This window comes from Patiria miniata, unplaced genomic scaffold, assembly GCF_015706575.1.
Source record: "Patiria miniata isolate m_02_andy unplaced genomic scaffold, ASM1570657v1 HiC_scaffold_3, whole genome shotgun sequence".
Taxonomy (NCBI): domain Eukaryota; kingdom Metazoa; phylum Echinodermata; class Asteroidea; order Valvatida; family Asterinidae; genus Patiria; species Patiria miniata.
Window position 1 is genome coordinate 12,603,359 of NW_024037069.1, and position 51,836 is coordinate 12,655,194.

The window sequence follows — 51,836 nt, forward strand, 5'->3', positions numbered from 1 at the left end:
CTTTTTGCATACATTTTAATTGTGTTGGGGTTTGTGCATGGTACTTTCACGGTTGTAAAAATGGGCAGGCTGTTTACCTGAAAAAGAAGTTATTTTGGAGATAAATAATGCATACCATTTACATGTAGGATTTTTTTACCAGAGATGTTCATAGTTGTTTTAAACATGAAAACTATAATGCATATGAAATATAAAATCACAGATTTTTTTTTTTAGTCAAGGACAGAACTAAGGTCCTGCAGCTGGATTTGGACCCCTAACCCACTGATTGTGGGTCTTAAACCCCAACTACATCTTGGCCACCCGCCCCCACAAATATGGAAAAACAGCAAACAAAATTAAGTCCAATAGCAGACACAATAATAAAAACAGTAAACTATGCTTTATTTCAAAATACTTTAGTTCAACCTGGGGAAAAAAACAAAAAATGCATGCCATGTGATTTGTACTGAGTCAAGCTCTATTAATGAAATGCATTATCATTATGTAATACAATGAATCCATCTATTTCTACTATGAACAATTCTGAACTGAAGAAAACCATGTTTGAAGAATGTTTTAAATGAACCATAGATGACAATGTGTGTCTTATGCACATGTGGAAAGGCAAGTTCAAATCATAGAGCAAGTTCCGGCGAGGACTATTAGTCGACTAGTGGTTGATTCGTGATGTAACTTATGCCGGCGCACAGATAGCAACGTGCAAATGCCTTAGCTAATCACACACTGGTCAAAACTCCATCACGAAACTTCATTGTTGGCTCCCCGTTGTGCTTTATGATGGGCACGGCTGATGGTAACTAGTGATGCAAATGTGCCACGTGGTCCAGTTCCAAATAGACAACTAGAGTAGTCATCCTTAATTTGAGCAAAGTTAGTCAAAGTATGGTTAACTATAGTTGGCGCCTGAACTGGCTCAAACATGTGCAAAGTTTCATGTGTGCAATGGTATAGAATTTGTGCAGTGTTCAACAGAATGTTCCCCAAACTGTAGCATTTCCGTGTGAAAAGGAACACAGTTTGTGAGTACATGTACATGGTGAAAATAAGTGAAGATAAAAAGAGATTTTTGTAAAAACTTTTGTCACATTAGTTTGCGTGAAATCACAGCCTTGTGCATGTATTGCAATCACGCACAAAACGCTCACGGAATCAACACAAGTACCAATGCTCCAATACGACATCTTGTTCACCAAGTCGTGGGCAATCTGCATTATTAACATTCATGTATAAAGAGTAAAACTAGCGGAAATGTTATCAACATTAAACGCCTCAAATTATACAAATACTAGCAACAGTTAGGCATTGATGATGCACAGGTACCTTTTTTTAAGTAGAAAGAACTTTGGTCAAAAATTGAACAAAACTGAGCCTAAAATGGCAACCAAACAGGTATCAATCTCCCAAGATGTGACCATTAACGAGTAGCAATAATTATGATGAAACTGAAGCAAAGTGATCAATAGGATTTACTAAAAAACAGCAGGCTCCGTTAGGAAACACAGAATGCCCTTTTCACTTTTTTTTTTAAGCCTTTCCAATGAAGTGCACCAAAAAAAGTCACATTCCAAGATATTCTCCCAAGAAAAACGCACATCAATGCCTTTACAAAATGGGTTAAAAAAAAAAAATTCAGAATCTACTCTTTCAATTTCTCTAAGCATAAAATAGATTTGAAAAGTTACACTTTATACCTCTGTCAATTGCTAATTCTTTACAAAACAAATCTGTCTTCAACATGCAACTTGAAAACTTTCATCAAAAATTCCAGTAAAATTTAAATCTCTTCTATTTAAATGTCCTTGAAAAAAGTCCAAAGTACCGTTGAAAAAAAATAAAACAATTGCAGAAAAAAATGGAATTTCGTCCATTAACATGTGCCAGTCACATATGGAACATTTTACAGAACAAAACAGGAGCAGAACCTAAGAATTCCAGGCCGCACAGGAACATTTCAAAGTTCCTACAGCAAACACAACCTTTTTTCTCGCTATACATTATCTACAATGATATTTTAACAACGCTTCATAATAATCGTATAAATATATACAGCCTCTTCCAAACCAATATAATATATGAGCCCTTATTAACACAATTACTCACATTCATATCATCAAGATGTAACTTTGTGTGATTCAAAGAAAATTGGCAAGATTTGTTAAACACATTAAAATAAAAAGGTGATTAGTTAGATTCAAAAATGGGTTTCCACTAAACTTATACGTATGGACTCCCTGCACAAGTACCCCCTCAACGGTGAGAAAGGGAGCGTTGGGGAGACCACTGGGAGAGACATTCGAATGCATTGTTGACAACACCTGGGGCTTATGCAAAGACGCCACGGGTTCATGCAGATTTAGAATAAAATTAGTCCTCCATCAGTGTACATGAACTATATACACCCGAGGACATACAGACAAAAGGAGAACAACAGATTCCTTGTTGTCCTCGAGAGTTCATCTTTTGTTAAAAAGGTCCTCGATTGTACGTTTGTGTGCTTAGTCTATGGGAGAGTGTTGTATTAAAGGAACAAAGGAAAAGACAATGCATTGTCCTCGAGAGTTATATAAAGTATGACTATGTGGACGTACCAGTATGTGAACACGGTGTGCCCCGCCCACTGGGGCTTTCAAAAGTGGTCACAAATGGGGCTTATGCAAAGACACCAAGAATTTGTGCAGATTTAGAATGACAATGGGAGAACAACAGATTCTTTGTTGTCCTCGAGCGTTCATCTTTTGTTGAAAACGGTCCTCGATCGTGAATTGGTGTGCTTAGTCTATGGGAGAGTGTATTACAGGGAGGAAGGAAAAGACAATGCCTTGTCCTCGAGTGTTATGTAAAGTACGACTTTGTGCACGCACCAGTATGTGAATACGGTGTGTCCCGCCTACTGGGGCTTTCAAAAGTGGTCACAAAGTGCCTTGAGTCCATAGATAGGTTGAGGACAAACACTACAGAATATGTTGTTGAATTCTACAGAATGTCAATGCTGAAGTGTGGCTGTGTGTAAAACACTTTGACTACAACAAGAAACAACAGAAGCATTGGCTGAAGGGCTGAGACAAAAAAATACTGGACAGATATAAGTACAAGGTTTGTGTTCAGCACATTTATGGTATTTTTCAAATTTACTACTTGCCCTCTTTACCTGTAATCATATTCACGGTGTAAGCATTTTGACTAGTGTGAATAATTTGTGACAAATGATACATTTTTGTTTATATTACAGCACCAACAATTTGCCACGGAGATGATGAAAATCATGATAGTAATGGTGGTAGTGATTATGATGATGATGATGATGATGACGGTGGTGGTAACTATGGCGATGAAGTTGTCAACGAGGACAAGGAAAATGAAATAAAAGAAAACAGGATGCAGATAACAACAAGAATAATGCAGAAGACATAAGACATAATATACTATATTTTTGGGACAGCCAGAGCTGATTCAAAGCCTCAGTCACAAAGATGGAAGGCAAAGATGTATGAATCGGACTCAGACTCAAACTCAAGTCCGACTCAAGTACCATTTTTTGTGACTCATACTCGGACTTAAGTCACTCTCAACAAAGACTTAACATTGACTCAATTAGACTCTATGCTGTTGACTCGGACTTGAAACAAAATGACAAATATGCTTTTCTTAAATTGCAAATTGAAGACTCTCTGTTGCAAAATAATAGTGTATTTGAAACAATAAATTTTATATAAAATTGTAGTTCAGGGACCATTTCAGTAGTTTATTTCATAGATATGTGAGCAGATTCGCCGATTAATTATGCAAGACAACCACCTCTTGACCGTTTTCTATATCAGGTCTTCGGTCATTCACCCGTTGGCGCATCATAGACATGGATAACAAACAACTAGACATAGCAACAAAGGCTGTGGTCACGCACTCTGATGTTACGTGATAAGCGCAAGCTTATCTAGGTTTTATCGATCTATATGCCCGGCCGTAATTGTTGTATTACAAAGCACTGCATTCGAATTGACCAATCAGACAGATAGTCCTGATTTGGGAATGAAATGACGTCATGATTTGGTAAAGTCAACTCCGATTGGTTGAGGCACGGGATCGCATAAATCTGCATGCTTTATCAGACGTTAGACCGGAGACTGGGCTCAGTGGATAACGGGTGATACTCAGACTACCATTTCAACTGCTCTCTGCCACATAATTGTAAAATTTGCTTCCTTTATTTTACTCATCCACTGATCAGTTTAAATTTTTATTTTTGAGTAACTTGTTTACTGGGACTGGATACTGAGGACTTGGACTGAGTCTTGGAAGGTAAGGAAGACTCAGAGCACCAAAGTTGATTCTTTAAATAATGAGTATGGGATGATGACGACACTCTAGGCGATTACAATAATAGTGTTCATGATGATGATCGTGTGGTTATAGATGATGATCGTGTGGTTATAAAGATGTTGATGGTAATGATGGCTATGACATCATGAAGAACATTACATGAACGACAATGACGTTCATGTAATGACGCAAGCGAAGAAATCCACCGCATAATGCCAAGTTTCTGATGAGTAATTAAAACACTTATCCGTCGTTGCATTAGGCACAGCCGGCCTGTATCGACTTACAGAAATTTCAGCAGATACACTATTGCAATAAGTGCTCATTACATTATAAATATAATGCACGTCTTAGTGAGAACTTAACTTCAATGGTCGACCTCAACCCACGAAAAGTATGTACAGATTTCCTCAACTCTTGAGTACATTTGCTTTCTGTACTCATAACTCTTTTTTATGTGAAATTAATTTGTTAGGTTGCTCAAAAATAGCACTTTAAAAACACAAAATCTACTTTTTGTGGTGTAACTCGAAAATAGCACTGAGAGTACAACTTATACCCGCTTGAAGGCTACTTATTGAAGACTAAAACTATTAAAAAAAATTCTATGTTTCAGCGTACTTTTATAACTGATGGGCTGTGCGTTCCGCGGCATTCACTTTATCAATAGTCCCCATAATTGATACTGTTCACTGGTTCCACAGTTGCCTGTATAGACGTGTTGTTTGACATCGGGTTACCGATGACAAGCGGGCCAAACGTGATGGTAGGCGAGTGGCCAAACTCAGTGCTGTTGTAGACGGTGGGACTGATGCTGATAGGCTCTTCCTTGCCTGAGGTACTGTAGGAGCTGGGCAGACGATGGACCTCATCTTCAGCCTCGTCTGGGTTGTTATATGACAAGAGCAGGGGCTGTTTCTGTTGCCTATCTGGGCAAAGTGCGTGAGGAATGATTACTCATTGTGTGGTTGATAGGGCACAGGGGTGTTAAAGGTCAAACATCAAAAAACAAAACTACCAAATTACTAGAAAATATCATACTTTTACTGTACATGAATAATAGTCTCAAACATCCTGTGAAATCATGGCACCTGGTGTGCTGTCATTCTCAAGAAAAGTGAATTTCTGTATCAATTTCCAATGATGGTCGGCCAACTACCTTTGGAAAAAACCTGGCTTCTTTCAAATACTACCCCCAGTTTAATAAATTGGTCAGAGTCCACATTTTGTTTGCAATCGGTAACACATCTGTGAAGGAGTACAAGCCAGGTAGACTGGTTCCCTGAACTGACAATTCCCCGATGTCTATATAAATTGCTCCGTTTCATCTGAAGTGGGATCAGGGAACCAGACTTACAAGAACAGAATTCTTTGTTAATTTTTTTCATCATCTATAAACACAAAGCTTTAAACAGGTCACTGTAACAATATCTGCTACAAAATACAAACCCCCAAATTCATTCTTTTCTGAAAATTAGAGCAAAAGCAAATGTTGTATTTATCTTTTAATTTAATGGTCTGAGAAGTAACAGTGACTTGCAGCCAGGAGACCAAGGTTCAATCCCTACTCAGCATTTTTTGTTTTGTTTTTATCTTAGAGAACATACATTGAACTTTATTATTTACAAAATCTGTGAAGTCTGTTTTCTGTGTGATTCAGAAGGTGATTTATTTGCAAATTTATATCTATAAATTAATAAATTATTTAAATCCATGTTGGGCCAAAGTCCCTATGTTAGCTCTGCTGTGTCAATTGGAGGGATACAAGTGTGTCCAAGTATTTTATTGTTGCTTTCTTGACTCTAATTCGGCGAGTGAAAATCTGAAGTTGCCCAATCTTCATGTCACCATTAATGTTGTACAGCAAACTGGGAAAAGAAGACAGTTCTAAAATAACAAGCCCAAAACTAAAGGCCAATGAGTTTCTGAACAGTTTTCTTCTTGTTTTGTTCGTCTTGTCCACCTGGCATCTATACACTAAATACCAATTACAGATGACTGACAATTAAAAAGTAACTCACCGAAAGAATTTGTGCAGGAACGTAAGGTAGATTAACGGCGCAAACACGGAGAAATATACAAAAGATGTGACGTCCACAACACTGAGTGTGTTAAACAAAGAAAGAAGAAAGATTAAAATGCAATTTACAACATGATTGAGTTATTAGTCTTGTGTCCAGATAGCAGTATGCAGTGCTGTAGTCGGGTACATCTAGAAGTAAATTTAGAAGTTCAGTCACAGGTCACAGAGAATGAACAATAACAAACTAAAAGTACATAATTAACAAACTAAAAGTACAATAAATATAACTTTAAAAAACCTGCCCAAACTGCTTTTAATACTGATTAAAATGCCTGAAATTCATAAATCCTTAAAGTCAGCAGTAGGGTGGATCAACCCTACACAAATCTTTCTCAAAATAAAAATTACAAGAGATCAAAATAAGAAACAGGTGTGGAAAATCTAAACCTACTCACCAAACTGCAGGTGTTTTGTCTGCAAAAACGAGGCCGCTAGCTATGGCCTGCACCAGGTTCAGAAGGGCCAGGAATGCCACGTATAGGTAAAAGGACTTTTTGACTGAAAAAATGAAAGGGAAAAGTTGAATTTTATGTGATTCAAACCAAGGCTCTTAAGTATCACTGACTAAAATGTTTCCATCTCTTTCAATGAAGTTTCTCTGCACTTTATGTTATACATAACAAAATGGGAGCGCTTCTTTTTGGGAGCACTGAAATTTCACGTATTTTTCCAAAATGTTCGTAGTAGCGTAAAGGCCGGTTCATACATGTACTTCAGGCGATATGAAATTGACGTCACCAAGCATTCGCTGCAAAATTTGCCAGAGTTGAAATGTGTTCAACTTTGAATACTTGCCCGGACGTCACCAATTCGCGTTTGATTTCTCACCGAGTATGAACCGCCATTCAGGCAAGTCTTCAGTATCTGTGCATAAATCTCAACCTTTGACCTGTAGAAGCATACTCACCAGGAAGCTGTATTTTGTCCTTGATCTTTGTGTAAGGCAGAATCAAGATGATGAAATACGCCTGCAGAAAAAAAATTATAAGTTGTACAACTTGGAACTTTGAGAAAAAGAATGGCTAAGACATGGTCACAACAATAGTACTAGGTGCACAAAGGACTGCCAAAACAAGGACCATATCTCATACACGTGTGTGAACAAACTGGTTTTTGACCATTTGTCTGCAAATGGTCGCCATTTCTTAATTGAGGCTTTATTTTCAACCCGTAATCACCATATACAACCAAGATCTTGTAGTTTAGGTACATCTTAAAACAATTTCAACACGTCTCCCCAACTTTGAGAAATCTGTGTCTGAAAAAGTTTCAAACAATTTAGGACCACCCTGTTTACCTGTGTGTACTCCTACATGTACAAGTAACTAGACTGCTACATCAACCATTTACTTTTTCACTGATTCATTTGAAAAACCAATGATTATCTTCAAATATGCAAACTTACCAAAGAAAATAGCGACGAGCTTATGCACCAGAACAGCATACCGCCATGGGCGTAGATGTCGTACTTGTCGGGTGCAATGTAATGCTTGTCTGGAAACTTGATTTCAAGAACACCCTGAATTAAAATGAAACAAAAACCAAAACGAACATCACTTTCAGGAATAATGATAGAGAACCTGATGAAGAAAGTGTAAGCAACTAAGTGCTTAACTTTAAATCTTGTCACCTTTTACCAGAGCTACTGATAATTTTTTTTTAGTTCAGAAAAAAAGAAAGTTGTTAATCTTTGTTTTGGCATTCCTAACCCATTCTGACAAACAAAATGGCAGTATTTAGTCCCGCCCACTTCCAACCTTCTCATAAATTTTATATACATGCAGTCTGAATAAATGAATATGTAAATGAGTGAATTTGAATTTTGCTGTAAATTTAAGGTGATAAGCTATAGACTCAGCATAATACACCATTAGCAGTATGAATACAAAATACTACTGTCGTGAAGGAACAGCGAGTTGTGTTTGCTTTGTGCACTTTAAGATGAACATCAGTTTTTGCACAATCCGTGCATTTATGAGCGTGAGCACGGCTTTCAGAAGCAGTGACTCCGAACACAAAAATCTCTGTGTTGTGGACTTTTGAAGAACCCTTTCACACTAGCAAGAACCCAACACAGTTTCTACATGCAGGGGCCAGAGCCTTACATGAATGAAATTCAACACAAGGCTTGAGGGCCTCTACCTGGGCAGATTTTCCAACCCGCATACACAGCAGTGAAAGTGTGTATGCCTTGTAAACGGTATGCCTTATCAACCGGTGTGCAATCGGACCCACAGTTCCGGTCAAATCTCGCTGGGCCACCCTCCCCAGCCCCCAGTCAATGTTGTCTCTCATTGCACGGTCTGTGCTCCAGGCTGGAGATAACAACATTGATGGGGGAGAGGGGGAGAGGGGGACCGGGGTAGGGTATGGTTGTTGTCACGTGTCCCAACCATTTCGGCCAGGGTTGCAGTTCAACACATGGTGGAGCCGTGTTGTTTTTCACATGGGTAGACGAGATAAATGTATGAAAAGGCAAATAGTATGTCCTTCACTGGCTCCCAGATCGAGACATCTACGGACTCTATACCAAGTTAAACAAATATAGCGTACATATTTGCAGCAATGACGTCACCATTTACTGCGCGATCCATTCTATGAGCACAGTTTCTGTCTTAAAAATGCACAAAACGCTTACCTGTGTGACTGAGTAAGCGAGTGCTATGGCCGACGTTCCTAGCACGATTCGCTTGATGATTGCTTTACTCTCTACAATGCTGGAGCACAGGCCAAATATGATGACACTCAACTCGATGGAGATCAGGAAAAACTTGACGATAATCCACAGCACCTGTGTGGGGAAAAAAAAAAATGTTTTGTTGAACGAACGTAACACTCCTGTTTCCAACGTCAAACTTTTCATGTACTTAACCCTAGCCCCCTAGACCCTTTTTGGCTAGGAACCATCCTCAATCCTGCAAAATCCTCCAATTGCCACCATTGTAAACATTGGATTCAGCCTCAATCCTCCAAAATCATCCATTATTTCCTGAATTTGTTCAGTGGAGGGGTGACCATTGCCTCAATCCTTCCAAATCCTCCAACAATCACTGCAATGGGTTGAGGCAGTGCCAATGACATTCAGAAGCAGTGTGGATGATAGCGAGTATAATGGAAGGAGTCATTTATGCATGACTGATCATAAACAATACAGGGTACAACCTACGAGCTTGACATAATGCCTCCTCCAAAATCCACTGACACTTTTTGCCATTCAGCATCAATCCTCTAAAATCCTCCAAAATCACCTGGAAGATTTTGGAGGATTTTGGAGGATTGAGGAGGGTTACAATTAATTCAAATCTGGAAATAATTTGGTTGAGGGTGCCTCAATACTGCCTGTAAGACTTTTATTTTAATGTCAAATGAGATAAAGAAAATGAATGATCAGACTAAGAGAGAGAGTGACCAACCAACTGACCGTATCTGCAATATCTCCGCTGATTGTGGATGCATTGACCATCATTGAGACCACTGCCCTGGCTACGCTGATGATTGCTACGGTCAACACCTAAACAAGAGACCACAAAGATGAAATTGAAAGTTGGTAGTTTGCCAATGGCAGACTTGTAGTGAAAGCCTTTCAGGCAGCGCTGTAGTCAAGTCCATCACAAGTCGAGTCGAAAGTAAACCACAAGTCCAGTCACAAGTCCAGTCACAAGTAACAGGGGATAAACAATAACAAGGGAATACTTTTGTCTCAGTTCATTTTACGAGTTTGTGACTTGACTTGAGACTGAAGGACTTGGGAAAAACAATAGAAAATAGCAATATTGATACATTTTCATTTCATGATTAACTCATTTTCATCATCCAAACCTGGCACATGAAATTATTTGCCGTTTTTTATTTGCGTTCATTTGAATTATTTGTTTGGCGTTGGGTACCGGCAAATTACACGTACATGTATGCATATCTCTATTCTCTGTACTTGCACCATGTACATGTACGTACCATACCAAAGCTCAAATACCATAAAATATGAATGCGTCCTGCACTAGAAGCATTAGTATCCATGCATGTGTGAAAACAAATAGAGAAATATCTAATCTACATTGTGTCAATGAGTGCAATCATTTTCATTTTTGGCAGGTGTTTCATTATAAATAATTGTCTTTCATGAATATTGCACATAAGGCACACCACGTACATGTTTAATGCTTTCAATACTGATTAGTGTTTTGTTTTTAATAATTTACAGAGCTGAGAAAAAGCATATCTGAATTATAATTTATAAATTAAAAATTAAAAAAACTGTAACCTGTCATGTTCCTGATATTTTTCATCTTTTCTTCATGTCAACATAAAACAAATCTTATGGAACCAAAATAGTGTACAGTGTGTCCAAAAGACACTCAAAGACTCCTCTGGCTAAAAGCTTGATTTTCTTTTTGATTTTAATTTTTGAATTTTTTTTTTACTGAGATCCCTAGCATTTTACTTTATTAAAAGGAACTTGTCTGGACACATTGACTCACCATAGCATAGAAGGCAAAGAAGATTGCACTACTGGTCTGGCGTAGCTTGGTGATGGCAATCTTGCATTTGAATATGAGGAAGATCAGGAATAGTGTGTTGGGAATGAGTAGAGCTAGGTCCCATATACGTACACTGTTGTAGGAGTAAGAGAAAAATGTCGGGGTTTAGAGTTTATTATGTAACGCCTGAATAAATCCCCGTCATCTGATTGGTGAGTCGTTGATCACGTGTCAATGCGCTGTTACACTTTTGGCGGCTCCGACCAATCAGATGACGAGAATTTATAAAACAAACAATGAATGTTTCACTTTCGTGCAATGGAAAGAATAATTTCAATGGAATGTTCCATTTTCGCCTCGCGGAATGGAAGATTCCAATTCTCACCTCATGAAATTATTCTTACCATTGCACTCATAAACATTCATTATTTGTATACCATTCAATGCTCAATGCATTCTGAGTTAGTCAAGGAATCCGACTACCTAGACATGACAGCTGATAATGCTGGTTCATTTTGTAAGAGCAGTTTAGCATCTTAATTCAACCAGTGTAATGTCTTGAAACTTAAAAAAAAAATTGAAGACTTACTTGGACGAACCAATGTCTGCATAGAGAACATACAGGCATGGCTGGATGTTCTCAATGGGCGCTGCTGTTGAGTGGCTACCATTCATGGTGGTGAGCATGTCACTGTCCGTGACGTTACTATAGGCACTACTACTATTACTAGGATCTTCTGTCATGTTGAGATACTCCTCAGGAGGAGGCACGACGTGGATTAGCGTCAGGTCAACTGGGACTGCTTCAGAGGTCATTCTGATGAATATTCAACTGTAGAAATAAATTACTATGATGTTATTATGTATTTCTGGTAAAAAAATCTAAGATTCCTCAAAAGCGCCCTAGGCATTGTAGCTCGCAAGCCTGAAGAAACCTGTAGAGAAGACAATGAGAAGAAATTACATTTTTAGAGGTGGGAAGAATGTTCTAGGGAAAACCCACGGAATCAGGCAGGGACTGAAAACCCAATCCACATGTTGGCCCAGGTGGGATTGGAATCCGGATCACTCACAGCGGTGGAAGGCGAGGAAAGTATCGATACGCCAACCTGAAACCCCTACCCCCATGTTAAAACCATACGTGGCTTTACAGTTTACACAGCAGTCTTTTTCTTTTAATATCAAATGAAGAAAACTATTGTTGGTCAAATACAAGGAACTGCACAGAAAAATTTAAAGAATAATAAGTTGAAATGATTTTTTGAGAGTATTGAGTGGTTGATCAATGTTAGCTTGGTCATGTTGAATGTCTGCATTTTTATTATTATTTTAACTGCATTTTGACTGATACTCAGACTTGATCATTCACAAAACAATTCACAATCGAATGAATGAATGCATGATGAATTATAAGCAGGAAATTATTCAACAGACTGTACGTACACTGCAAAGCAAACAGCTTTTGCCGTGTAAGATGCAAGATCAGATTTCACTTCTTGGAATCAGTTTTGACTTTTGAAAACTGGCAAGTCATAACAAAGAGAAACCAAACAGATACCTGAAACTCAATCATGTTTATAATTATTTTGAAAAGATTTGAAGGTTAGTTCCTGATATTTTGTTTCATGGTTGGGATGAGTCCAAGAAACAACAGACTTGGTTTATACAAATCTCCGATTTTGACATTTGGACGTGATCAGGCAATCCCATCCAAATTTTCAAAAAGGCAGCTTGTAGAGTCCGATCTCGGACCATGAAGCAAAATGGTGATGATGTTCAATGCTTCCAAATGAAATAGTTTAACTTGAAAACACAACGAGAACCTATTAAAGTGTCTCCATCCAGACTGCGTGATAAATATATATTCATGTTAGGGTTCGTGATGTGATTGGTTAAAATACGATGTATGCTGCAGGAAAAAATATGCTGGCAGGAAGACCGTAGTACCATGTTAAAATTCTGCTAAATCCACTGCCAAATCACTCAGTATTGCTGCTCCACTGTGCAAGGGTAAACTTGTTTCAGGGTTCTTTTTAAAAAAATGAAGCTTTTTCAAACCAAATGTGCTTTATTTCTCTATAATCTGTTTCTTTTTCCTTCAGAGACTCCGATCTACATAATTCTGCTGAAAAAAATATCCTGCTGAATTTTCTGTGCATCTCATTTTGATGCAAATATTCTGTCAAATTGAGCCGAAATTCGGCTAGAGCACATTACAGTCACTCGATTACTGTAACCGCGGATATCAATAGTGTATTTTTACTGTAGATCGAAGTGTAGTTCTTTGTATATATATAGCCACGTTCACGGGTCTAGGATACGGTATTTGGAAAGTGAAAATGCTTATAAATGCATAATACAAGCCAAGGCAATCTTTTTTAAAGGTATAGTCCATCATTGGTAATTTTGTTCGTTTAAAGCAACAAACGTGCTCAAAATCTAAAGAAGGGTGCTGAACAACTAACCTGATGAACTTTCAGCTCAGCTTCAGCTGTACATTTCGAGAAAAACAGCATTCTAGGATCTTGATTTCAAATCAAACGTTGCTGAATCATGTTTTGAATTGGGCCTGAATTCAGCGTCCGAGACACGTTCTCACTGAGCCGATTGCAGCTATGTGATATCGCGCATCGATCCGATGAATTATAGCAACCGTGTGCGTTGTGTCAACGCTTGCGCACTTCGCCCAATAAAAAAACGAACTACTAACGGAAAAACGGTGCGTCTTAAGACGCATCGTTGGAAAGGCCTTCTTTCTTTGATTTCTTCAAAATGACAGCTTGCCAGAAAGAATAATTTCACAGGTAGTTTAGTCCCCTTATTATATTTAAACCAAGTACGTTTTTCAACAATAATTACGTCAGTTACCGGTACTTTTTGAATAGCAGCAAATGATGGACTGAAGCTAAAAAAACAAACAACATAAACCATGGGTGCTGGAGGGCATGGCTATGGCAGAAGAAGGAAAATATTTTTATTCATCCATGAAAATACAAACAAATTCCTCCCAGACGATTTCCTATCAGCTATGCACAATAATGCAGTTTTGAAACTGTGATGATGATGCTTGCAGTTGCACTGTTACAATAATGAAATGGACCAGTAAACTGTGTACGGGTACGGCTAGCCCAGGTTGGACGAAGTCTTCATTGCAATACGACTAACGTCCAGGACAAGACTTTTCTACATGAAACCATCCCAACATTTTTACCAGAGTTTTGTTATGTTTTACCTCGTTATAGAAGCTTATTTCACGCCTACATACTCTATGTATCCTTATTTATTGGCCACTGGGTTCAGGAATTCCATATGCGATGCTGACTGACGTTAATCAGGAAAATAAACTCCAAAGCAACGTTAAACTTGTACGTGTTTGTAGTCTCTTTTCATCAGTTTATTCCAGAGTCGTACGTCATGTACAATGTACGTGCGTACGCAAGCGCGTACGCACGCTAGCGCCCTCATTTGTTTAGTTTTGGTTGGAACCGTTACGTCACTCCAGTCAACCGATGTCGCGAAAAACGCTCAACCAATGACCAAAGCCGAAACGTGTTTCTGGTAACTGGCGCGAAAACACGCTCGGTCATTGGATTAGCGACCGCGCCTTCAAGTAAGTGCGCGTGCGTATGAGGGTGGTTACTAAGCAAATCGCGCGTGCGCACTGCATATTCATGCTGCATAGTCTGGCCCCCGGACCAGACGTGATATGAGCGTCGAGAATAATTGCCCGGTCTAGGGAACCAGACTACACGCTGCACAGACGTACATCATGTACGACTAGAATAGACTCGGCGGTGAGAAACTGATGAAAAGAGTCTAGTTAAACGTTGCTTTCGAGTTTATTTTCCTGATTGACGTCAGTCAGCATCGCATATGTAATTCCTGAACCTAGCGTGCTAACAGATAAGGACACATAGAATACACGACGTAAAAATTAGCTCCTCCAACAAGGTAAAAATATTGAAATTATTGGTAAGAAATGTTTTCGTTCGGTTGTGAGCACATGTGTACTCAGGACTCCCTCCGTAACGTAGGGAGGAAAGGGAGTCCACCAGGGCTAGGGTACGGCCATCATGGCCATACGGCACAGTACTCGACTCGGCAGCAGTGAACGTGAATGAGCATGGAACATGAATGGTTGAGAAAAAAAATAAGTTGACTCACTTGCAAGTTGGTTTGTATATTGCATGTCACTCAGTCGATTTCAAGAAGCATGTGGCGCAAAGTATCGGCTGCTATGATGATAAACAGAAAACAAAGTTTCCAACTGTACCGAATTCCAAAGAACTTCCTCAAAAACTTCCCACACATTAGTCACGCACAACACAATCTTATCACGCCATGTTTATTGACGTCAGTTAATTTGAGCGAGTTCAATTATATGAATATTCATCATTTAAAGGCTGATATGTGAATATTCATTTTGACCTTTCAGAGCCTTGTCATTTCGCGCGCTTTTCGATCACGGGTACGTTTGTGCGGGATTTTTATTCGACACTGCGAGAATCAGTTCAGCATGGCGGTAAGTGAATTTGTTCTAAAATATCGCACTTTTCGTAATTTAAAACGTAAGACACACTTTCCTGGATTTTATACCATAACTGAATACAAACTCTTGACTTTTATCGAAACATTTATTCGAAATGTCCCGTTTACACGATTATTTCTGATGCCATGTGCCACATGACTTTGTTTTGGTTTTGGGCATTTAAATTGTGCATGCCGAATGGCGCAACTTACTGGGTGACGTGTGTGAGATATGGCCCAATATCATTCGCAGGTCTGGACTAACAAGTGTTTTTAACATTACAAATTGGTTAATATTTGTGGGTTGTTGAATAATTGATTAAATACTTGAATAAAAGGAGCAAAAATCCGTGGTGATCGTGGGCTTTTACTCTCACTAAGTAAAGTACACCATGGAGGAATAAGAACCTCCATGAGTACACTCACTAGTAGTACTGTCCTTTAATACTAATAGTCAAGTTAGTGTTGACTGGTTGAAGTTGAACTTGAAATTGAATGCTGGGGCTCGATTTGGAAAGAATGTAGTATTCAGATGTCACTTCTTTGGTTGTGTACAAAGTCTGTGGAGACTCTAGTCAGTGAGTGCATTTTCAAAGTCCTTGGCCCTATTTTCTAACAAAATTGGAAATGTTTCTCAGTTTCACATTTATGTCTTTTCAACATTTTGCAGTGACTGACCTCCATTGAGATAATGCGGCTATCAAATGTCCCCCCCCCCAGCCAGGTTATGTGACATAAGCCTTAAAACACAACCAATTTTGAAATTGCAAACAGGAACCAAGCTCACCAGGACCTTTCTCTGACGCGACGAGCCACGATCGCTCGATCGGAGCGCCCTCTAGCAGCCCTGGACGCAGCGACCTTCCTCCGTTTGAGGATGAATCGGAGATTCGTGGTGAGGAGGAAATTGTTCAGGAGGAGGATGAGGAAGGGGAGGAGTTGTTTGGTGATGGAATGGAAAGGTAGACTGGACATTTTACATAGTTTTACATAAATTTACATAATTTTACATAATTACATAATTTTTCAAAATTACATAGTTTTACAAAATTACATAAGTTTCATTTACTGTATTTTCAGGATGTAATAATATTGATAACAAATAAAAGTCAAATTGTCAAAAGTGTAAAAGCAGCAAATAATATAAAAGGTTGAAATCAAACAGCTCCCGAAGAATGGGCTCCCCTGACTGACTGGCCTTACATAAAATAAATATATGTAGAAATATTTCAATAAACAAAAAATGAACAGTTACACAGAATGGAAAGAATGTTGCATCCTAATGCCACTTTTGTCGTCATATATTATCTCAATGAAGGGCAGTCATTGCAATAATGTTAAAAAAGACCCGAATCTGGCACTGAGAAACATTTACAACATTCGTTAGAAAATACTTTGAAAATGCACTTGACTCTCCCTAGACTTTATACACAACCAAGGAAGTGGCATCTGGATCCTGCATTTTGCCCCTCAGAACACACAAAAGTATCATTAAGTCTATAAAAACATATACTTAAGAGAAAATTTTATTTAAGGTAGAATTTTTTTGTTTACAAATACTAGATTAAAATGAAACCAATTAAATAAAGGCAGAAAAGAATACAAAAGAAAAAGAAAGATAAAAAAGATGAAATTTGGACTTCTCTGTCCTGTATCTTGAGAGTTCCAAAAATTTAGAAGGCCACTTATTTTGTCCTTCACTGGAAAATGGAACAAACTCTATTTTTGAAAACGCGCTGCTCACTTTTTCATAAACTTTTGCATGTGCCAGTCTATTCTTGATCAAAGTAAATCAGTTGGCTCCACTCTCAGTTTGAAAAAAGTCGAAGAAATCTTCCTCTTTAGCTAATCCATCCAAGGCAATGCCACGGTCTGGAAGTTTGACCAAAGAAAACGGTGATGATAATTATTACAGAGATTACCGCGTGATCCCTGAGCTTGATCGCTATGATGCGGATCATCTTGACGAGGAGGACTATGACTCCATGGCGCCCGACGAGCGAGCGGAGGCCGAACGATTGATGCGGAAGAGAGACCGAGAGGAAGCCATAGCAACGGGTCGCATGAGACCTGGACTTCTCTATGGTAAGAAACAGTTGAAATCTTAGCCTGGAGACCAGAACTTGTTTGTACATGTGTAGAACAGGCAATGCCCCTCAAAGCTTCTACAAGACAGATATCCAGTTTAATTTGTAAGAAGTAAACTTTGCAGCATTATGATATCAATCAGGATCTGTTTGGGTTTTTGTTTTCATCAGAGGAGAGTGATGAAGAAGATGAAAGACCGACAAGACGTCGACGTCTTGCCGAGAGGGCAGCTGAAGGAATGGAGGATGATGAAGAGGTAAAAAGCAAGAGGTCTAGGGAAAGTGGGTCATTCTATAAATTTGGGGTCCACTTTCTCACTGTCCAAGTTACATCTGATGTGTGTGATTTTTATAATTCTGATGCACTCCTTAATGCAGTCGTCCTTCAAGAGTGATTATGAATAGCAAACTACCTACCCAACAAATAAGAAATCATTTGAAGTCATTCTTAATGACAACTTGTGATAGACTCGACTACAACAATGGCTTGATTTTAATGTGAAAATCAAGCCCCGCTTTATCAAATTTCATCATTTTGGTCTTCTGTAAGATGATTGAGAGTATTGAGAATCTTGAAGACATGAAGGGTCACTCCGTCAGGGAGTGGGTCTCCATGGCAGGACCCAGGCTGGAGATCTACAATCGATTCAAGAACTTCCTCCGGACGTTTGTTGACGATAAGGGACACAACTTGTATCGGGAAAAGATCCGTCAGATGTGTGAAGGTAATGAAGTTATGCATTTTTATTTTGAGATAAAAGCATGAAATCAACATGAAAACTGCTCCAACAAAAATGATACTGCACGGTCAAATTTAAGCTGTCAAATACGCTTACAATGCACCTACTGTTAAAAAAGTTTTCAGGACAAGCACGGGGTACATTACCTTGATCTTTCCCGCTGTTGAAAGTGTTGTTTCCACCGCGTTGTATTTTATTAGTGTGACTTTGAGTACGAGGTGGTAGCCAAGCTGGTACAACGTAAATTGATGTACGTTACTGTGAGATGTGCCATGGGGACAATGAAGCACTATTTCTGCTACGACCGCCATTGTTGTTTACATCGTTTGTCAAAAAGCGCCCTAATTGTTCACACACAGAGCCCATATCCGAGTAAGCTTGTCAGTTGTCTTTTCATAAGCTCTTGGTCAGCAAAATCCAATATCAAAATTGATGTCAACCTGAGGCAAAATTGCTTTAAATAATGATCATTGTCTTTTATTGAAAGTGATATTATTGTCCTCACTTAGCCAACAAGGAGAGCCTTGTGATTGACTACAACATCTTAGCATCCCAGGAGCAAGTCCTGGCCTACTTCCTCCCTGAAGCACCCGCCGAGATGCTCAAGATCTTCGACGAAGCGGCAAAGGAAGTCGTGCTGTATATGTTCCCCAAGTACGAGCAGATAGCCAAGGAGATTCACGTCCGCATCGCCGAGCTGCCGTTGGTTGAAGAACTCCGTTCACTAAGGTAAGGCAACTTCTCTCCAGTGTCGCCCTGGAAACAGAGAAAGTGTGAGATGCTGGTCGATTTCTGACTTAAGAAACTATCTGTCAAAGTGTAATTATCAATTCTTTCATCTCCTTCGGCATTTAAGAAAGATTTGGAAGCCTCCTCAAACTTCCAAAATCCATACTGTTCAGGAAGTCAATTTGTTGTTTTGAAGTTACAAACAGAATCATATCCCGTGTAAAGTAACAGTAGCTGGGTCTGCCTTCTTAATTGGATCCTTCAAATTCCTCGTCACTTCTAGATGGAGTTTGAAGGAACAAGGAAGGTTATAGTTTGAGAGGCTATTAGGACCAAATTTTAGAAAGCTACTAAGAACACGGTGTGACCGAGCAAAATTGAACGCAGCTTACAAGTTCCTTGTGATTTGAATTTAAAGTTTTTGTTTCAAGGAATTACAAACTGTCCCATGCAGAATTGAAAGAACAGTGAATGCAGGGATCAGTAAAGACGTTTACCCTAACAGAACTCAACCCATCAAACCCCAACGGCATGTTTTGTTGGAATCTGTCAGGATGGGTACAGTACCCCTAAACTGACAGTCTTTTACATTGGGTTGGCACACCTCCAGAATCAAAGTCAGAAAGACGTGTGTGCAGTTTCCCATATGGTGTTGGAATTTGCCAGGATGGGTATGGTTTCTAATAAATCATGCTAGGGAGTTAGGGTTAAGGCCACTCATTCCTTGCAAAATCAAATAGTTTGGGTCTTCTCTCTTTCTAGACAACTGCATCTAAACCAGCTTATCCGGACAAGCGGTGTCGTCACGTCCACTACAGGGATCCTACCACAACTGAGCATGGTCAAGTACAACTGCCCAAAGTGTGGTTTCGTCCTAGGTCCCTTCTATCAGAATCAGAACCAGGAGGTCAGGCCCGGGTCATGCCCGGAGTGTCAGTCTGGGGGACCGTTTGAAATCAACATGGAAGAGGTAAAGGGGTATTCTCTGCTAAAAATCTGAATTCTGAGTATTGGTGGGTGCGGATACCGGGAATTCTTTACATTGGCTATAGCTCCCAGACATATTGACTTAAAGTTTTATGGTTCTTGAGTCTTGAGTGCTGAATGGTATCACATAGCAACCAATGAAACACTTGCTAATGAGAAGATGTTTTCATCGGTTCGGTTGATTACGACGTAATGCCGCCCACGCCTATTGCAACTGAAAAGGTACCCTGCTGGAAATAAATTGAAATATTAGCTTGGGCTCATCCTGGCAGAATGCCAAAGATTGATTATAACAAATAATCATAAAATAGTAGTTAGGGGCTGTGGGCGCATGTAGCACTCATTTGTGAACATGAGAAGACAGTGCTGTCATTGTATGAACACAGAGTTGCAGTTACGTCCTTCCGCCATTACATTGATGTAAATGTTGGTACAGTAGGAGTCAGTCCGTAGTATTATGATTATGACCGAGAACTTCAAATGAGTAGGAATAATATTGTACTGTCACACGACTTAAAGCCGGTATATACTCAATGCAAATTTAAGTGTGAAGTGGTTTTTTTTTGGGGTAGCAGCAAGCGCGACACAATTAAACTTCAATCGTTGACATCATGAAATTCGCTTTGCATTTTTGTGTTGAGCATGAACCAGCCTTTGCACACGTATGCAAGATGTCTAAATATGAGCAAACAACATTATTCCTATTCCCTCTGGAAATTCTCGGGCATTTTAGCATACCTTTTGTCAAAATTCTTACCCTCAATTAAAACCAAAAAACCTGACCACAATGCTTAGTTCTGAAGCTTATGTCCATCTTACCCAACCTTATAGTCCAGTATACTTGTCGGTCTTATAAAAGGACTTGACTGAAAATTTGCATGTTTAAGGTAAATCTGATCAGTAAGCAGTTGTAGCTTCATATTTCTCACGGTTGATTTGTGGAAGTGAAGTACTAACTTTCTTTTGTCTTGTCCTCGGCAGACGTTATACAAGAACTATCAGAGAATCACGATTCAAGAGAGCCCGGGCAAAGTTGCCGCTGGTCGTTTGCCGCGATCCAAAGACGCCATCTTGCTAGCAGATCTTGTCGACAGTGCAAAGCCAGGCGATGAAATTGTAAGTTTCACTTGAAGTAACAAATTAACCCTAACACTCGGATCCTTCAAAATCTGCCACAAAGTTTTGGAGTATTCTGCAGGACTGATGAAGTTCGACCCCAGCCACAGTTACTTCACGTAGGTCTTGATGTGTCTTAAAAGTACAAAGAATATGGCATTGGTCTGCACAGAGGAGGGATGGGTAGGGCAGTGCATGTGGTGCTACCCTATCGACGCAGGAGACCGGGTTTGATCCCCGGCTCAGGTCATGTGTGAGTAGAGTTGTTCATTGATTCTCTCCTGTGCCACGAGGGTTTTTGTCTGGGTTCTCCGGTTTTCCTCCCTCTGCAAAAGTCAACAATTTTGATCTCAGCCTGACTGTGCCCGTGGTCGCATGGCAGCTGCTGCTTCTTGATTTGTGGGAGAAGACATTTGATAAATACTTTTCTTTTCTTTTTTTTTAACCCAAAAAGGAGTTAACGGGCGTGTATCACAACAATTACGACGGTTCTCTAAACACGGCCAATGGTTTTCCAGTCTTTGCCACTGTCATTCAAGCCAACTACATCACCAAGAAAGATGACAAGATGGCCGTGGGAAGCCTGACGGACGAAGACATCAAGGCCATCGTGGCGCTGTCGAAAGACGAACGCATTGGAGAAAGGGTAAGCATCATATAACCATTCAACTTTCAGTTTGTTTTCCATTTTGTAAAAGCTATCAAAGATATTTTAGTACAACTTTACACAGTTGCTTGACACGAATTAATGAAGTTAAAAAATGTCTCTTTATTAATCATTTTCACCATCATTAAAATGTAAACTGCTTAAGCCGAGGATTCTGCTCAATCTATTTCAACCCCCCTCCCCACTCCACCCTCCCCAAAAAATGGTGAGAGAATAATGATAAGGAAACTGATTTACTACAAAAAGTAACATCCTAAATCGGAAAAATGTTGCAACCGGACGCCGCTTCAACAGTTGTGTACAAAGTCTATGGAGAGTCAAGAAAATTTTCTAACAAAATTGGAAATGCTTCTCAGTCCCAGATTCATGTCTTATCATCATTTTTGCAATGACTGACCTTCATTGAGATGATATATGAAGAAAAAAATTGACGTCAGGTTCCAACATTTTTCCCCTAAATCTTTTCATTCCAGATATTTTGCAGTATTGCTCCTTCCATATATGGTCACGATGATATCAAGAAAGGTCTCGCTCTGGCGCTGTTCGGCGGAGAACCCAAAAATCCAGGTGAGACTTTTACGGAGTGTGACCCGCTCTTGAAGCAGGATGGTGTTGTTGATTTGCCAGCCAGAGAAGGAGGGTTAATAAATGACACTATTATAATAAAGAAATCTGACTTTGTTATCCAGGTCAAAAGCACAAGGTCCGCGGCGACATTAACATCCTATTGTGTGGGGACCCCGGCACAGCCAAGTCACAGTTCCTGAAGTATGTCGAGAAAACAGCAAGCCGTGCGGTGTTCACGACCGGTCAAGGGGCTTCGGCCGTTGGTCTGACGGCCTACGTCCAGAGAAACCCAGTCTCTAGAGAGTGGACGTTGGAAGCCGGGGCATTGGTTCTGGCCGATAAAGGAGTCTGCATTATTGACGAGTTTGATAAGGTTGGTTGGTCTGTTTGTCTTACTGTCTGTTTCAGACGACTTGAAACATCATGACGTCACGGTTTGTTTACCCATTTGCAAGCTCTTGTGTAGTCTGAGTATCATCTGTTATATATGCGAGCATACCCTTTTTTATATGACTCCACGAGCCAGCCAGTCGGAGGCAACTTTAAAAATTGTGATGTCATTTCGATCAGAGATGTGGACTAAGCTGTTGATTGGTCAATTTGGCTACCATGTTTTTGTAATACAACAATGTGTTACGGAAGACCCAATAGAAGGGGCCCGCTGAATGGTCAGAATCACTAGGTCAAGACGCAGTCTTGTTTTTGCATAATTAATCGCCAATCTGCTCGCATATCATAAGACCCTTGCTGTGCAAGGGGATATTCCATAGACCAGTTCTTGTGGGAGCAAAGGTAGGAAAATTCCCCTCATCCAAATCCGACTCTGATACGAAATTTATTCTCTGCTTTTTTTAGTGGCTTGAAATGTATGAAACATCAGACAGTTTACTGATACTGTAATATAGTGTTTTCCTCTATTGCAATATCAAGTATAATCATGTTTAAACAATTGCAAAAGTATGTAATTAACAAACACGTTTACCACCATGGATATTCTTAGTTTATGGGGAGAAATGTCACTCTGAAACAGGAAACCGTTACTCTGAATTCTGAAATTTAAACTTGGTTTTTATCCCAGCCCTAAAAGTAATTGATGAAATTTTCAACTTGATCACTCCCCTTGACCGATGACATTGACAAATTGGGGAACGCCCCAAATATATGGTTGGAACTGCAATCTGGAGGTTGTAGGTTCAAACCTCGTTTAAGTGAATTTCTTTGTTCAACTTGATTTTTTTTAAGACAACATTGTGCATTTGCTTTGGTAGATGAACGACAACGATCGTACCAGTATCCACGAGGCCATGGAACAGCAGAGTATCTCAATATCCAAGGCTGGAATCGTCACGTCACTCCACGCTCGATGCTGCATCATGGCGGCCGCTAATCCTATCGGAGGACGCTACAATCAATCCATGACCTTCTCAGAAAATGTGAGTCAAAGTTTCCAACACTGCAGGCTACAACATGAGCCATGTACGTTTTGTTGGAATTATTTTGTTTCCTGACTAGATGGATCCGGTAAAAGGAACAAAAACAGTTTGTTTTTTTTTAAGAAAAGATGCATTTAAATTTCCAGCTTATGGAAAATATAACAAAATGATAAAGTGACAACTGTTGTCCTCACTTTCTTGTCGATCATGCACATTACCATTGTCCATTACCATTGGAGAATTTCCCCCAATTTAAGGTCTATGGTGTTTCGAGTAACACAAGAATTTAATATTGTTTTTTTCCAATTTTATTTTCTTAGGTTGACCTGACAGAACCCATTCTCTCCCGTTTTGATATCTTGTGTGTTGTGAGGGATATCGTGGATCCAGTGAAGGTAAAACTTGAAACTCCAGTTACTTAATTTTTTGTCTGTAATCCTAATTATTAATTATTTTTCAAATTAAGTTTGGGAGCTAAATGCACGGACCTTCATGTGAAGATGGGAGGCTTGACGATCATTGCAATGATCATGTTGGTCCTTTGTTTACTTTTAAAATCATCAGAAAATTTTAAGAAAGCAGAAAAGAAATAAATTTATATTTGTAAAGCCTCCTTCTTAATAGTTAAGAATCTGTTATGAAGCCTGATGAACCGGATTTAGGGCTTCCTGTGATTTGAGGGGAAAGCACAACAAATAAGCTTTATAAACTAATTCAACGATCCAAATTAGGAGCCATTTTTGACTTGGAACCAGGCTTGCGCTCAGCTTCAACCAATAGGGTTACCAAAATAAACGTGCGCCTCGTCTTTAAGAATGCCTGTGGCATGCGTGCGAATTTTGGTTCATAATGGATTCTCATTTGTTTCGCTAAATTAGTCTGTAAGAGAATTGGTTCTCGGGAGACACAAAGATGTTAAGGTTTTAGTCAGTATGCCCCGTCATCAGGAGAATGTCTCAATTTTTGTAGAAGGAATAAAAAATAGGTAGTGTCCTTATATATTGTATCCCTGCTAGTGGGTTTGTCATCCTTAAGTGTGACATCACCACTTTCTTTCATCCTAATCTACTTCTTTTATTTCAGGATGAAATGTTGGCAAGGTTTGTGACGGACAGCCACATTCGACATCACCCATCCAACAGTGGTGAATTGGAAGAAAACCTCCCGGTAAGTATGTCAAGACCATCAACCAATAAAAAAAGGAGACATTAAGTCATGTGAACGTCAAATGTTGTTGCAGAGCACTACACAAGTTACTCGAAACATCCTTGATGATAAATGTATAAAGGATTATTTGCAAGTAATGAAAAACAAAACCACAAAAATATTAAATACGTGCTTTTGCAAAATTTCGATTTTGAAATTTAAAGGAATATTATGTTGTGCAACAAATAAATTTGCTTGTATACTTTTGCAGGCCTTTACACAGTTTTAAAAACTGGTTTTAAATGGCGCGCTCCAGTTCAGAAATTGCGCACACTATTCAGAACGAATTAGGAGCATCCCGCTCTTAATTCAAAAGTAGAAATTAATTAATTGATTACTTGTCGTGGGCTGATTTTTTTTTTTCGTGCGATGGCTCATAACTAATGTAATGCTGGAAAATTGTAAATTCAATTTGTAAAAACTATTTTTCAAGGTGCCACACCCAAAAAGCACGTATACACCAACTTTAAGAAAAAGCCCACTTGATTGCAAGTATATAATGGTATGAAACATCCTGTGAAATCGTTGAGCCTGGTATGCTGTCATTATCAAGAAAAGAGGAATTTTGTATCAGTACTATCGATGGTTAGGACCTAACCATTGCGGAGAACAAACAGTTTTGAATAACTCGCCGGAAAGGGAAATGCGTATAAATGATCCGCCATACCTACAGAGAGTTAATGAGTTGTTGATAGTATGAGTTTACACGTAAAGTAGTCAAGTGCTTGTCAAGGATATCACCTAATTCCTCGATTTTGTTGATGGAATTGATTTCTTTTCTTCCTATTTGACGTCCAGGAGCTTCCAACCACCTCCGGGTTAGAGAAGATTCCTCAAGAACTTTTCAAGAAGTACATCATCTACGCCAAGGAGAAGGTCCACCCGAAACTTCATCGTATGGACCAGGACAAAGTGGCCAAGATGTACTCGGAGCTTAGGAGGGAATCTATGGTAAGATTATCAATCAGATATGATTATAGGCATGTAGGATTATTTTCATTTATCCCAAAAGTAACCTACCAAATTATTATCAAAAAGCTTACTTGGATTAAAGATTGTACTGGTACTAAACACCCTGTGAAATTATTCCGTCTGGCTTGCTGTCATTTAGAAGAAATCAAGAAATGTAGGTGATTTCCAACGATCAGTCAACTTATTGATTTTTGGAAATATACAGTGCTATTAACAAAACCATGTTTCCTGATCAAAATGGTTTTTCACTGTTTTCTGGAAAGTGCAATATCCACTGAGCTGAAACTTCAACGGGTTAAGTTTTGAATATTCTTCTTTGGATTTTGAGTGGTGGTGTTATTGGAAATATACAAAATGCGTAAAAAGCAAATAAAACGATATGCCTTTAAAAGAAATGTGGTAAGTTTTGCCATGGAAATTAAATGCGTTGCAGACACTGAGAAAGTTGTTTTGGTTATTTTCAAGTTTAAGTCTTTTTTTTCCATGAAATTAATTTTGCAGGCAACTGGCAGTATTCCTATCACCGTACGACACATTGAGTCCGTCATTCGTATGGCGGAGTCCCACGCTCGTATGCACCTTCGAGAGTATGTCAACGAAGATGACGTCAACATGTCCATTCGCATCATGCTGGAAAGCTTCATTGATACACAGAAATACAGCGTCATGCGCAGCATGCGAAAGGTATGGGACGAAATACCAGTGAAGACAGTGAAATTGTGGGTTATAATCTAAAGGGTCTGATTGGATGTTGCCATGGGAACAGATAAGCTGGCTATAATAAGTAGTTGGCCACAGTAGTCAGCTTTTGCTTTAAAATCAAATTTGATGTATTTCTAAGCTTTGGTATGGATGTCTTTTTTTCTTCAAACAATATCTTTATTCAGAGAGGACCATTAGAAAAACTATTTGCATACGTAACTTGTAATTCTACAACTTTACTATTTATGTTAAAAGATGCATTGACCCATAAAAATGATTGTTTGGAAAAAAAAGCCGTTTACAGAATTAGAAATAAAAATGGGCATTTCCAGCATTATGAAAGGAAGTGTAATGTCCGCGACAGGGCCATGATATCTAATTAATGATTCAGAGAAATGATCCAAAACTCCTAGTCTGTAATCTCCTTGACCATGACTAGATGATGGATGTATAAGATTTGAAAAATAGATTTTCAGGTTTACTCACTGAGCTCTTAAAAGCTCTATCAAGTACATTGCATAAGGCTTGAATTACCCAAATGTGTTTCTTGTAAGGAACTTGGGGACCTCTTGTAAAAACTCCCCTTTTGTTAACACACACACATACCCATCCCACATTTAATTTCCAATTTACCCTTGTCCTTATTTGTCACCTTTCTGATAAATTTCATTCATGTTTTTGATGCAGAACTTCGCCAGATACTTGAGCTTCCGTCGTGACAACAACGAACTGCTGCTGTTCATCCTGAAGCAACTTGTGACCGAGCAGATGACATTCTACCGAACCCGCTATGGCTCAGATCAGGACGTCATTGAAATATCCGACAAAGATCTGGCTGATAAGGTGAGAATGCCCCTCTTGAACAATTCATAAGATGGAATTTGCATCAGGGCTACATCGGGTTTTGCCTTTCACCAGCGTATTTTGTAAACACTGTATACTCAGTGTTGTGCTAACTGTCAAGTGATTGTCAGCAAAAAAAAAATTCACGAATTGGGTAGGACTTGAACCCACGACCTCTTGCTTACTAGTGCAGACATCTTACCACTCGACCACCGAGCTTGCTGGGGTCGGATGGCTGGTTCAAATCTGATATAGCAGCGGGTACAGCAACCAACCTATTCATAATGTGGAATTTGCGTCAGAGTGAAGTACATTCAATATTGGATTTTTGCCCATATTTGTATTGGGGAAGAATGGGGGAAAAACTGAAAAACAACAAAAAGCTGTTCATATTTTCCACCATAATTACAACTTGTCGTCTTTCTTTTTGTGTGTTCCAGGCTCGTCAGATCAACATCCACAATTTGGCCCAGTTTTTTGAGAGCGAGATCTTCAAGGCTCACAAGTTCACCCACGACAGTAGGAGGAAACTCATCATTCAGACGTTGTAGGCATGAAGAGGAATGGTTGGCAGAAAACAGGACATAAGGAAATCAAAAAGTCTCTTTCACAAGTCCAGTCACAACTAACAGGGGATGATCGATAATATAAGACATGCTTTTGTCACAGTTTATTTGAAAGGCTTGTGACGTGACCTGAGAGTGGAGGACTTGTGATGGACTTGAATTGTTGGGAGCACTGACTGACAACAGGTTATGAAGCAAGACAAGTAAACATTTGAGAGATGCCATAAATGTAGCCTTCAGGGTTTTTTGTACTAAGGATTTTGGAAAGAATGTTGCATCCTTACGCCACTTTTTTCATCATATATATTATCTCAGCGAAGGTCCGTCACTGCAAAAAAGTTGAAAAGACATGAATCTGGGAAACATTTTCAATTCTGTTAGAAAAAAACTTTGAAAATGCACTTGACTCTTCATAGACTTTGTACACAACCATAGAAGTGGCGTTTGGATACTACAGTTATTCCGTATTTTTCATAAGCATTGAAAAAAAAGCAAACACAAACAGGTCACAAGGAAATGAAAAGAACGTCTTTGTCGTAGTTCATTGGAGAGCCTGTTCCTTGACTTGTGATTGACTTTTGACTGATTGTGGTAGCTTAAATTCTAGTCTGATATCCAAACTATTTTGCCCATAATTTTTTTTACAAATTCATTTAATTGAGCACATCAAAATTCCATCATTATCATATCTTGTGGGAACATGTGTCAGAGAATGGTTCAGAGGCAGACTCAATATTTTAGCCTTTAAAGTCCGTTTTGTTGGGATAAAAACCAACAAAGTTGGTTGTTCTTCACTCTGGAATTTTAGCTTCTTTTGCTTGTGCTTGCTTCATTCAATTGGCTCTACATGTATATGTAAATGAGAACTTGTAGGGAAGGGGGAAGGGAGGGGGAGGAGTTTTGGAGGGGAGGGGGAATGGGAAAACTGAGTTTCAGTTTATAAGAATGTAAATATTGTGGCAGGGGTGAGTAAAGATTGTTTTGGCCGTGCGCACCAGGACAATGTAATTTTATGGACGCCATTTGAATGGTTTTCAAAGTTAGATATTGAAACAACTTACAATCAAAAAGAATTGTAAAATTCCAAAGGTAATTTGTAGTCGGTGTTTGAGATAGAGTTTATAGCCATAATAAACTTGTTTAATCAAGACAAAACAAGAAAACTAGTGTCATATTTCTCATATTTTAATAAAGGACTCCACATATTCCATATACAATTTTAACGAAGTTAAGAAGCTTTTTATCTGAAATTCATGGATGTTATTGTGCCACTATAGCAAGATGATCAAAATGTTCCTGTGTGTGCATTTGGCAACTTATAAAGATGTGCAAAACAAGAGTTATAGATAGCGAAGTAGGTAGTGGATTGTAATAATCAAACATTTCTGGACACTTGTCTAACACTCTGGCAGTGGGAGTGCTGGACACTACAGCGTGTGTCAATAAAAACGCAGGATTAGAAACAAAAATATTAAGAATATAAACCACCCCTATTCATCATAATGTTAACCCTCTTTTCAAAGTACCTTTCCTTCTCTTCACTATGCTTTTTATCCCATCTCATTTGGACAATCCTGTCCAGAGATAGAGTACATTGAAGAAGGGTTATAAATTCCAAGCTGGTCTGATTTGTGAAATCACACATACCTAATGAAAGGTTTGAATTCAGTACAGGTGAAAGTATTTGTGGATCACAAAGAAGGACATGTGTGGCAGGATTAGGCTTACATAATCCTTTAGTCCACAATCAATGTTATTCGTCAATAATTCATGATGCTTTGAAACAATGATAGTCCAGTTATTAAATTTAAGTGATACTTATCAGTTGTTTCAAAGAAAGTTTTGTTCTGGTTTAATTGTCTTCATTGCATACCTGCATTGTACATAACTGGTCGTTGTGTTAAGGTCATTGAATCAGACCAACCCGCTTCAGAAGGGCTTCACAAAACTTGTCATAACTTTTGAACCAAAAGTCCAAATTCCACCAAACAAAAATCTTGTCAAAGATGAAATTATGGACAATCAAATCCTTGTCAAATTAGGCACACCAGTAGCATAATTTTCTCAGAAAAAAAAATCGCTTTGAATCCTACGTTTTTATTGACACACGCTGTACATCACACTAGGTGACACTTTAACAATATAGTATACACTATTTGGGTTTGTGGCAGAACCCCCACCCCACCCCTTTCCAAAAGTAGAAGTAATTACCTCTCAATACTCATGATAAACCTGCCCAGCCAGAATATGTTAACCCCACTTACGTGAGCTGTTGTGATTTACATAAAAAACACTTTATAATGTCGATTGGCAAACCTAATTAATTAAGTTTCAACCTGTCTATACTTTCGCTATCTTTAATTTTCTCAAACCTTGTATTTTTTCTCGCAGCTTTTGCTTTCCTTTTGCTAACATGCAAACAGAAATGTAGTTGTCGAGGTTTATATTTTACTTGATTTATCAGACTTAAAAGTTTCTGGGCATTTAAAAAATCAAATCGTGTCGGATCGGGAAGGCACTTTCGCGCGTTCTTTTTTGAGAGATTTTTTTTGGGGGAGTAGGGGGTTGTTTTGTGTTGTTTTGGGTTATTTTCTAAGTTGGAACGGTGACAATTTGCATTTTGTTTGGCTCGAGTCTCGTCAAGAATCGATACTGATTAGCCTAATTGCTACGTCAATGGTCTCGAAAGTAGGACACTGCAATCGATAGTGTCAGCATCGATACCAATAACGAACCCCAGCCGTATCCTGTGCAGGTCATTAAACTACTATCACCGTCCTGCAGACCTGGGTAATGTTTCCTGCGCGAGTCGAAAGCTTCGGCTAATTTTGTCTTGTTTACCTGGATTGTTTTCGTCAGATTGCAGACCCTATGGCGCCAAGCAGCGGAGTTCCCGTGAACTTTCTAAACTTAAACCAATTTTTTTCCCCCGTCATTGCCGCGTTTTTAATACAGCGCCCTCTACTGTTGTCAATAAGGCGGGGAAATGTCAAACTTTTAACATTGTCACGAGGGAAATGTCAAACGTTCAACATTGATGTGCTTTCCGATATATCTCGATTAGTTGGCTCCATATCATAAATGGACATGATTTTTCGCTCTACATTCAATTCTTAGTACCATTGTCTTCAAAATCGAGGGGGGGGGGGGGGGGGGAATGAAATGACAAAAAAAGGGATCCTGCTGGTCTTTAACGCCAGGCTGGAGAATGTGGCGCCAAATACCTCTCCAGATGGAGTGAAAACGTGGAATCTTTCACCTCTCGCGGGCAAAAGAAGAAACCTCTTCTAGATGCATCCCGTTTCTATAAATGCAATCCCATTTCACCCTCTTGTCTCCGTTGCTGCTCGAAAGTGATATCGATTTTCGTCAAAGATGGAGTCAGCAACTACCGGGAATGACTACCGTTTATACACATCGGTTGCATTTCAGCTGTAGTCTGCTGACTAAACTGCGGAAATAGACGCGACTACGTTTTGATAGCTCAGTCAAACATTTTTGCCGTGTACTTTTTCACAAAGCAGGCCTAATTGTCTGATAAGCATTTCAAGTTGTGATTTCATGCATACAGTGAAAATTTGCGTTATGCTGGTCTATCCATAATAAGGAAAGATAATATCAGATTTATTGCTTAGAGCACAGTCATTTTTTTTTCTGTCTTGGAGATATTTACCGCCATTCTGTTGGGATATTGGTCGTCCTCTGAACTTGAATCGAACAATTGCATTAATTTTTTGTTTTGCTAGAAAACAATCTAATGGCCATGTTTTGCTTGAAATAAACAATTTGAGTGACGTAATTTCGTTTATGAAAATGAAGCCCGACTCGCACGACAGATATAGAAACTGAAGTTCTAGAGGAATCGTACCGACAAAGTGATAGATAAATGACGGTCGACTATAAGGTCGACATAATATGGCTGTGAGTCATACCTAAGAAATGACCCAAATGAGACACCGTAGTTGAAAGAAGTTCTCAACAATATCGCCATGAAACCAAAATTCATAATCCACGGAGATAAGCGCATAGATTAGCAAGGGAAAAGGAAAGGAAAATTAAGAAACTGCAGGTTGAAAACTGTTCTAATGACTCATCTCTGGTCCATTCTACTGATGAGCCACATAAGAGGTGAGCATCTTTTATCCCCGGATCGACTCGGTGGTAAAAGGAACCAAAATTAGCGGTTGGGTGCCCTTCGTTCGAGTTGGATGTTTTCATAGCGGGTTGCGGGCTAAGTTCCATTAGTGTTATGACCTGCGATACTTAATACGCCTACTCCGAGCACCTTTGACAGCGAAATCCCCCGTTGACAAATCTGCACTCACAGATGGTCGTAACTCGAGAAACTGTGTTGAGATTATGAAAATATTTTTGTGGAGGAGAGAGAAGAGAAAGAATGGGGGAAACTGTGCCTTTTACTGCCCGGGGCTGTTGAACTCGAGGTATGTAGGCCAAAAGACTTGACGGTGTTTGGATGCTGAGTGGAGGCCAGGGAAGACAGAAAAGTTTTGATGGATTTGGTTTCGAAATTGACATCAGCAATCGATAGGTGGTCGGTGGCAGAGAGCACAACACGGTAGGAGGAATGATTAACAGGTGCGGTTTCGGTTTGAATGTTGAAGGGGAGGGGCAATGAGGCGTTGTTTTGTGGGAGGGGTATTTGAAAGTGGATCGGGTTATTTAGTGATAATTAGGTCAGTGGTACATTTACAAAAACTATACCGGTCATGTTCCTTCAAGTAATTAGGCCTGCAAGGAAAGATTTAAAATTGGGGATGGGAAACCTTTCAAGAAGAAGGGGATAAGATTAAGAGCCCGCCTCACTAAACCTCGCGCACTTCCAATTCTGGATTGCGAAGAATTTAGTGTCAAATCGCCACATTTTGGAGGTGTGGGGTCACATATCCCATTTTCGTGAAAATGTGGTGTGAAAATGTTTTCCCACGTGTGAAAAAGCGTGAAAAGGCGTGAAAATGTTTTCCCAATTGTGTGAAAAGAGTTGAAAATGTTTTCCTAATTGTGTGAAAAGGCGTGAAATGTTTTCCCACTTATGTGAAAAGACTTGAAAATGTTTTCCCACTTGCGTGAAAAGGCTTGAAAATGTTTTTCCACTTGTGTAATGTACAAATAACAACGTCGTGCCTGAATGGCCAAGCGGTCTTAGGCGCCAGACTCAACTTGGTGATAAACTTCACTGCTCGACTCAACTTGGTGATAAACTTCACTGCTCACAATGATTCCATGGTGTTCTTCCGAATTGAGGCGTGGGTTCGAATCCCACTTCTGACATAATTTTTCTTGACTTATTTTCCCGTTGTGAAGCCATCAGATTTTAATAGAATCCTGTTCATGTCGTGTCAGAATGGCCGAGCGGTCTAAGGCGCCAGACTCAAGGTGATAAACCTTCACATGTTCACGGTGATTTCAGGGTGTTCTGGTCTCCGATTGGAGGCGTGGGTTCGAATCCCACTTCTGACACTTTTTTTTCTTGATTTTTATTTTCAGTTATGTGACATGAAGCAATCAGATTATAATTAGCATCCCGTTTGTGTCACGGTGTCAGAATGGCCGAGCGGTCTAAGGCGCCAGACTCAAGGTCATAAACCTGCACTGTTCACGGTGAGTCCTGGGTGTTCTGGTCTCCAATTGGAGGCGTGGGCTCCAATCCCACTTCTGACACCTTTTCTTCCTTGATTTTTTTCCAGTTATGTGACATGAAGCAATCAGATTATAATTAGCATCCCGTTTGTGTCGTGTCAGAATGGCCGAGCGGTCTAAGGCGCCAGACTCAAGGTCATAAACCTTCACTGTTCATTGAATGCAGGGTGTTCTGGTCTCCGAATGGAGGCGTGGGTTCGAATCCCACTTCTGACACTTGTTTTTTTTTTTCTCGAAGAAGAAGATGACCTTCAGGGTTCGAACAGATTAACTATTAATAACACCGTTCTCTTAAGTTCGGAATAATCGCGCTTTTGTTTCCTGTACGCATAATATTTTGATGCAGACACTGAATTTCACAAATTCAGGGATTCACTGGACAGTGGGAGACTTTTGAGACTATTGGTGGCAGCAAACACACTGGTTCTTTTTTATGGTTTGCGTCATTTCGAACATGCGCACATTCGCTTAACTTGACGCAAAGTATAATATTGAAAGGGACCGTTGTCTTTGCTGTCACTAAGAATCTCAGACGTCTCCATGCATGACCTTCTTTCTTCCTCGCGAGATAGATTAAAAAATGTGACAATAATTGATTATTAAAGTAGGCCTAAGTGGGATAAACGACTTCAAACAAACACCAAAACATATTTTGCGATCTGAATGAAATTAAGGTGATCTCTTAACTTGGTAAATCAAAAAATCGTCAAAAATTGTCAAAAATTGTCAAAAAATCTGTGTTACTTCTGATCTCCTTTAAAAAAAAAATAGTTTTAAACAATAAATACATTTTTCAATTCGCAAGAGATGGACATCTGAGTCCGACACAAATTATTCGGTGTAAAAAGAAACGTTCAGTCTATAGTTAACGATCGTGCCCATAATCTGCGACATTCGACATCACCATATCAGGTAGCTGCCAAGAAACCCGGCGGTTGAAAGGCGGTGGCGTCGCGGCCAAGTCCGGTGTAGTTTGACGATCAGGATTCGGCACGGTAAAGAGCCCTCGTGTCTGGGACAATTGGCTCTTCGCCATCGATCGCTGCGCCAAATTTCCCGCCAAATTTTTGACCCGGGCCAGTTTTGGCGCCAACAGCCGTTGCGCTTGCACGCCTCACTGTCCCAAGTTTGTTGTGGCAACCACAATTAAGAACCAGTATTTAGCCCAAAGGAAAGTGCCCGGGCTTGTGAATAAACAAGAGAGAACTCCGAAACAAGCCATTCGGAATGACGATTGTTTTCCTTTCGTGAACATTTAAATTCCAGTTGAATTGCAGATCAGAAGTAGTAGACCCTTGGAACAACATCGCACTGAGGCTGCAGTGTTTATGCTGATAGATTTTGTAGGCAATACTCGTATACAGACAATACGTGCAGACAAATTGAGACAATACGTCTAACAGTGGGGGAAGCTGCGACAGAATGCAATCTCTTGAATAGAAATTGACGGAAATAAACGCCAACTCAACTGTACTACCTTAACCAAATGATCGAAGCCTTCGATAGTCATTAGTGCATAAACTAGAAGGAGCTACGGATACTTGAGACATGCGTGCATCGTGAGGAGAATTAATCCCTTAGACCCTATAAGGACCCAAAACGTATGCATTCCTTGTAGAGCGAGCTTACACATGAGAAGTAGCCTTCCTTTGCAATATATACAGGGTGACCCTCTAAAAATGCAACCCTGAAACATTTGCCCTTTTTTCAAAAACGTGATCTGTGAATTTTCATGTTATGATATCAAATTCAAACCGAGAGTTGTTTCTTTCAAATACTGAAAAAATAATGAAAACAGCACATTGGGTTTCAGAGAATATCGCAATCATGTAACACAACTCCTGTTGGTCATTTCCAATGGCGCCACAGCAAGGGCGGATCCAGAACACAATTTTTTTTGGGGGGGGCCAAAAAAAAATTTGGTCCCCCCAAAAATGGGTCAAAAAAATTACGGCGTGGGGTTCGGGGCCCGCTTAAGGGCCCCGAATTTTTTTTGGATTCTAGATGCTCTGTGGTGCGATCTGAGGCAATTTCTGACCACATTAACCAATGTTTTTTTGGAGGAAAAGATGGTGGTGTACTCATTGCCTGCCTTTATTGCGATGTCACATAAAAAAAAAATTGGTTTCGTTTTTTTTTTGGGGGGGGGCATGGCCCCCTTTGGGCCCCCCCCCTGGATCCGCCCTTGCGCCACAGTATCATAAGTGTGTCAAAATATTATGAAATTGCTCATTAATGAAGGCCCCATTGGAAAGGATGAACAATCACTTCTTTTACATAATTGGCTTTTTCTCAGCAACCCAACGTGCTGTTTTCATTATTTATTCAGTATTTGAAAGAAAAAACTCTCAGCTTTAATCTGATATCTAAAACATAAAAATTCACAGATCACGTTTGTGAAAAAAAGTCAAATGCTTCGGGGTTGAATATTGTTTTTGGTCACCCTGTACACTCTGTATAACACTTTGTATTTCATTGTCACTGAATTTAAATCACAAATAGCCTGTCTTGAGTGAGGGCGCACGTGGCGGTTCTACGTGGGGTGGGGGGGGGGGGGGGGGCTTTAGCCCCCCCTCCCAAAAAAAACAAATTCCATAAAAAAAACATGCACAAGCAAAATGTAAGAATGTGACGTACATGCGAACGGTCTCCCCCTAAATAGTCGTGAGAAGGGTGGATTTGTACACGTTTAGTTAATAATACAGTGTGCCTGATTGTGGAATTTTGTCAGCGCCTTCCCATTGAAAATATGGCACGAGCCCCCCCCCCCCCCGACCCTCCACCCCCAACCCCCTTCCCCCTCACCCCCCGCCCCCTATTTATTTTCGGAGGCCGATGTGTCCGGAGAAAATAACCGGTATAATTATTTTAGCACACCTCCCTGAAAAAAAATCTGGATCCACCCTGCTAGCCCCCCCCCCCCCCCAAATATATTGGCTCTAGAACCGCGCCTGTACGACAGGGCGCCCTTTTGTTAGTGGTCCATACATGCCCGTAACCTTTACAGCGCAGTGTCGTGTAGACTTCAGCACTATACATCAAAGAGATGGGGAAATACCTCAAAATCAGGTTGTTTTAAAGGCATAAGTAGGATGGCATGCTGTTCATGCAATTTGTTCGTTTCCAATAATAACATGACTCGAAATCCATCATTCGGTTGAATCTTCAGCTCAGTGGTTGCTACACATTTCGAGAAAATAGTGAAAAGCCACGCTCAGTTATCTTTTGAAAACACGAGTATGCCTACGGTCACTATAAACTATTTATCTCTTAAGAATCAGGCAAAGTTGGAAATCACATACTTTTCTTGATTTCTTCTCAATGACAGCAAGCCAGACGGAATAACTACACGTGATATTTAAATCCAGTAAGATTTTTGATATTAATTCGATCGGTCACTTTTGGGATAAATGCAAATGATCCTGCCTTTAAAAACGAAGACTCACCAAATATTCACTTATAAGATGACCGGAATTTTATTGTCATACTTGATCGTGGAAGAATGGGCCACTAATATACTTTTTGACCTACACTTGAACTTTATTTATTGCTTTATTGGCTTTTTATTGGTTTTTGACCTAAATGACCTTTTCTGTTAGTATGGCCTATTTGTCTACAGAGTTTTAGGACAAAGGGATCACCAAGCGCCAATGGTACCAATCGTGATGGCAGTCTTGTTTCAAGGCGTAGGGACTTGACACAGTCTTCTAGTGTTAGCAAGCAAATTTAAAATCCAAAGGGTCACCACCAATTTACGACTTCTCGAGAGAGTCCATCTCGGGCAAAAAAAAACCCGGAGTGAAACTTCGTTTTTCGTCCATCCATGATCTGATGAAGCCATGTTTTTTTTTTTAGTTTTTTTTTTGGATTGAAATGGGGGTACAGCAGCGGCGCAATTTGCTGTGTACTAAAAGATGAAAACCACGTTTATTGACAGACGTAATTTAGCAGAATTACTTCAATTTAAACAATTTGTTAAAGTGTATCTTTGGAATTGAACTAGCATGTCAGGCCACGGGATAATTAGCTGGGATTCACGTCTCTTTGTGCCAGGTTTGTACCTTCAAAGTGACGGCGTTGCAGCGCCCCCTGTTGGTCAATATGCCCTATTGTATTGTGGTTCACCTTGGATTGATTCGAATACAATTCTCGGAACCAAACCAGGCTCGAATCAAGTCTATACATCGATACAGGCGATGGTCACTGCTGATAACTGCTCTGTTCATCAGATGCGTGAGTAAATAATCAGAAAAAATAGTAACAAAACGTCTCTCGAGTAGTCACTGTTCTACATAAAATGTTGTTACCAAAAGATACTGTACACGGTTGGAGAGGCAGCGAAAATCAGTACATGTACCTATAGGAAATAAAAGAACTTCCGAACAATGACTATGGAAATTAAAAATATCACACCTGCGTCTTTTGTGTAATAATAAAATACCTCATAAACTATTGGACTCAAGAGGCCACAGGTGGATGACAAGTGGTCGGAGATACCACTTCAAACGGAGCCTACACCGAACTCTCCGGAAACAGAGTCAATTTATCGCAATGAACCACTTCTCCCATTGTTGATCAATGCGGGATTCTATTGTCTGAACCCATGTCATATATTTTTATGAGGCTCTGTTTTGAAAAATGCATTCCCTTCAAAATATTAGCAGGTATAGGTATACCCCAGTCGATGGATCTTCGAGTGGTTTTCGGAATGGTTACGAGCTAAACAAAAATTCCATGGAAACCATTGTTATTTTGGGCTCCAAAAATCGGGACAGGATTTTACTGACATAATCTATATACAGGGGTAATAAAGCAGTGTGAATACCATGCTTGCAGTTACAAGAAAAGCCATTTGAAAGAAAATAATCGAATTCGCGGTCACAATGTTACGAAAGAAATTTGTCAGATGTGGAATTTGAACCAACGCCTCAAATTGGAGAGCAAAACAATTTACCTTGAGTCTGGCCCCTTATTAGACGACTAGGCCATTTTGACACGATGGAATAACTCCTTTAACCTAATAATGACGTGATAGCCTAGTAAGCATTGTAACTAACTTTGCAAAAAAAACATTGTCAGAAGTGGGATTCGAACCCACGCCTCCATTCGGAGACCAGAACACCCGGGAATCACTGTGAACAGCGAAGGTTTATCACCTTGAGTCTGGCGCCTTAGACCGCTCGGCCATTCTGACACGACATGGCCAGGTCTCAAATTAAAAGTTAAAGACTTCAAATATGTAAAGAAACTGTTTAGAAAAAAGAATATCAGAAGTGGGATTCGAACCCACGCCTCCATTCGGAGACCAGAATATCCAAATCCACTGTGAACAGTGAAGGTTTATCACCTTGAGTCTGGCGCCTTAGACCGCTCGGTCATTCTGACACGACATTACCAGGTCTCAAATTAAAATCTAGACTTTAAAGGACCCATGCATGTAATGTAGTTTTTGTTTTAAAAGCAATCCTTGAAAACGCACCTTTGTGTCCCATTTAACCTTATATTCAATTTGAATTTTGCCTTTTTTAAAGGGCATTTTGGTGGGGCTTTGTAGTATTTATGCAAATGATAATTTCCATATTCATGAGCAAAAGTGTGATGTCATTCAGGCAGAAGCATCCATGTTACAGCTATATCGGTACCAACATTTGCCCAAATTTTGTAAATTTTGCTGTCGTAACTTTTCTTTTCTTTGGTGATTAGTTGTTGTTTCGATACATGACAGTAAGACAATGAGCACAGTTTTCTCACAAATGTTTTCAATTTGCAAATTTCGGTTCACAATTTGAACAGAAAACCCATAAACTGAACAGTGTCTTCCCGAAATGACATCACAGCAACAGCGCCCTCATTTGTCAGGAAAAGCATGGACAATTTGAAACGTTTTAAAAAGTGCCCTATTCGATAAAAATTAACCAAAAAGGGGTGTAAAATATATTTCAAACATAATAATATTATAAAGTGTACAAAGTTTCACAAAAATATGTTCCCAGGCAAGATGGCCTTAAATATGGAAATGAATGTTGTTAAGAAAAAAAAAACTGTCAGAAGTGGGATTCGAACCCACGCCTCCATTCGGAGACCAGAACACCCGGGAATCACCGGTGAACAGTGAAGGTGCATTACAATGTACCTTGAGTCTGGCGCCTTAGACCGCTCGGCCATTCTGACACGACACATATGTTCCGTGAATATTAAAATATTGATGCTTGAAGAATAAATGGCTCACCGTCAGCTGAGACAAAGAGTGATTTTAATATATCATCCCTGCGGCGTTGGGGCATAAGTATGTATAATTATGGAGTTATGTTTTCATAACCCAAGTCAACTCCATCATTTTCTAAACAGATACATCTCTTATAAATGAAAGTTCATAACATATTTTGTTTTATTATTCAAACCACCCGAAGGTTCTGCTTTGAAACATGCATGTCTCGCGCTCGTAAACCGTCTGGATTACATGAGTGTTTCATCCTCTCATTGCATGGGTTCTAGATATCTCTACAAGTATAAAAGACAGTACATGTTTTATAGAAAATAATGCATCGTGGATGGGTCGGTATAAAATCTCCTTTCAGAGATTATTCAGTCATTGTTCTCCAATAATTTCAGGGATAGACCCTAATAAACCACCGGCTCGCACCGTTAAGACAGGATTATATGCACGACAAGGGTTTGTTCATTAAAACCTTTTTTCCTGAACAAATTGCACAATAATTTCTGTCGCAGTGCACTTGTAATTTTTTTGACAAAACTCTTGCCGTAAGAAACGATGAGCACTTAGCCTATACTAATCCCTCGACTGCACGAGATGGTAAGCTTTACGAAACGAAGTATCTTTCAACATTTCTAAATGGGTTGTAAATCTTTGGCACGTCAAACGACGGCTTCATTTGTAGAAATTACCGACTGGGGTTATATTTTGTCGTGTTGGGATTTTTTAATCCGAGCAAACACCTGCGTGTTCTTGTCTGCAGAGTGCAGACGAGACGTTACTCGCGATCGTGAACTCGCCGCACGATTTTGTGAATGAATGTTCTTGTTCTAGAGGGCGCTACAACGCGACATGGGGATCTGAAAGTCTCGGCATCAAATGTGGTTTTTTTTTTTTGGTCAACCCTGAAATACAGCATCTGGGCACAAAATTGGTCACGATAGACCTTATTCACGAAGAAACCATTTTTGATCTTGTTCCCTGAATCTATTGTATAAATTGTAAACTGTTGAATGGGATGGTGCCAGACTATTTTATGATTCGAGTGCGTGCCGAGCCTCACTTTCTATTTTTTTTTTTTTTAATGTGCCTTAAAACATTAGTGTATGTTTAAATCACAAATTTTGAAAATATTCATTAGAGCAGACTGGTATTAATTCATAATGAACTTTTATTTCATTGCTTCTTTTTCTACTCGCAAGTTCCAAAAATGAAAAGTTTACCTCGCTTTCAATTTAATATGGCCGACTCGTGAATAAAGCATATTGGTCTTTGTGCTGTTTGTGTCGTGTCAGAATGGCCGAGCGGTCTAAGGCGCCAGACTCAAGGTGATAAACCTTCACTGTTCACAGTGATTCCAGGGTGTTCTGGTCTCCGAATGGAGGCGTGGGTTCGAATCCCACTTCTGACAGCATTTAAACTCTTTTTGGGTCATTTTTCGTTTTGGTCCACAACTATAATGACAGATTATATGTCTGACCTGTTTTTTCCCTTAAACAATTTGTATTTTCGTAAGATGATCCAATTTTCATTTTCTCGAAATACCCGATCCTAGTTATGAGATCACCAAAAGGTTTTGCGTAAAATTTGTGTCAGTGAATTGTTTAGAATATTTTACCTTCTTAGCCTAAAGGTAGGTACGTACACAATGCTTTGATGCAAATCCCAAGGCGTGTTTACCAAATGCGGGGAGGGGGGGGGGCTTATGTTATGCACCCCCTTTTTTAAAGGTCAAAAGAACAATTCAGGCACGCCTTTTGTGGCTTCACTGCCTCATTTTACCAATGTTCTTCAAATTCCCCTGTCAAAATTTCCACTAAATAATCAACTTATATCACATACTTCACATATAGGCCTCACCTGCAGTCGTCGCCTAGTAACGGTACCACGTTGCGCACTCCCGGCCAGCCAAGGCTAACAGTTTTTAGGTCGGTGTGATAGTTTCGGCCGCTGCATGAGTTCACGCCGAGATTTGAACAAACTTTTCATTCAACATTCATGTATTTTTCAGTTACTTACTGTAAACAACATGACCATATCACTTCTATTCCATTGAATCAAAACGCTATGATAACGACAACCCTTTCGGTATCCCGTTATTAACAAACTGTTATGCCGAAAAAAGTTTTTGTCAATAACAAAAAAGTGTTGTTATAACGAAAACTTTTCGTTGTAACTCAAAAGAAATCGTTACAACGAAAAAACGTTCGTTATAAACGACAACACTTCTCGTTTAATTACGAAAAGACCTTTCGTTAGAACGGAAAAACGTTTCGGTAGGTCTATAACGAAAAGTGTTGGCCAACGCTTTTTTTCTTACTTGGCAGCATCCACTGCAGCCAAGAGATGCGGCCTTGAGCCGGTCGGCTGAGGAGGTTATTGCACGCTACGAGGTGTGAACGGGACGGTAACCGATACGGCGGTGGTTCAGCGGGACTGCCACCCCCAGCTCATGGGCCCACGCCGGGCCCAGTTGTGGTCGCCGCACCGGTGGCTTACTTTTAGCAGTCTGGTTTTGAGCGCAGTACGACTCGGTGTTTTCTGTTTTTCCTCAGCTATGGGGATTCAAAGTGTGGTTAAAATGAATGTTTTGTGAATTGTATGATAAACATATTTTCGGTGCTGTTTGACAGGGGCTACGGTCAAAGATCAACACAAAAAAAAACCTTTTCCCCCACAAAACTTCGAATTTGACTTCAGAGTCAAGAGATTCTAGTTCCTTACTTTGGTGTTTTCGGCTAATTGTTTCATTTTGGCTTAGACATCCAAAGCTTCTAATTGATTCTGCAGAGGTGAAGCTAAAGCCAAGAGACAAGTCCGAGATTTCGAAAATGATGCAGACCACAGGGGAGGGAAAACTTGGGGGAGGCTTATCTTCTGGAGGGGGCACTCATCGTTGTCTTTTTTTTTTAATAAGACAAAGCTCGTGTTTTGTTTCTCCGAATTCGGGGGGGGGGGGTGGACACGCGTGGATTGGTATACAGCCCTTGCCCACTATATGCAGACTACAAGGTCCAGGGTTCGATTCCAACTCAGGCAAACTAACAAAAAAATGTTGTCGTAGTTAGGCTTATACGGAGAACTATACTGTGCGTTTCAGTGAAAAGTCATCCAGTGCATTAATTAATCGCTATATATAGACGCCAGTATTTACTATATTTCTGGTAAAAGTTACTTCTCCCTATATTCCTTTTTTTCATTATAATACTGTTGCTTTATATAGGTCAAGACGATTTACGATTTTTTTCGGTTGTAACAGCCTTGTTCGATGGCGCATCGTTTTCGCGTTAATAACATCGACAGCCAGAAACTGTATATACCAAAACTGTCACATACCCAAACTACAAGCTAATTAGAACTTCTTATTGCCAGCCTGAAAATGAAGTTCATAAAACCAAACGTATAACGTTGTCAATATAAGAAATTTCAAGCCTGTAATTGAAAACCATACGAATTTCTTCTAGACTATTCTCATCCTCCAGTCGTTATTTGCTTCAGCCGTCATATACCGATATTTTATTGACCGTGTAGATAGTGTTGTGTCGCCCAGCTCGGGCCCCTCCATCGAAGGTGGGCCCGGGGAATTTTAATGTGATCACATGCCTGACTGACCTTTTCAACACCTTACCGCGGCCCAGAAAATATTCCACGACTGAGACTTAACAAACGCCGTGTTTAGTGTATGCGCGGCGCAGGGTGCGAGAAAACCCATTAGAAAGAGAACCGCCGCGACGTGCAGATAGCGCGGCCCCTGTTGACATACTTTTCAGCGGCCGTCCGATCGCGAGCAAACACGAAAAAAAAGTCTTCCGCCTCTTGTCGAATAGTGAGCCTATATGAAACGAGGTACAGCTTAGAAACGTGCAAGGACATGGGAAGAAATGTGAATATATAATTGCGGACAGGCCTCCCTGGCCAGACTGTGCGAATAGATAGAGGATCAAACGACTGTACCGCCTCACTATAAGAGAGGCATACCGGTCGGTTCACTCGATCTGTCCGCTGTCAAGATCGTCTAATCCGCCGTCAATCGTGAACTTGGCCCGGGCCAAATCACCGGGTCTTAACCCGGTCCTGATGGGAGGATTGGTCGCGGTCCGTCCCGCCTGTGTGTCTGCATCTCAGCATTGACGAACGGATTTTTATCCCCTCAAAAACGAGAGACTCAGTGTTAAAACATCCCGGACTGTTTTATCGTCAAGGGGTGAGCTAAAAGCAGACGAGTCCGAAGTCTTGAATAAAGAAGCGGAACTAAGTCACTGTGGCGAGCCTCATTTCCGACACCTTCACGCCAGCCACCGTGTCCCCGACATCCAGCCTACCGTCATCAGCCGTCTGGATACGGTCGACACGCTCTGTTACCCCCGCTCAACCATCTCCTCGTCATTAAAAAAAACACACAAAGTCTCGGGGTAAGCTGCACTTCTTTCGTGCCTCAATTTCATTAGCCAGTGTATATTTCTCACACGGAAACAAACTGATGAAATTTAATTCAATCATATTTTTTTCAGTGAGCGGGCGCTTGAACTATAAGCGTCCGTGTTGCTGACGGTGGAATTTTCGATCGGGTTGCAAAAAAATAAATCTCACTTCTTGTAATACAATTTAATTTTAATTGTCGTCAACAAAAAAATCTTAATTGCATTAATCGAATCATTATATAGTAGATTTTCTTGCAATTTACAGAGACATTGATTTTATTAAGCGTGAGAGTTAAGTTTGGTGTAACGTCTTTGAAAGCAGCAAGTTTTACTTTGTTCTGGTGATGTTCATCTTCAAAAAGGCGTCGCGATTTTATCCGTTGTGTATTTTATGTAACCTCATTCACTTAATGTGGTCTTCCCTACTTTTCAAAGCGTCCTTCCTTGCATATTTCCAACATTCCAAAAAAAAATATGGGCAAATTGTATTTTGCCCACTGGTCACTATACCAACTGTGCACTATGGGAAAATCTTTCCCCCAAATTTGGTCAATTTGTCCACAAACTAACCAACAACTGAGGTGACTTCGTGCTAATATATTTGTTTTCACACGCACCGTATCACAACATTTCTAGCATTATTAATGTTTCCCAACTTGAGGCAGTGACAATATTATTTATAATTTCTAAGAACCTTTTGTCACGATTACCAAGCTCCAATCCATCATACCTTTTTAGTATGGAAGCTGTTTTTTGTGCCCTTTCAAAAGGTAAGTCGGTCTGCCAAAAGTCGACAATCATGTTCTGAATAATTCGATCGGTTGACCGAGTCAATTTAACGGTTCGTTTCATTCGTCATCACGCGGAAGTTCTTCTTGGGACAGGCAGTACGCATTTTCTCGCATGTACGTAAATGGTGACGTGATCTTCCAATACACTTTTTTTTTTTTTAGATTGTCGTTTCCGTTATTCAATACAGAAATATAAAACATTTTAAATGAGAATTAAAAATACACATCAAAATTGTGTTTGGAATTTGTTTCAAATAGCAGAAATAGCTTGTAAACTCTTTATCTAATGCTTGGATGTTGAGGATTACTAATTGTCCCATAAATTGTATTCAAATTAGTGTAAATTTAATTAATGTTAAAAATTGTACATATAATTTCTACATTCATAAATAACTATGTAGGCTTATATATAAAAATGGTTGGAGTAAACATTTAGTAAGGGATAAATGATTTTGAAATTGAACAAGAGTTTTTTTGTCACTGAAATGAAATGTTATACCTAAAATTCCATGTACAGATGCTAACTTCTTGTGGGTATAATTCTATATTTGCGTTCAACCCACTTTATGAGCAACAAAACCCCGTACGACCCTTGTTTGTCGTGTGCGTGTATATGCCGCGTTGGGCCCGAGGCGTGAAACCTGCATGTGGGTTAGCCGGATTATTCTGCGAAGAACGCGAGCCGGGCATGCATTGCATTGAAGATGCTCCATATAACGCCGTATGGTTAATGAAATGCACTGTTCAGTACATGCACAAATCTTTACCTGGTCAGCAAGCATAATTATAATGTTGGGAAATTAAAACAACGGACCAATTTCAGAATTTACACTGCAGATTTATCGCAACTCGGAGTTACAGATTTCGTTAAATACTATTAAAGACAGGTGACGCCTGATTGTGCATAAAATTTATTACGGGTGCTTTTATAAGGTCTTAACATTTAACCTATAAGAATGTGTACGTTGCACTGTGAAGTTCGGCCGATTGATTAAAACTGTGAACTTGAATGAAATGAGGTTTGTCACTTTGTTGTGAACGAGCGAAATGAGTGCCTTAATTGGTCAACATTGCCATATTTCAATTATTTCAACACTTTGGTTATGTCAGTGTAAAGTCAAATGAGTATCACATTATTATAACGTTAGGCCTATACTGTCCAAAGGAGACAGAGTTAAATAATACAGAATAGATGTTTTGGAAAATAGGAATATACATTCTCAATGATTTCGATTCTTGAGAGTGAAAAGTTGCAAGGAATCTAAACCCAACCCGACAAGCGTGTGGCGTGCAAAAGTTAAAATGTATACCTCGACTTCTGGGCTAGATGTTTAGTTTGCACGCCATACTAAAGTTGCTGTATACCACCAATGCTCTTCAACCATAGTTCATTCGATTTGTTTCTCCCATGAATATATAACGACTTTACAATTTGTGTTTTTGTTTAAACGGACGTTTTTAACATTAACATCCGAAGGAAAAAAAAACACTTTTATTTTGGGATTGCTGGGTACTCATTTTTGCCAAAATAATCTCTTGAAACATTAAGCCTTTGTTCTGGGTTGGGCAATACTCGCCGTGACCTCAGGACACGGTGCCCCGTGTCATCACCGCCAGACGCAACGGGTGAAACGACGCATTTCTCCCGAGAAGACTTGTCAATCTAAAGTGACGGGAGACATTTCACCTCGGTCCTCGTAAAAAGTGACGTGTGATGGTTTCTTTCCGTATAAGCTTGCAGGTTCCTTTAACAGGCTAATTGGAGCTGATTAATAGATTAAGTACAACAATATAAACTTTTTAATTAAATGAACTTGGAAGACCGTCGGTGATTTATTTATTCATTTATTTATGTATTTATGCACACCATAATTTCACACCGGTCGAAAAGCGGAGAGGTCATTATGGTCTTCCCATTTCATTTTACCTTTTTTTTTGTTCACCTTATCCACATACAAGAGTCTTCAGAAAAATACTCAAGAAAACAATTCCCTGAACATTTTGAGGATCGTTTTGAGTTTCAAAGGTTTTGTAATAAAAAGCAGCATAAAAGAGCAACAAAAGACGTTTCGTTTTCCACACGATTTCCTCGTATTCCAAGAAATAACCAGTAATTGTTTAGTGGTCAAAATGAATACCAGGCTATAATCCACAGCCACTGATGAGAGGTCAGGTGCCAGCCTCCTCCAGGTGTTTATTGTTGGGATTACCTGACAACTATCATCCATTGAGGGGTAAGCTAGCCGTGCGCCCATGGAGACCAGTGGGGCAGGGCAGGGGGCCAGGGAAGCGATTAGAGGTCAAGGGTCAAGTTGAAAACCGGTCAGTGACCGAGGACAATCCATTATTACGTGACTCATCATTTATCATGGATTTAAAATCTCCAAATTTTACCAATGGGGTAATTAATATTGGTCCAAGGTCAATTTTGTTGACTGAAATATATGGTTTGGTAATGGTATTAAAATACTTATTATACAATGTATATCATTATCAGGTACGTGTAATAATTGTTTCACGATATATGCAGGGCGGAAAGCACCTGAAAATATTGTAGCTTTCGCGTGAAATAATTATTTTTGTTACCAATTACAATGTCAAGAATAGTGGCCCGAATTCTTCTGCAAATTCTCCATGTGCTTCATTTTCAACACCAACGGGGTTTATCAAATTGACCATACATTAGCCGACTTACAGGACTCCTGAACTATTATGATGCTTCGTGGATGCTACAGAGAAAATCCTACTTCGAAAAAAAGATGGAAATTATAAATTGCCGGGATTAATAAGAATATGACTGTGAGTCACTATTGTAATCTCATTACTGCTTTCGACTAAAGCAAAAAAGAGGGAAAATTTCAATCTCGAAAAAAAGCGGGGCAAAAATGGTGATTAGTCGGCGGGGAAAATTGGATTTTATCGTATCTTGGGATTATCGTTGGGCGGGTAATTTTCTTGGGGAATTTATAAAAGGAAATTAAGATGTTGTGTGTGTGTGATAAAGTCGATTTTGTAAGGTCTGTGAACTCAAGATAGGATTCTACAACAGACCACATCGAGTTGTTTTGTTGGATATTTTGTGCGCCTGCTCGCGATTGCTTGCTATAGCATATAGCACTCTGGGGCAATGATTCGGTGACTGCTCTATGTTCCGATACCCCTATAATTATGATCCTACACCCATATATGTTCCAACAACCCGCACATAAAATTGTGTTATACTCCCGGTTAGGGTTAGGGTTAGGGTTAGAGATAGGAATATGTGCAGTTGGAACATAGGTGTGTATTACCAAAAAAACCCCTCTGAAACTGTGGTTTTTGCCCTCAGATCTAAGCTGTAAAACGACGATTTTTTAACTGAATTTTGATATGCTTGTGCATGGAGGCATGGCCATGTACATCTGCAATAAAGCCCTTGTCAAATCAGACGAAAAATGAATTTTGTAAATTTCGTCATTTAAATTCCACACTACGCGTCCATGAATGAACGCTGTTTCCTGTAGTGTGTCACGGTCAATGAAAAGAAATTTAATGGTGAATATTTTTCGGAACCCTTCAACGAAAATTTGACGTTTGTGCGTGAACAGGGGTTCCGAATCTTAAAGATATTGGTGTAAACACGTTCTCAAAACATCAATAGAAAAACTCATCATATATTTGGGATAATTCGCTGCGCGCGGCACTATTTATAGCTCTCTGAGATTTTTGATTTTCGGTTTGTCATTTGTCAAGAGAGGGCGCTCTAAATGCCGACAGTTCCCGACTGCTATTCGCACCTACAGCGCAATGTGAGCAGGTTTGACGTTACGCCCAGATATGACGCGGGAATCAGTCTGTTGGTGTTTTTTCTTCACTTTTATTTTTTCTTTGCCCAAGGAACTTAAGGCTTGATCATCACGCTAACTGGAGCAGACAGCTGCCAGTGCCATTCACATTTTTGTATTTGGGTCAAGCGCGTATTGATTCTGTCTGGTCCCACCACTTCTCTGGGCTTTCCGACGGGGTTAAAGGGCTGCAAATTTGGCGCGAAATTCGTTAAAATTCGATCCGCTTAATGAAAAACGCTGATGTTTTCACCAACATTTTCTGAACGTTCGGTGTTCCAAGCAGTACAGTTTGCCAACACAGATCAATAGTGCGTGTTGGGACTGACTAAACCTTTGATGGTCTGTGTTTAAAATGAGTTCAATTGTTCCAATTTGACCCGTTTCTGAGCGCCAAAAATCGAAAGTTAGGTGATCAGTAACTTAGGACGTGCGCCAGAGTAACACGTATTGCTATACGGCACTCAGCTACAAAGTAGGCCGCCACAGTATTGAACCCAAATGGGTTAGGACGTGAAGTTGACTGTTCTTTTCTTATGGTTTTACAGTAATTATTGACTATGTCGATATTCTCGGAAAGGAAAGTGATTTTAAATGAAATTGTATGAGTGACGGTAAATTTCTATATAAAGGCGAGATTGCGATACAAATTATACATTTTGTAAATCGTGGCTAGAATCGCGCAAGTTATTGTGTATAGATGCCGAAGTGGAGGACATTGGCGAATTTACAGGTTTGTAATGAACAAAACTTCAGTTTATGTTTCTTGTTTTAGAAAGAGCAATATAAGGTTCGTCAGTTTTTCGATGTTGTGTATAATGATGACCTTTTGAGCCAAAATGGTTTTTTTTGTACGACCTTTGAAATGAATGGAAATTCAACATTGATCCAACTTGTTCTTCAGCAATAATTGATTGATTGATTATTGACAAATTACTTTTGGATAAGAAAATCTGCTGACGAAAACTGGCGCCGGACCGTAGAATTAACTGGCTGGAAAGATGCCCATCTTCACGCAACACTCAACACCATTTTGGGCGGGTGCGTAATGAGATTTTACTCAACACTTCCTCAATTCAATTGAATTCTCTCAATTTACGTAACCAATTACCAGGTCAGCTCGCATGCAGCGAATTGGGAGGGGCATTGTCAAGGGCAAATTCTCCCCACCCAGTAGATAATTATTGTTGAAATCTTCAACGAGAAGATTCTCTCCTCCTTTTTCTTGTCCCACGAAGAGAAATGACTTCTTGATTTATCGATAAGGGGAACTAGGAGGAAGCAGGGTGGACTCTGGGGGAATGACGGGGACACGAAATTATCCCGGGGAAACATCCGCTTCTTATTATCCAATTGACTTGTGATGGATGCCTTGCCACACCTTAATACAAACGTAAATGTCAGAAATTGCAATACTGTAATTAAGTGCGACCGAGAGAGTATAATCTTGTGTGAATTGTACAATTATTGGGCATCCTAAAATAACCCATTTACTGGGGTGAACTAATTGCTTGAACTTTTTTTGCACGAAAAAAAAACCTCATCTTCTCTGAGTGATCCCCGAGTGTAATTTCACAGCGAGAATTGCGAGGTCGCTATCAACAAGATGAATGAAATCCAGCCTTGGCAATATTGGCAGCGCTACCCAGGAAATTCCGAGCATACCTCACCCGCGCTGTATTCAAGTGCACGCGCGTGAGGTATGCTCGGAAGTTCCTGGGTAGCGCTGCCAATATTGCCAAGACTAGATTTGATTCATCTAATTGTTGATGGAAACCTCCACCGCCGCGGCAACTTCACCGCGTTTGTCATGGACTGGCTGCAAATTAGAGGAATAAACCTCCAGACTTGGACCACGATTACATGCGTATTGGCGTCTGACTATAGTGCCCTTGAACAAAAAGTTACTGCATGGCAAATTGGAATACCGTCAACGTATAGGGCTGGATAGCTCGATTGGCAGTCAATAATTCAACAGCCTGGAATACTGATTGGAAGAGACCCAAGTCAGATTTCCATTGTTGCTCTGCGCATACTCTTCATGAATTAAAAAAAAACCCAAAATTATTTATGTATCCTATTCATTTTGTCATCGTAATGGATATAGCCGATGTTTACGAAAGAATACAGTTGCTGAGAATATTATTCACGTTATCCATTCATTATGTTTTTAATCTCCCATGATTAATGTGGCATAGTATCTTTAAGGATGACATAACAGACCCCGAAACATCCATCTTGTGTCCAAAACTTGAGATAAATCGCAGTCGTTGTGCACTTCTCTGGTTAATTTAATTTAAGATTTGGCATTTCTGCCCAAGAGGCTTCGTACGTAACCGTTTTCGACATGTTGTGGATAGAAAAAAAAATATTCGACCCAATTATGAACATTGGGGGCGCTCTCTATATACGGCTCTAGCTCTGGTGGCTACGCTGCCGGGTCCGTTGCACAATTATTTTCAAGCGAACTTATTCCCAGTTACCATTTTTTTTATCCTTAGTGCAGCCGGTATGCCTTTGTCCAATATTGCGGCTCATACTGCCTTAGGTATATCTCACAGACTGTTCAGTGTAATTTTACATGAAAATGAATGTACAAGTGTTTTTTTTCTCACGATATCAAAGCGATACGCCCCCCGCCGTCTGACTCCCCCCCCCTTTTTATAACGCATAAGGCCTATTTAGATATACCGTTCCAGTAAGACAAGTGTGTAGGAATGACTACCGGTAAATGCACGAAAACAGTTCGTGCCGTTTTTGAATGCATGGCACATTTTCGGGAAATAGCTGGAAGTAAGTGAAATTTTCACGGCGTTTTCGGTTGAGCAAAGATAGCACGCTTGTACCTTGATGAAACTGGGACGATTGTGAAGTCGACCCGGGCCTGACATTTTCAGCGTTATTA

General features: G+C 39.8%; 2 protein-coding genes and 7 non-coding genes across 9 annotated transcripts; 5 read left to right on the forward strand and 4 right to left on the reverse strand.

Annotated features, from left to right (window-relative positions):
* Window positions 1-4,920: 4,920 nt before the first annotated feature.
* On the reverse strand, window positions 4,921-15,120 carry LOC119737979 (transmembrane protein adipocyte-associated 1-like). The gene is made up of 10 exons (XM_038212661.1): window positions 15,046-15,120; window positions 11,471-11,713; window positions 10,882-11,014; window positions 9,825-9,914; window positions 9,042-9,194; window positions 7,809-7,922; window positions 7,311-7,371; window positions 6,799-6,901; window positions 6,342-6,422; window positions 4,921-5,245 (listed from the first exon to the last, which is right to left on the reverse strand). The coding sequence occupies exons 2-10, from the start codon at window positions 11,695-11,697 to the stop codon at window positions 4,984-4,986; spliced, it is 1,224 nt and encodes a 407-aa protein (XP_038068589.1). The 5' UTR covers window positions 11,698-11,713; window positions 15,046-15,120; the 3' UTR covers window positions 4,921-4,983.
* A 176-nt stretch (window positions 15,121-15,296) lies between these two features.
* LOC119737977 (DNA replication licensing factor mcm2-like) lies at window positions 15,297-29,372 on the forward strand. Its single transcript, XM_038212660.1, has 18 exons — window positions 15,297-15,403; window positions 16,183-16,370; window positions 17,324-17,493; window positions 17,667-17,752; window positions 18,046-18,220; window positions 18,745-18,964; window positions 19,727-19,934; window positions 20,933-21,067; window positions 21,522-21,713; window positions 22,208-22,301; window positions 22,424-22,674; window positions 23,570-23,734; window positions 24,055-24,129; window positions 24,818-24,901; window positions 25,739-25,891; window positions 26,414-26,596; window positions 27,302-27,457; window positions 27,898-29,372. The coding sequence occupies exons 1-18, from the start codon at window positions 15,398-15,400 to the stop codon at window positions 28,006-28,008; spliced, it is 2,652 nt and encodes an 883-aa protein (XP_038068588.1). The 5' UTR covers window positions 15,297-15,397; the 3' UTR covers window positions 28,009-29,372.
* Window positions 29,373-33,379: 4,007 nt separating this feature from the next.
* Trnal-caa lies at window positions 33,380-33,501 on the forward strand. Its single transcript has 2 exons — window positions 33,380-33,417; window positions 33,456-33,501. It is a non-coding gene; the product is annotated as a tRNA-Leu (tRNA).
* An 80-nt stretch (window positions 33,502-33,581) lies between these two features.
* Trnal-caa lies at window positions 33,582-33,702 on the forward strand. The gene is made up of 2 exons: window positions 33,582-33,619; window positions 33,657-33,702. It is a non-coding gene; the product is annotated as a tRNA-Leu (tRNA).
* A 76-nt stretch (window positions 33,703-33,778) lies between these two features.
* Trnal-caa lies at window positions 33,779-33,897 on the forward strand. Its single transcript has 2 exons — window positions 33,779-33,816; window positions 33,852-33,897. It is a non-coding gene; the product is annotated as a tRNA-Leu (tRNA).
* Window positions 33,898-38,754: 4,857 nt separating this feature from the next.
* Trnal-caa lies at window positions 38,755-38,875 on the reverse strand. The gene is made up of 2 exons: window positions 38,838-38,875; window positions 38,755-38,800 (listed from the first exon to the last, which is right to left on the reverse strand). It is a non-coding gene; the product is annotated as a tRNA-Leu (tRNA).
* A 71-nt stretch (window positions 38,876-38,946) lies between these two features.
* Trnal-caa lies at window positions 38,947-39,066 on the reverse strand. The gene is made up of 2 exons: window positions 39,029-39,066; window positions 38,947-38,992 (listed from the first exon to the last, which is right to left on the reverse strand). It is a non-coding gene; the product is annotated as a tRNA-Leu (tRNA).
* Window positions 39,067-39,723: 657 nt separating this feature from the next.
* On the reverse strand, window positions 39,724-39,852 carry Trnal-caa. Its single transcript has 2 exons — window positions 39,815-39,852; window positions 39,724-39,769 (listed from the first exon to the last, which is right to left on the reverse strand). It is a non-coding gene; the product is annotated as a tRNA-Leu (tRNA).
* Window positions 39,853-41,185: 1,333 nt separating this feature from the next.
* Window positions 41,186-41,306, forward strand: Trnal-caa. Its single transcript has 2 exons — window positions 41,186-41,223; window positions 41,261-41,306. It is a non-coding gene; the product is annotated as a tRNA-Leu (tRNA).
* Window positions 41,307-51,836: the final 10,530 nt, after the last annotated feature.

Bases quoted from the DNA above. Each gene is read 5' to 3' on its own strand.
- LOC119737979 (XM_038212661.1), bottom strand. From the start codon at position 11,697: ATGACCTCTGAAGCAGTCCCAGTTGACCTGACGCTAATCCACGTCGTG. The intron at 11,015-11,470 runs GTAAGTCTTCAA...CTCCTACAACAG, and splicing joins GCAGACATTGGTTCGTCCAA to TGTACGTATATGGGACCTAG. The intron at 6,902-7,310 runs GTGAGTATGCTT...TCATTTTTTCAG, and splicing joins GGACAAAATACAGCTTCCTG to TCAAAAAGTCCTTTTACCTA.
- LOC119737977 (XM_038212660.1), top strand. The intron at 22,302-22,423 runs GTGAGACTTTTA...TTTGTTATCCAG, and splicing joins CGGAGAACCCAAAAATCCAG to GTCAAAAGCACAAGGTCCGC. The intron at 23,735-24,054 runs GTGAGTCAAAGT...TTATTTTCTTAG, and splicing joins CCATGACCTTCTCAGAAAAT to GTTGACCTGACAGAACCCAT.